This window comes from Lemur catta, chromosome 2, assembly GCF_020740605.2.
Source record: "Lemur catta isolate mLemCat1 chromosome 2, mLemCat1.pri, whole genome shotgun sequence".
Taxonomy (NCBI): Eukaryota; Metazoa; Chordata; class Mammalia; order Primates; family Lemuridae; genus Lemur; species Lemur catta.
In genome coordinates, this window is record NC_059129.1 from 76,657,183 (window position 1) to 76,729,271 (window position 72,089).

Below are 72,089 nucleotides of genomic sequence, written 5' to 3' on the forward strand. Positions count from 1 at the left end.
AAGTCTAATCCAGAAAAACCTATTCCAAAAGTTCTATATTGGGACTCAGATTATCCAATTTAGTTGTCAACAATAGTCAATTAATGTAACTGCCAAATCCATACTTTTTGTATTCATATGCCAACCAGTCTTCAGTGAAGTAATAAATAAAGCAATGTCATATCATATCTATATGTAATGTCGTATCATAGCTATTCATAAAAGTGATCTTTTTAATACTCAAGTCAGATCATGTCATTACTCTGCATAAAACCCTTGAATGGCTCTGCATCTTAAAGTAAAAGTTCAAGTCGTAAGAATAATCTCTAATGTTATGCATAGTCATAACCCTCCTTACCCCAACTCATTTCTGACTTCATATTTTGCTTTCTCTGGATAATTAGCTGAGTCTTATGCCAGGCACACTCCCACTTCAGGGCCTTTGCACATTCTGATTCCTCCACCTATGAGTCCCACCAGCACTCCCAATTGTCCTAGTGTGTGCATTTCCCCCCATATATATTGCCATCTTACATAGCATATGTTTTACTTATTTGGTTATTCTCTTCTTCCCCTACTGGGATACACTTTCCAGGAGGACAGAGATTAGTGTTTGTTTTCGTCACTGCTATATATTAGTGCCAAGGGCAGTCCTAACATATAAGAGTAACTCAATTAGATGTGTTAGAACAAATAAATAAAAAATAAACAGAAGATTTCTATTTATAGCCTTATGGCGGATTAAATGTCCTGAAAATCCTCTTAATACAAAAGTTAGAAATGCTAGATGCAGAATAGCCCAAACAATCTTGATAAATAAGAGCAAAGTAGGAGGTCTCACATTTCATGATTTCAAAGCTTACTACAAAGCTACAATAATCAACACAATATGTGCTACATAAGGATAGGCATAAAGATCTATGGAATAAGATTGAAAATTCAGAAATAAACCCTTACATTTACAATCAATTCATTTTAGGCAAGGATGCCAAGACAACATGATTGAGGGAAAGTAAAGTCTTTTCAAAAAATAATGCCCAGACAAATGAAATGGGTATTCACATGGAAAAGAATGAAATTGTACCCGTATCTCATACCTTATACAAAAATTAGCTCATAATGGATCAGAAACCCACATGTAAATGCTAAAACCATAAAATTTTTAGAAGAAAATGTAGGAATGGATTCTTGCAACCTTAGATTAGGTAATTGTTTTTAAGATATGACACCAAACCCAAGCAACAACAATAGAAATAGATAATTTGTCTTCTCTAAGATCAGAAACAAGGCAAAGATATCTACTCTTTCCACTGTTATTCAACATTTTACTAAAGTTTTAGCCAGTGTAATCAGATTAAAAATAATAATTCAAACAAGGTTTAAAAGAAAAAAAAGCCTTTCTATTTGCAGACATAGATGTTGTAGATTGCAAGGAAACTACCAAAAAAAAAAAAATCCTCTTAGAATGAATAGGTGCATTAAGCAACATTAGAAGACACACAGAACATTACATAACCATAAAAAATTACATATCTAGATATGAACACATGGTCTCTGAAATTAAAGATACAGTAATATTTTAAGTCACTCAAAACAAAATGAAATATTTAGATATTAAGATAATCTTAACAAAATATGTACAGGTCTTGCACACTGACAATTACAAAAATACACTGATGAAAGAAATCAAAGAAGAGGTAAATGAATGGAAAGACTCACTCTGTTCATGGATTAGAAGATTCAATGTAATAAAGATGTCAATTCTCTTCAAATTGATAAACATAATTCCTATACAAATTTAACATAATTCCTATACAAATCTCAGCTAGAATTTTTGCAGATAAAGACAATATTATTTTAAAATTTATACAGAAAAAAAGGATTTCAAATTACAGCAACAATTTTGAAATGAATAAAGTGGGTGGAATAGTCTAATCAAAATCAAGGCTTATTATGTATTTACAGGTACAAAGATTCAGGTAATATTGACAGAGGGATAGACAGGTAGATTAATTTAGCATAATAGAGAACCCAGAAATAACTCCACACAAGTATGGACTACTTACTTTTGAAAAAGTGCAAAAGCAGTTCATTAGAGGATGGATGACCATTTCAGCAACGGGCCATTGTTAGGCAAGAGAAAATAAAGCCTTAACTTAAACCTCACATTTTATAGAAGAACTCACTCAAAATGGATTACAGACTTAAATGCAGAATGTAAAACTACAAACCTTTTAGAAAGAAAGGAGATAATCTTTAGAATCTATAGCTAGGCAAAGAGTCCTTGACATCAAAAGTACAATTCATATAATTAAAATTTTTGTAAATTTGACTTCATCAAAGCAGTTTGGCTCTGTAAAAGACCCTGTTAAGAAGATGAAAAGACAAACCACAGGTTGAGAGCAAACATTTGCAAAACATATATTCGACAAAGGTCTAGTGTCTAAAATATATAAAGAACTATCAAAATTCAACAGTAAAAAGCAAAAACAAACAAATACATTTAAAAAAAAACAATACAGTTACAAATAAGCAAAAACATGAATAGTCAGTCACTTCACTGAAGAGGGTATACAGATGGCAAGTAAGTGTATGAAAAGGTATTCAACATCATTACCACCAGGGAAATGCAAATTAAAATCACAGATGGATAACACTACACACCTATCAGAATGATTATAGTAAAAAGCAGTGGCAATAGCAGATGCTGGTAAGGAAGTAGTGAAACTGGTATATGTAACATTCAAATGTCCTTTAGTGGCTGAATAATTAGACAAAGTTTAAAATAACCATACCATGGACTGTTAATTAACAATAAAAAGGAGCAAATATTGACATGGACAGCAATCAGGGTGAAGATCCAAAGAATATGAGGAATGAATGGAAAATAGATGGTTTGTTTACAGGCTTTAAGTAAGTATGGTGAGAGGGAGGAGAAAGAAAAATTAATGTGCTATAAAAAAAAGCAAAAATGAGTAATCTGTAAGGTGATAGCAATGTTCTGTATCTTGACAATGAAAGTCAATATCCTGGTTATGATACTTACAATTGTTTTCGAAGTTGTTACTATTGCAGAGACTGGGTAAAGTGTACCTGAGATCTTTTTGTACTATTTATTACAACATGAGAAACTACAATTATCAGAAAATAATAAATTTAATTTAAAAACAAGCTTGCTTATTAAAAAATAAGGAAGTAAAGTGTCACAGAAGAAATGCTTTGCAATAAGGAACAGGTGGTATTTGTAGGAAAAAATAGAGAAAGGATATTTCTGTGATTTTCTACTATTTTTTACAAGATAGTCTATATAGCATTTGAAATACAATAATTATTGAATATCTGCTTTTTTCAAGGTACTGAGTCCTCCTCTATGACTACTTTGCTTTGTGGCTATATTTAAATAAACAGCAAATAAATTATTGGGGAGCTCAAATGGTCAACATTGATTTATCCCTTTCTGAATACTTTCTAAATTTATAAAACACAATATTCTACAACAAATATTAATATTCATTGCAATGACTCTGAACACCATTAGAATCTGATCAACAAATAGATGATAAGATAAGGTATGATAAGATTAGATTAATGAGTATATTGTCTTATATTAAAATTACTTTGAAAACTTTTAGGTGGAATCATCTTTTAGTCAGTAGTGCCCATTTCTGGATTATCTTGGATAGATAGACACTGTTATAATAACACAATTAAAAAGACTTTGAATGGTTTAATTGGCTTGGATAGCACATGAGAAATGTATTTTAATACATGCAATTGTCAACTCTTTGATCCAAATTAGGACATTTCTTCCAAATGAAACAATCAATATACATGCTGATCATGGCACTGATTGCGTTTTTACTATGGGAAAAGCAATTGAAACAATTAACCAAGGCTACAAACCACAGTAATTAATTGTTAGAACTGAGGCTCTGTTGCTGAGGAAAAGGCCAGAACACGCCAGCAAAAACATAGTAGTGCATGAAAAATCAGCGTTGAATGAGCACTGATGTCAAGTTGGAACAGGCTCGTGATTAAATATTTAGGGGATGTCCCAACAGAATATAGTCTGAAGATTGATCCCAATCTAGGAGATATGTGCTCAGTGGAAAAAGACTCACAAAAACCTCAGGTGAGTTCTAAGAACTAAGGTGTCTAGTCAGATCCTTCATGAGAGCAGCATGCTTTTAAGAAAAGTTTGGCAGGAGGTGGGAGTAATAATATTAAATTGGCAACAGACAGGAAGAATGTCACTAACTTGACTTCCTGGCCTTGAGATATATAGTATCTGACAGAATAAAACAGCTTGCATTTCAGAGGGCTGCAAGGAAAGTAGTGTCTTTAAGGAAAAACAAATGAAGGCAAAGATAATTCCATTGTACTGAAAATGTAATGAGTTTTATAGAGTATGACGGAAGTATGAAACTTGAAAGTATATGAAGCAGTATTAAAAAAAAAAAACAAGTAATGATGAAAGACTAGGGACGTAGAAGCTCCTAGTGATGACTGAGGTCAACAGCCACATGAGGCATGATGAGGGATGAAGAGCAAATGAATTTTGTACTGTAATCCATTAGCCACCCCAGGGTTATGACAACTTACGAGAATGTGGCTTCTTGATGATTTCTCTGAGTAATGACGTGACACTCCAGGAAGGAAATAGAAGTGCTTCTATATAATTTTTTTCATTCAGCTTCATGCAAGATATTACACTAGGCACTGATGATTCAGCCGTGAGCAAAACAGATGAAATCCTTACCCTCAAAAGGCTTGAATTCTAGTAGAAAGGAGAGACAGAAAGGGCACAGACTGATATCAAGAACTACTTGGCATCTCTAGGTAAGGTTTGTGCATATGTTTATGTTAAACATGTATGTGGACATGTGCAACAATGAGGGGAGATTGATAGGGAAGCTATCAATAGTGTGTCAAATGAAACAGTAGAAATATATAGCAACTCCAGAAGTGCAAAAGAATTCTGTCTGGACCTGGCAGGTGCCCTTTTTAATTTAATTTAATCTATCTGTCTATCTATCTGTCTGTCTATCTGTCTGTCCATCTATAACTTCCGAGTTCCTTAATCTAAACCCACTCTTGTTGCTGTACCAGTTAATTTCTGGTTCAACTCAAATCTATATTTGTGTTCCAATTTTCCATATTTCTCATGCTTCTACAACCTTTCTTCTTATATATCTGCCTGTCTGGATTTTTATATCCTTATTTTTGCCCCAGCCTGAAGTTTATTGCTAATATTCTGCTTGGTTCCAGTTCTCAGGTTTCTTGCTCCTAGATCCCAATGTTTTCCTAATTTTTAAAATTTTGGACTGTCTCACATCTATTGAAGACCAATACTAAGAAGCATGTGGGACAGATATTTATAACAAACAATCAATTATATCATAAAGACTTTCAAATTTACTATCTTCCCCTCTATATAATGATTCCTCACTTTGAAATGACACTGAATGTACAAATTTGCATAGAAATTTTCCTTGTGACTTTTCTTTGGATTGAATTAATTAATTTATTGTTTCAGAATACCACTATTATTTCCAGAACTCTCTCCCAAACTCCCTCAAGGGAAAGAATACTAATGATAAACAAACTTAAGGAAATTGCTTCCTCAAAGCATAAAGACTAATTTACTCATGGTGGTAAAAAATTTGGAAAATCTCACAGTGAACCAAGGATCCTGGACAAAAGAGCATCAAACAATTACCCTGTTTCTCCTTGATGACTCCCATTGCCACAGTGATAGAAAAGGGAAAGGCTTTTGGAGAAGTGGGGAAATTATATTATTCTTGCTTATACATCTGAGTGATTACTGTGGATGCCTATATGCCTCATAAAATCTCTTAAGATTCTTCCAGTCAGTAAGAGTTCGAATTCCTTCAAGTTACACCAAGACTCCAAAATGCCCACAGCTACTAAAGTGGAGAGTGAATGAGGTATAGGTGGAACCTGCACCCACATGCAGATATCCTATATTATTAATTAGTGAGGGTTCTACAGAAAAATAGAACCGATGGGAAATATATTTAGAATGATATTTATTATAGTCATCCCAAGGTATATACAGAGGATTGGTTCCAGAACTTCCAGAGTATACCAAAATCCATGCATACTAAAGTCCTGCAGTTAGCCCTGTGGAACTCGTGCATGTGAAAAGTTGTCCCTTTATATACATGGGCTTTGCATACCACAAAAAACTGTATTCTATTTGCTTTTTGTTGGAAAAAAATCTGCATATAAGTGGATTTGTGCAGTTAAAAGCCATGTTGTTCAGGGGTCAATTGTATAAGGAATTGACTCAGATGATTATGAAGTCTGAGAAGTCCCCAATCTGCCATCTGCAAGCGGGAGACCCAGGAAAGCTGGTAGTGTAAACTCCAGTCCAAGTCTAATGGCCTGACAGGAGAGCCCATGGTTTAAGTTTCAAAGGGCAGGAGAAGACTAATATCTCAGTTCAAGCAGTCAGGAAGAGAGAGAGAATCCAAGCTTTCTCTGCCTTTTTGTTCTATTTGGGCCCTCCAATGGGTTGGATGATGTTTACTCACACTGGGGAGAGGGCAATCTGCTTTTCTCAGCCCACCAATTTAAATGCTAAATACCTTCACAGAAAAACCAAGAAATAACATTTAACCAGATATCTGGGCATCCTGTGGCCCAGTCAAGATGATGCATAAAATTAATCATATATCCACTTTCAGAGTGAAGAGCCATCAAACCCATCTGTGCTATTTATCTCACTTGGTCTTTTATTATGTCTGTTACAAATCCAAAGGTGATATGATGACAGAAGTATAAGTGGTGTCCAAATACAGCAGCAGCTGTCAGCAACAAGAAAATATGACAATGTAATGTGTAAGAGGGGATGTGGGGTAGGTAATCAAATGGGGAAAGAGAATAGATACAGTCTGGTGAGAGAAAACCCAAATATTGCGTCTCAGTTTCTGACCATTTCTTCCCAGGCATGTAGGAAACATCTGTTCTCGCCCTGATGTTAATTATCATTCTTTTTGAGGCTTGATAGAGAATGGCAGGTATATTCTAATTTGCAGAGTAAGGCAGGGTTTCACGTATGCAAGTTATATAGCAAGTTAAATACGGGAGAACCTTCAATGTCCTAATAATACTACATAATTCATATAATCAGTTTCCTTCACTGAATTATATTATCCCATTGAATTAAATCAGAAAGTGTTAATGAGGAAAAATCTGCCAGTAAGTATATCTGAAAACTTTTGATGAATAAGGGTTGCATAATATCTAGAGCCACTCTATTTGGTAGATGTACCCTTTCAACAGTGGGAGTCCCCATGAGCAATCCACCAAGGAGGCTGTTAGAATTGCAGACTCTCAAGCCTCATCAGTTCCATGAATATGAATCTTCATTTTAACAGGTCTCCAGCTGATTCATGTACATTAAAGTTTGAGAAGCACTGGCTTAAAACACGAACACTGGAGCCAGATTTTTGTGTTCAAATCTGAGCCCTGGAACTTGTTAATTGAATGACTTTGGGCAAGTTCTTAAGCTGTGCATTTCGGTTTCCTCATATGAAAAATGAGGGAAAAAATTGATCTACTTTCAAGGGTCACTGTGATGGTTAAATTAGTTAGTACATATTACAGGGTTAGTATCCCTTATTCAAAATACCTGGGACCAGTAATATTTTAAATTTCAGATTTTTTTATATTTTGGAATATTTGCATGTACATAATCAGATATCTTGGGAATGGGACATCTGTCCAAGCAGGAAATGCACTTATATTTTATATATACATTATATACATTGGCTGAAAGTAATTTTATATAATATTTTTAACAATTTTGTGCATGAAACCAAGTTTGTGCACTTTAAGTCATCAGAAAGCAAAGGTGTCTTTATCTCAGCCACCCATACAGACAATCTGTGGTTGTTTGACATCACCATCATTCCTGACTCTAAATTTCTATGCTATCAATAAGCAAACATTTTCCTACACTTATTCACACATAAGTACTTAAAAGCAAAAAAAATGACATACCATTAATACAGTGAAAATATAATGTGTTCATGGGAACAAAGCAGCACAGTAGCATCACCAGAATACCTGCATCAGCTGTTAAACAACAGCAACAACAAACAACATCAGACTTTTTGTCATCATTTATGATGCTGTGTTTTTATTTAAAGGTTACTGTACAGTGCATTTTATTTTTTTCAGTGAGAAAAAACATTAGAGGCATAGAGGAAGTGGATCCTCTAGGAATGAGGAGGTATTCTGCTGGATCGTTTAAAAAAATATATTCTCCAGAGTCTACCTCATTAACAATGTTTTTTGTCTTAGAAATCTCTCTTTGAGGATTTTTGCATCTATATTCATAAGGATATTGATCTGTAGTTATCTATTTTTGTTGTGTTCTTTCCTGTCTTTGGTATCAAGGTGATACTGACTTCATAGAATGAGTTGGGGAGGATTCCCTCCTTCTCGATGTTATGCAAATAATTTCTGCTATATGGGTAGTAACACTTATTTGTAAGTCTGTTTGAATTTGGCTGTGAATCCATGTTGTCCAGGGCTTTTTTTGGTTGGAAGATATTTTTATTACTGTTTCACTCTCACTGCTCATTATTAATCTATTCAGGAGTTCTACTTCTTCCTGATTAAATATTGGGAGATTATGTGTTTGCAGGAGTTTGTCCATTTCCTCAAGGTTTTGTAGTTTATGTGCACAGAGATTTTCATAGCATTCATAAGTGATATTTTCTATTACTATGGTATCAGTTGTAATATTTCCTTTTACATTTTGAATGTTTATTGTAGCACAATTCACATTGCAAAGATGGAGAAGCAACCCAAGTGCCCATCAATTCATGAGTGGATTAACACAATGTGGTATATGTATACCATGGGGTACTATTAAGTCATAAAAAGGATTAATTAGTACCTTTTGCAGCAATTTTGATGGAACTAGACCATTATCCTAAGTGAAGTATCTCGAGAATGAGAAAACAATCCCACCAACAATGGGCACTTGGGTTGCTTCTACATCTTTGCCTACCCATTAGGTAGGTTTTTGCCCCTCCCCTCCTCCCCACCAGCTTGATCTCCAATGACTTTTACTTGCCTCTGTGTACCTTAGTTAGTTCTAATTTATTAGAGAGTACATGTGGTGTTTGTTTTTCCATTCTTTTTTTATTTCAAAATATTAAGGGGGTACAAATGTTTTAGGTTACATGGATTGCTTTTGTAATGCTTGATCCCAAGCTATAGGTGTGCCTGTCACCCAAGTAGTATTTATAGTACCCATTAGATTGGTTTATTCCCCTTCTCTCCTCCCCTCTTCCCCCTGGTTACTCTCCACTGAGTTTTACTTCCCTCTGTGCACTTGTGTGCTCATCAGTTAGTTCCAATTAATATTGAGTACATATGGTGCTTGTTTTTCCATTCTTGCAATACTGTGTGTTTCAATACACAATAGAGAACATCATTTTTCACTTTATGTAGTATTTTTTTATTTTTCGTTAACTTCTGTTCATCACCGTTAGCATAGAATTTCAAGTTTATCCTCTGTTTCTTCAGGTCATATATGGTGGCCATTCCAACACCATATTCTTCTGTTAGATGTTTAACACTTACACTGCTGTCCATTTTCTCCAACAGCTTGAATTTCTGTGCTATAAACATAAATACTTCTTCTTTTTCTTACCATTGTTACTTATAAGGGTATCTGCAGACCTTTTTGACATTTTCAGCAATATTTTTACACCACAAAGCAGAGAACAAGTGAAAAAACACAGTAATAATGTACATAGGTTTGGCCCCATGTGGGACATCGTGGGGAACATGCCATCGGTGCATCCAATCTGCAAATGTGCCATTTTATAACCCTTTGTACGTGTGCTTGCATGGATGAATCTGGACATGTGCAAAAAAGACATATTGCAGCTGAAGAGGAGTAGGAGGGTCTTTTTTTCCCTTGGAGACATTGAATAAACTATGTGTTGTATGTCTACATTTTGACTGTGACTCATGAAATGAAATGAGGAATTTTCCACTTCTGTCATCATGTTAGCACTCAAAAGTTTTGGATTTTGGAGCATTTCACATTTCAGATTTTTTGGGTTTTAAATTTTTAATTTTATGTTTAATTATTACAGATACGTAATAGTACATATTTATAGAGTACATGTGATATTTTGGTACAAGCATACAATGTGTAAGGATCAAATCAGGGTAATTAGGGTATCCATAACTTCAGGAATTTATCATTTCTTTGTTAAAACACTCCAATTCTGCTCTATTTGGTTATTTAAAAATATACAATAAAGTATTAACTATAGTTGCATTATTTTTCTACTGCACACTAGATCTTATTCTTCCATCTAACTGTATTTTTGTGCCCATTAACTACCTTCTCTTTAATCCCCCTCCCCACTACCTTTCCCAGCCTCTGGTAACCTTCATTCTACTTTCTATCACCATGAGTTCAATTTTTTTATCTTCCACATATGAGTGAGAGCATGCAATATTTGTCTTTCAGTGCCTGGCTTATTTCACTTAACACAGTGTCTTTCAGTTCCATTCATGCTGTTGCAAATGATGAGATTTCATTCTTTTAATGGCTCAGTAATATTCCATTGTATGTATGTACCACATTTTCTTTATCCATTCATCTGCTGGTGGACACTTAGGTCAATTCTGTAACTTGGCTATTGTGAATCGTGCTGCAATAAACATGGAAGTGCAGATATTTCTTTGATATACTGATTTTCTTTCTTTTAGTTATATACTCAGAAATGAGATTGCTGGATCAAGTGGTATTCTATTTTTAGTCTTCTGAAGAATCTCCATCCTGTTCTCCCTACACTAATTTATATTCCCACCAACAGTGTATGAGAGTTAGGGATGCTCAACCTTTATGTACTTTAAAAAGTGTTTGTCATACTGTAAATGCTAAATAAGAGATTATCATGATTATCACGTTATAGTTCAACTTTTTTTTCTCACAAATAAAACTATGTTTTATGCTTTCATAACAACTTACAAGATATATCATTCTGTGGATGGTCAATTTCAATATAGATATATCACTGTTCTTTACTCCATATAGACTGACTCTATTGTTAAATAGATTTGCACTAAATACCTATTATAGATTTATTAAAAGATAGAAGGATGGGCATTAATATTATAAAGTGGAAAAATGTGATAAAATGCTCATCTGAAATTAACTTAAAAGGAAGATAATGTCTGTGGCTTTAGGTGAAGAGGTTGGAAACCAGAATACTAGTAGCATGAGTTAAATGCTACATTTGAAAAGAGATGTATTCAGAAAAAAGCAGATTATTTTCAAGCAGAAAGTAAAAGGATAGAGATACTCCAGAGATGTAACACTAGTAGGTTGGTAAAGGAAACTTCTTCTCAACACAAATTAAAACATGAGCTCTATAGAATGGATCAAATCAGGGATATGGCCTTCACCTTGTTAAATTCTCTGTGTTTTAAGGTGGTACTTAGTAATGGCTCAGGGAGAAGAGATTAAGGCTTTAGCTATCATCTAGAAACCTGAGAAGTTCAAGATACACACAATTAAGTCTAGAGAGAAAGGTATGTATCTAAAAGAATTATGAATTTGGTTATAGCACTTGGGGTTGACGTGGTTTAAATAGATATGAATAGAGCAAAATGTTTAAAAGAGTTAAAAACTTGGTGTATTGACTACAATATCACCAGCTTGAACTACAAAAGGGTATGACTATTAGAGTCTTAAAATGGATGTTGGGACCTCAATTCTATAGGAGCAGGAAGCAGACTAAGAAAGCTGTCCAACCCCAAGGATATAGCCAAGGAGTCATGGAAAAAATATCAAGCCACCTTATGAAGCTACCCACAGGGAGCAGAACAGAAGCCAATTGATGGACCACTTCCCTCCTGCTCTCTGTCAGGGGTAGTGGCTCCTCACAATGTCTGTTCAGTGAGATTTCAGTATTGCTAACTGTATGCAATACTAGAATGGTGGTGTGTTATAACCATAACATTTTCCCTAAGTTACTACTTATACAGTGTTCATTGAGGGTAAATAACTTTTTTTGTCTGATTTTCAAACTAAAATAAACCACATTGGACTTGATGAAAATTATCTCAAAGCCCTGGACTTTGAGGCTAATTCAAAGATTGGATGGAGCTTTTGGGTTTTCTTTCGCCTAGAGGAAATAAGTATATATTGCATGTGGGAAAGACAGTGACCTACATATTAAATATTTATGACTCAAAGCGTAGGCTCTATTATTCGTTAGGGCTATTCAAAGATGTTGAGCGCTTTCATTCCAGGCATGTGATAGATTGTACTTATCTGCTACTTGAACTCAGATGTTGCCTTATGGCTTGCTTTGCCCAATAAAACATTAATGAAGGTGCTATGTGTCATTTCCAGGCAGAGGTATTAAGTATCAGAACATGGTTTTCAATACTCTCTTGCACCCAATTCTGTGATAATAAAATTTGGTGTCAAAATGTTGCCTCTGTCAACTTTGCCAACCTACAGAGACATTGTAGTGTAGACAATAAATAAATTTTGCTGAGATTTTTTTGGTCACTGGGTTTTACAGCATAACGCAATCTGTCCTGATTGATACTTTTATGATTCCTTTTAAAGATCTGTGAAGAAGCTATTGAATGTTCCTAAACAAATATAAAAAACAAATAAATAAATATTTATAATATGATAACCATTCATCAGGAATTTAATGCAAACTACGTTTTTTATATTTTCAGTTACTTCCATTCTAATTTGTTTTGAGAATTATTTCCAGTAACAGTGATTACTAAATTGTTAACATTTCAACATTTTTAAAGAATGCAGAAATTTGTAGCAATATAGCATTTGGTTTTCTCCCAAATCTCCCAGAGTATAATTCCATAATGCATTAATCTTCATTATTTAAAATAACTTTAGAACATTATGGCAATTTTTTACTTGTTCTCTTTCACCTCATTAGGCATATTGAACCTTTATTTTACTGCATAATTGGAGAATCAGCAAGTCCCATTTACTATTTTCAGACATGCACCTATTCAGAAGCAGCTTGTCAGTTAGCCTTCCAACTTTCCTGCCAGAAACACTGAAATAATTGTGCCAGGACCAAGTGGACAAATTGCATTGCCCAAGAGTCCTCAGTCCTAGGGTATTATAGAGCATGGTTCATCAGGGCTTTTAAGACATGAGTTTTCTAGTGGTTTTCTTATTTATCTTCAGTAAAATTACAGCAAATGCTACTTGTTTGAATATTGTTCACAATACAATTCACATTTGATTTATTTTTTTAAAAATGTCAAAACTTCAAGAATGTGCTGCCACATTAATTATATCTATAAAAACTGACTCACAAAAGTGAGTTGGGAGAGAAGTGAATCCAGTCAGATAACTGATTGGGAACAGAGATAATTAGTTTATTAAATCAGTTCACTGAGGTATCCCTCTTTGTATTTTACAGTTTTTAATACTTCAACAAAATATATAAAATTGTCCATTTCAAAATCACTATTCATTTTCTCTAATATGTCTGACCACAAAAAATTCTTCTTGATAGGTCTATAAAATGCTATTATCTTTAAGTCATTTGATTAAAAAATGCAATGATATAACTGAATCAGGAAATAAGTATAGAAATAAAACACCCTAGCAATACCATTCCAAAAATGCAATATATAATTTCTCATTAAATTAAAAGAGCACAATGCTCTTAAATTGCTTATGGGGTATTATTTCAAAAAATGTCTGGTGAGAGAATATTAACAGAGTGATGTTAAAGAAACAATGAGTGGAAAGTGTATCAAGTTAGTAACACCTAGAAAGACTTTAGATGTCAATATCCTGTTGATTCTCTCACTTACATTTAGAATTTAGATAATCACATTTTAGGGCTAAAATTTTACATGATGCTTTAAATGAACTTTATAAATAAATGCATGATTTATACATGTTACACTAAGCAATTTCTTTTATAATTTTATAAAATTCCTTCTTTTTCTTCAAGCCACATTTTCCTTCCCAATTCTGAGTGCTAGGTTTCTGAGTTTCCAGTTTCCTTAGGTTTTATCATAGGTTCTACCCATCTCAGACATGCCATGGATGTCAAGGGACTTGCTCTACTTATAAAGCCTTTCTTTTTCTGTCTGGTGAATGCCTATTTATTTTTCAAGATTCTATTTACATTCCAACTCAATAAAACCTTCCCTAACCCCCTCAGGCAGAGTTATTTGATCTTTTTTCAGTGGTCCCATGATATTTTGTTCACAGCACTTGTGGAACTTCACATATTATTACATCTTATCTTACACCATGAGGACTTTGAGAGGAATTACTAAGTTTTTTCCTCATGATGAGTACCTAAAATAGTACAGGCCACATGATAGGATGCATTTCATATTTGTTAGATCAATTCATGATTCCATAAATAGTGATTTTGGATGTTGCTACGACTATTAATCATTCCCCAACATCATTCTTTGCCTCTTCCTTTAGAAATAGACACTGCCCGAGTTTCATCTGGGCATATGGTTGTTCAGTCATAAACAAATTTCCCCATATCCCTGGGTGAATTATGTGAATAAATTCCTACAAATGGTACATGAACAAAAGTGATGTGTGCAACTTCTGTGCCACTTCCAGAAAAAGAAATTACATGTTTTCTGCTTATTCTCATTGCCTAGAAATCGGATGTGGTGCTGGTGAGGCAGTGTTGGCATGTAGACAAGGACCCTACCCTGACAGATGGAAGAGCAACAACTTAGGAATAACCTGGGTACCCAGAAGATCTTGTAAAACAAAGTCACCTACCCACAGTGTACTGTCCATCTCCTTTTGGACTGTTAAGAGAAAGAAATAAATTTCTATACTATTGGAGATACCACTTTTGCGATGTCGGTCTGTTACAGAAGCTTAGCCTATATGTTATATGATATCCCATATCCTATGCAATATACCTTCTCTGTATATGGCAGTTAGTCCCATGGCAGTTACCGTTAGCAACTTTTAATTCTGGTAGATATCGCCACATCGTCTCTCTAGCTGCAGTGCGTCCCATCAGGAAACAATAAACAGCAGTACCACAAACCCAAGCCAGTACCTGTGGCAGCACAATTCCAAACAGCAATAGCAGCTCTAAACACTTTTACATCCAGGGCTAACACCTCCACTAGTTCCCAGCGGTTGCTTGGAGCTGTCTCCAATACACCATAGACTTGAAAGGATCGTTTTCTATTGTGGCATAATGAACCATCCAAACATATCAGCTTAAAAACATCAAGTCAGTATTTGCTTACAATTCTAGACAACAATGTTGGCTAATATCACTGGGTGGTCCCCTGCTGTTTTTTCCCGGGATCACTTACTCATGTGGCTGTGATCAGCTGGCATCTCAGTAGGGCTTGGATGGACTGAGATGGCTTCGCTCACATGTCTGGCAATTGGTGCTCACTGTAGGCTGGGATATCTTGAATCCCCTCCACATGGACTCTCATACTAGAGTAGAGTAGTGTGGTTTCTTGGCTTGGTAGCTGCAGGGAAGATTTCTAAGAGAGTGATAGAAACAGCTTTAATACTTATCAAGACTCTGCTTTGAAGTTCTGTAATGTTCACCTTCTTTCCTTCTATTAGCCAAGGTAAGTCAAAAAGCCATAACAAATCCAATGCAATAAAAAATATTTGATGAAACAAGAAAGCAGTTTAATTGGTAATATTTTCCCTTGAATCTATAAGCCCAATTGTGATTTAAACACACTGCTATACCACCATCTCACACTCATTAGGATGGCTATTATCTAAAACAAAACAAAGTAAACAATAACAAATATTGGTGAGGAGGTGGAGAAATTGTTACCCTTATATACTGTCTGTAGCAACGTAAAATGGTGCAGCCACTGTGGAAAGCAGTATGGCAGTTCCTAAAAAAAAAAATAAAAATAGAATTACTAGATGATTTGATAATTCCACTTTTGAGTATAAACCCAAAATAATTGAATGCAATACCTGAAAGAGATATTTATACACCCATGCTGATAGCAGCATTATTCACAATAGCCAAAAGATAGAGGAAGCTCAAGTGCCCATCAAAGTATTAATATGAATGGATAAGCAAAATGTGGAAGTACATATGATGGAATATTATTTAGCCTTAAATAGAAGGAAATGTTGACATATGCTACAACATGGATACATCTTGAGGACATTATGCTAAGTGAAATAAGCTAGTCACAAAAGGAGAAATGCTGTATGATTCCACTTATAGGAGATACCTAGAATAGTGGAATTCATAGAGACCCAAAGTAGAATGGTGTTTGCCAGGGGCTAGAGGGAGGGAGCAACGGGAAGCTGTTGTTTAATGAATACAAGGTTTTAGTTTTTTTAAGATGAAAAACAGTTCTGGAGATTAACAATGTGAATGTACTTAATGCTATTGAACTGTGCACTTAAAAATGGTTAAGATGGCAAATTTTGTGTTATATATATTTTACCGCAATAATTTAAAAAAACACACACAAGCACAAATTCTTTGACATCTTTTGCAAGGAGGGCTCTCTGTCCTCTTCACTTGAATCTAAATGGGCTTTTGACTTGCTTGAAACCAACAGAATGAGGCAGACGAATGATGTGTGAATTCTATGTCAGAGAAAGCAATGTAATTTCTGCCCTGTTTGCTTAGACAGTCGCTTGTGGAGCCCTGAGTTGCCATATAAGAAGTCTGATTACCTTGTGGCCACCACTTTGTGGTGACAAAGCCCAGGGCACATGAACAGGTGATGGAAAAGTGCTATCAACAGTCCCAGCTGAAGGTCTCAGAAAACAATCAGCTTCAGCTGACTGACACAAAAGTAAAGATTCTAGTCCCCAGCCACTGAGCAACACACATCCCCCTGAGACTTTCTAGCTGAGGCCCCAGCCATCATGAGACAAACACAAGCCATTCTTACCATGCCTGACCCAAAGTACATAGATTCCACGAGCTTTGTGAAAAATTTTAAGTCTGTAAGTTTTTTTTATAACAGCTTTATGAGATGTAATTCACATACCATAAATTCATCCTTTTAGAGTATATAATTCAGGGGGATTTTAGTATATTTACTAAGGAGGGGTACAATCATTACATTTATCTAATTTTAGAATATTTCATCACTAAAAAAGAAATCCCATACTCATTAGCAGTCACTCCTCATTCTCCCCAATTCTAGTCCTACTACAGTCCTACTACTACTCTGGAAATTTAAGATAAATGGAATAATATAATATGTTGCCTTTGTGTCTTTTTTTTTTTTACTTAGAATGGGATTTTCAAGCTTCACCCATGTTGTATTGATAGCATGTATTAGTATTTTGTTCCTTTATGTGGCTAAATAATATTCCATTGTATGAATATATCACATTTTGTTCACCCAATCATTAGTTGATGGACATTATTGTTATTTTTACTTTTGGACTATTAGGAATAATGATGCTATGGATACCTGTGCACAAGGTTTTGCTGGGTGCATTTTCAACTTTCTTGGCTATGTACTCATAAATGATATTGCAGGATCATAGAGTAATTCTATTGAACATTATGAGGAACTGACAAAATATTTTACAAAGTAGCTTTCCCATTTTATAATCCCATTAGTGTTATACATGGGATCTAATTTGTCAACATCCTTGCTAGCATTTGTTTTTGTTTGTATCTTTTATTTTAGCCATCCAGTGGGTATAAAGTAATATATCATGGTGGTTTTGATTTGAATTTCCCTAATGACTAATGATGTTGAGCATCTTTTCATGTCCTTATTGAGAATTTGTATGTCTTCTTTAGAGAAGCATCTATTCAAATACTTTGCCCACTTTTAATTGGTCTATTTGTCTTTTATGATTAAGTCATAAAAGTTCTTTAGATATTCTGGATACAAGTCCATTATGAAAATGTATGATTTTCAAATATTTTCTCCCATTGTGTGGGTTGTCTTTTCACTTTCTTTGTGTACCTTGAAGGACACAGTGCAAGGTTGATTCTCTTGATATTTTCTCTTAACATATGCAGATATGCAAATTGCTAGTAGGCCATATGGTCAACGAAGTAATTAAATTAACAAAAGTAATATTGATTCTTAACACTTTCTTTAGGAGAGAATAATTTCCTTAATTTTTGCCCTAAATGGTAAAGTTATATCTTCATTTACACTACATCTAAACTATTGGCTTTGAAAACTTAATGAAGAATATAAAATACCACAGCTTTTGCATTTCTACCTTCTGAAAAACTGCAATGATCAGAATTTTGGTTAAATATATTTCTCTTAATGGATGATAAACTTGTATGTGATTACATAACAATGCAATGTGAAACATTATTTTATAAAAACAAGGCTTTAGAAAATATTTTATAAGAAAAGACTCCAGACTGGGCAGAAAAAGGCAGTGGATTAGTTACTCTACTCAATCTTCTTTTTATCATAAGTAGTGTGTGCTGAGTTTCTCATATCATCCTTGAAAAGGAGATTCTTATATTAGAACAGATGACATTCTAGTAAAGAAATTGGGCATTTTCAGGCGCACTGTCTGGAGAATGGACACGCCTGAGGCTCTGACTCAGGGGGATGGGCGGGACACAGACAATGTATATAACCTGAGATTTTGTACCCCCATGAAGAGCTGAAATAAAAAAAAAAAAAAGAAATTGGGCATTTAATATAAGATAAATTTTCAGTAACTTTCCATAAAAAGTTCCTTTTTTACATTGTCCATAAAATATTATAATATACTTTGATTCATCATAAATAAATGAATTAATATAATTTTTATTACTATAAATTGATTTGAACATTCAAAAAATTGCAGTATTGTAACTTAGTCAAGAATTCAAATTTTCACAATGAGAAGTCAGCTACTGTTTCTTATGTAATTGTCTAATTTACATAAAGGCCCACATAATTTGTCTTCATTTTAACATTAAAATTAATAACTCCTATTTTTACTGGTAATTCAGACTTACCCCATCAAAATAAGCTAAACATATAAAAAGTTATAACCCTGATGAAATTTCAAATTTATCTATCAGCATTTTATTATCTAATAATGTTAATTCAAATAGAGAAGAGAAATTTAAGGTATTCCACTTGCTGCAGAAATTGAGGACATTAAAAAAATCAGATGAGGTTAACTGCTTAAAGATATCAGTAATGAAAGAGGCACTTTTAATCCTAATCATCTACAATATGTAGCAACTGTTGACAAGATAAATTAGTAATTGACCTAATGTCTAACCAAGGCCACAGCCCACCTTCTGGTATTTCCCAGCTGCTCAGTGATGGACTAGGAGACCGTGTTTCGTAACACTTTGTGAGCAACAGTTCTCTAATGCTTTCTGTCATGTGGAATGTAATAGCAGTGGTTGCAATCAATAATTCTGAACCTAATAGAAAATTCTACTCCTCAAGAGTTCTACTGGGAATATATTTTTCTTTACACAGGCAATGAATCCTACATTATATTAAAGTTTTATTTCACATGATTTAGATAAACATAATCAACTCAATCAGATACATATTCAAAATCAAATTTTAAGATAAGATTTTATGAGTTAATTAAAACAGCTATATCATTAAATCACATATTGTAAAGTTTGTGTAATATAAGACAATTTTTCTTTAGCACCAGTTCACATCCCTTACTAAATGGTCTCAAAAATTATAAGAAAACAAAACAAGCAAAATAGAAAATGAAGGCAAGGACACAAGTTTTCTAAATGCTAGCCTGGCTGGTATCTAAATGCTAGCCTGGCTGGTATCAGGGAGCCAAAATAGTTTTTATGCACTAGTTTTTAAAATTATTTGATCTAGTGTATGATATTGTCTATATGAATTTGGTGCTACTTGCTGCTGAGAATTTTGGATGAAGAATGGATTTGCCAAAACCAATTTAATACAAAAATATATCTTCAGGATTATTTTTTAGCAAAACTATGATCTCTGAACTAAATAAGTAGGATAATTTGAAATGAAGTACAAATAATGCACTTTCCATGAAATGATGATATCTTTGGATCCACTGAAGTGGTCAGAGAAGATTCTTCATTTTTAACTTAGAAGCATTTTCATTTTTTAAATATAAAACCTCCCTGTCTCTCCATCTCTCTCTCCTCTCCTGATGTCAATCAAACAGCCAAGTCTGTTTGATTGTCTCAAGAGTATTTCCATACGTTTAACTTTCCTGAGGTTGCTTGTGGTTGCTTTATATTTAACTCCTTTTTCAGCTGCTGCCCAAACTCTTATAACTGCGTGGTGCAAATATACACAAATGAGAAGCTCAGTAACAATAAAACAATACAGTACACAAATAAATAAAAACACTGAAAGAGTAATATCCAGCCTACATACAATTAATTAGAGAATGGTAGTGGATATTCAGAAAACATTCTGACCTGATGAGGCTGTTCTCAACTGATTGCAAGGTAACCTTTGAGAAGCTGAATTTATGACTTAGATGAATGATTACAGAGAGCTTTAGGGTGAAATGGGACTTAGATAAATTTAGCGAGAAAGGGAGACCCCATGAGTATGGGATGAATGGCATGCATAATAAAAGTGAAGGAACTAAGAACTCTTGGTGCAGTGTGTATTGGTGGGGATGTTTTCATAGCCAGCTTAGATGGGATAAAGTAGGAAATATCAACCATGGCTGTTCAGTGGAATCACCTGGTAAGCTTTTCTGCCCTATGTGTCCTCTGCTCAAAAAATACAAATAAAATACGTGGCAGTTTGTCAGGCAAATTAGCAAGCTACAATCATGGACAGGAGTAATTGTCCTTTTATCTGTCCAAAAAAGCAACACGAAGCCACCTTCTATCTTTGGGTCTCATAGCTTAAAAAATTCTTATCTTATAGCCACAGCATCAATGGAGAAGGTTGATGTGGCAGAGAGAGAGAGAGAGAGAGAGAGAGAGAAAGAGGGAGAGAGAGATAACACACGAGAGCACCGACTACTCCAGGATTCAGGTAGTGAGTGCTGGCTGCTTGGATGTTATCCTAAATGTGTTAACTCATACATTTCTTTCCCTTTGCTTCTCACTGTGTGTTTTAAAGTTATTCAATGACCATCCCATTCTAGTGTTTTAATTTGATTTGTAAATGTTTGCATTCTGTCACCTCTAGAAATAGCTTGCTTGGTAGCATTCTTGGAGGCCACCATTGTAACAATGTAATTTCCCACATGGCATAACCAATATGTTTTAAATGCTCTACAAATGGTTTTAATATGCAGCTTGGTGGATTTGATAACTGCTAGTATAGAGAATTTGAAGATCTGAGGGAAAGTATAGATGATGGAAGACTTTAAAAGTGAAGTTCAGAGATTTATATTTTATTACACAGGAAATCTGGAGTCCCTGAAAGACACAAATAACAATATAAAATTTGTGCATCTTGAAGATTCGCTTGGCTGTGTATGCAAGTGGGACTGGAGGGAGAAAGAAGACGAGAAGTATAGCAATAAATTAGAATTTTTGAAAAAGATTATCCTCGTGAAATGAATCTGTAATAGAATGATAGGATCAGAATGAAAAGAAAGAGGATATCTGAGTGGTCTTAGATCCAGTTACTTCCTACTTCCTACTCCAGTACTTCCGTACTATGAGGACAGTTTTAACCAGATATAAAAACCAAACAGAAATATTACAAGAAAATAAAATGACAAGCCAATATCTCATATCAACATAGAATCAAAAATCTTTAACAAAATTCTTATGGTATAAGCAAATGTAGTCTGGCAATATATAAAAAGGCTATCCCATGTATAAGGGTGATTAATGCTAAAACTACAAGACTGATTTAACTGTAGAGATTTTCTCAGTTTTCCGCTCTATCCTCAGTTTCCAATGGTCCCTGCCCACGTGATAGGGTCATCGGCTGTCACCGTCTACCTGGGACTATTCCAGTTTTAACAGTCCTACTTTCCAGAACTGCTCTCCAGGAGGTAGAAAGTGCTGGTTTTTTGGTGATGGCAGAAAAGTACAAAACTCATATTGCAGTCTCCAAAATAGTGGTTTAAAGCAGCCAGATTTTTAGTGTCAAAAGAATACCAGATAATCCACCTTCTGGAGTTGTTTTCATTGTATTTCACCCTTTCCGCTGATGTTGGCAACCATAATTTGTGGTTCACAATACTGGATCGTCTGTTATTGTGTCACACTGACTGAGGTGACGTAAGTGTACACTTTGATCATCATAAGTGTTAGCAGTTCATCTCTGACTTTGTCCAGGGACTGACTGTCATGCTTTGTATTAAGATAGTGCTACTTTAGTTTTTAACATTGTGAATATTGTGACCATGTTTTCTAAGACTTAAGATTATCAAACAATTACAATAACAAAACCAGCATGAGCAAGACATCACCAAAAATGAAGGACAAATTACTGTGTTATTTTAATAACATATGGAAAGAGGCATACAATTGAAATAGGGAAGTAGATAATTAAAACAGAGCATAAAGTGCAACATGCAAAAAAGACTTTGGGCCTGGACACAGTGGAGAAGAGGATGTGAAAGCACTCATGAAGATTGAATCATTCAAGTCCAGTGTGAGACAGGCAAATACTTCTAAGCCAAGAAAAAGTCTTTTCATCTCCCCCAAAGGTACCGATGCTCACTTAAAAATAGTGGCCACTGAATTTGTTAGGACATACCACATGGTCAAACATACATTATCATACTGTTCCTTTGATTGCTCCATGAAACTCAATAAATATACATTTCCCAATTTAAAGATTGCAACTAAAATGTTCTGTGGAAGTACAAAAGAAGAAATTTGTTAACAGAGGTAGTGGTCACCTACAGTGAAAATGATACAAATGTAAATTTTGGCAAATTTAATTGAGTCCATAAACTTCTTTATCAAAGAAAACTGAAAGGTCTTAACTACTAAATGTTCTGCACACCTTGTATACAACACACCTAAAAAAGGGTGTAATTTGTTTATCTGCAATCTTGGGGTTTTCATGAAATTTTTTGTTTAGTTTTGTTTCCTCAAAATGTTTAGAAACAGTTAATGAGTTTTTTTAACTTTATTAAAATGGAAGGAGATAGTGTCCTTAGACATGTGTTTACAAAATGGTTACTATTAATATTATTATCTGCCATAGACAATATGTCAAAATATTGCTCTGCCATGAAATCACATTTTCAAAGTGTAGAACAAGAATAGTTCCTCCTAACTAAGAAATATAGGGCAAATAAGGATAATAAAAACATTACTATAAAAAACAGAAATTTATATTATATTTCTCCAAAATTTATGATCTTTAAAGAGACCATAAGTTACCAACAAAAGGACGAACTGACTATACTTGTGTTGTTTGATGTTATGTTTAGGTTGCAATAAAAACTTACAAAGAAAAAAGAAGACAAATTTTTTTGGAAGTAAGACTGCTTCGGAACTCAAAAACATGTCACCATGTTAGTGTAGCCAAGTTAAGCACAACTTTCACACGTCTTTACTAAAATTGTGACTGTTTTGGAATTCAGCTCTCACATTTTCAAATTACTTTTGTGTTTTAAAACCATTTTCCCTGAGAAAGAGAGGTTTAACATGATGATATCCAATGTGTTTCACACAATTTAAAAATATTTGGCATTTTACACATGGACAGTTTATATGATAAACTTATAGATCCAAAATACCTGATTGACAAATAGCTTGTCTACCAAAACAACTTTGAAGATGTAATGTGGGTGACCATTTTTGAAGAGCTAAAACTAATTTCTACGTGTCTAATAACTTGCTGTTGCTAGTAAGTAAAATCTTAAGTGCCCATTCTCAAATGCTTTTGTTGAGTGAATATTTGGCTTGATGCCATCACATTGGATTCATACCAGAAAGCATATAGTGCAGACTTGATAAAAGCAGAGATGCAAATCAGAATAAAGTTTATGACTATTTCAATTTTGCCACTATATAAAAGAAGAGCAATTTTTTAAAGGTTGTAGTCTTACTGGGAAAGTATTACCAGAAAACGAAAAAAAGAGTAAATATATCCTATTGTACTTTGGTATAAAAGAAATATACCATTGCTATTTTTATTAAATATACATAATATTTGTTTAATTAAATTATGTTCCTTAAAAACCTCTTGTTTAATGTTTAATTAAATTTCTACTTTATTCAAATGGAAGAAAATAGTCCCTTTAGATATGTTTCTACAAAACAATTATTACCTAATAATATAGCCTACACAATTTAAATATCCAATAGTTTAAAAAGAGTTTCAATAAATTGCTGTATCAGAGAATAGACACATTATAAAAATATTGTTATCTTTTTCTCAGACCTATCATTTGTTCCATTATTCTTACTATGATTTACTAACTGCCACTGTGAACTAGTCCTATCATGTTATTTGATTAATCAGTAACATTTATATAACAGAAAAGTAAAAAATAAAATAATATCTATTTGTTATAGTTTCATGCTAAAATATATAGTTATCTACTTTATGTTACTATATTTATTTCTGTGGTTATTCTGGTACGGCTGTGTCCTGGGTTGACTCTAGAACATTGGGTATCTTATACGTGTGCCACAAAGGGAGTCTGTCCGTATGGTGTGGCTCCTCTCCCGGCAGTAGGCTGCTGTTGCTTGTTACTTGGTGCTGAGATTTTGGAGGAGGTAAGAAGGTTCTCTGTGGATTAGGTCCAGCTTCAGTCTTAGACATACTGAGTGTGCTTTCATCCTGTCTTTTTTTTTTTTTTTTTCCTTATCTTTCCTGCAACTCCTCTTTGTGGCAACAAACTGTGCCTTTAGTCTATGGTTGATTCATTTTCAGCAGGAGTTTTCCTGCTTCTCATCCAGCGACACAGACCTCTGGTTGGTATTGGGGCAGGATCCTAGATCCATGATGGTTTCTCAAAAGATGATTAGATTGTGATGTATAATAAATGTTAGCATGTTAATGTGGGTGTTGCTTATTACAGAAGATAGCCTATGTTGTCTAATTCACTTTCAGTCATTTAATTCTTTTTTTCTAATTCCCCAGTCAATTCTTAATCTGTGGTTTTGTTGCTATTAACACTAAGACTTCAGGGAGTGGGTTTTGTTGGGTTTGTTTTTCTGTTATGTTGTTTTAGCATCAAGATCAATCTCTCTGTTAGTCTGACCTCTACACTTTGCTTGTACACAGATTCATTCCTATGGAAAACTTGTCTCCAAGGAAGATGCAAATCTTAAACCCTGGATTTCTATGATTTTTTTGAGATGGTACAGCAACTCCATTTTTATACTAAGGCTGACATGAAGAATTCCTATGCCTATGCCTCATCATATTTCTGCCTTTAAGGTCTCTAATTCTAATATGTAGATTCTCTTTGGTTTCTCATTATGAAGTCTTATTCAACTAAACCGTCAAGTTTATCAGATCCTCCCTTGACAAGTTTTCATTTCAATGCATCAGAATCACGTGGGCGTTTATTCATAATGTAAATTCATAGTGTTCACCTCAATAAATTCCTATTCAAGGGATTTGGGGTAGGGCCAATGAGTCTACATTTTTAAAAGCCTTCTCAGGTGAAACACAAAAAGTGCTTAGTTTTTATTTTCAGTTAATTTCTTTGTCCTTGGAGATTTGTCCTTGAATAAAATTCCCAAGAGAGGGACCAGCCCACACATGGAAATTCTCCTAAATGCCTAGGGTTTGCCTTTAGCAATTACAAAAATGCCTAGACTTCTTGACTCTGTTTTTCACAAGCTGAATCATAGCATTTACCCTTACTGCTCAAGATATACCCTTTCAGATAACTTGAAGTCTGTGCTTTTATCTTTCTCTTGTGAAACCCTGCCGGCAGGGCATGAAACCCAGAGCATCTCCTCATTACCTGCCTGGACACTAATGGTCTATTCCTGGCTTGGTCCTATGTTGTTATATCCTGCCCAGAATTAAGAGCTTTTCCTCAATATAATGGACCGAATAAGACAAGTCTCAATAAAACTGTATGCCAGAACCCCAATTCCTCCAATAGAGTATTTCCAATAATTTTACTTCATTTTATACCATGTAGGGGAGCCAGTTAACTTACAAAAGTGAGGAGCTATTCAAAGCCAATTTGAATGACTACTACATTATTGACTTGGTTTTGAGATTCTTTCTGGAATTATTTCCTCTATTGATAAATTTGTCATTTGGTCCCCTAGCAATGTTAGATCCCTTTGCCCCTTATAAGATATTTTGAAGATCCAGTGTTTTGTCAAGTGTCCCATTTTTTAAAAATTCTAAATCCTTTCCAGTATTCATGTGTTTGCCTTAAGTGGGTGCATTTATTTTAATATTTCAAAGTTCAGTCTGAATCTTTTTTACTGCATTATTTTTTTGCCCCCAACTATGCTGTTTTCTTAACATGCATGTTAAGATATTTTCTTCGCATTTTATTTGCTGTCAGTATGCATTCTAAGCAGACATTTATCTGATATTAGTTATTTCTATAGTGACATATGTCACTTGATAGAGAGGGTTGAAAAAGATGCTTTTCTTTGATTTTCAGTTTTTAGTTGTAATACTATATTCCATTATTTGTCACTTACATGGCTATGTATTAGATCAGTACTATATTTTGTATCATCAAACTGAAAAACAAATTTAATAGTTTTTTTCCCCTCTTTGAAATAAAACTTAAGTATTATGCAAATGTGGAAAGCTAGAATAACAAATATGCAATTAAGAACAGCCCTTTGACATAAAGAAAAAATAATAATTGTTTGGATTACAAGAGTTTGGGTTGAATGCTACAAAAACAAAGGTATTATTTAGATTTATTTTTGTTTCTTTAAAATTAAATTTAACTCATTTTAATAGAAATTTAAAAATGATTGTTTATGGAACAGAGAAGTAAATATTAAGAAGGAGGGTAAATGTTCCCTGTACAACTACTACATAAGCTTTTTTGAAAGAATTCATTGGTCAGTTCAGTTTGTCCTCAAATCAATTAAGATTCAATAACAGATTTGACCTTTTTCTCTTGGGATTGAAGTTTGACTAAATTGATTTTGTTATTCTGACAGAGTGTGGTCATAATCAAAGCATTGAGCTTATACGTAGCATCATAAAGGGATTACTTTAGAATATTTAAAATGAGCATCCATAGCATTATTATATTTTCCCACACATTATTTGCATGCAACATTTTTCACATTAATAGGTAAAGTGATGTAATAATAATTAGACACATCATACAAAATGTCAATAATAAAAAATGACAAACTTGAGGGTTTTCTGAAATTATTTATAAATTGCAAATTTGGGGATTATATTTGAGAAACAGTTCTTTGTCACCTGAATTATCTTATATACTTGCTTTCATGTTCATTGTCAGTTTCTCCCCACCAGAATGGAAGCTTTATTAGGGGCAGAGAAGGTGTCTGTCAGAATATGTCAGAAGGTTGTCTGTTAAAATGGACATTCTGTTGAAAATAAATGCCACAGTTAAGAATATTTTGCTACATTTTCTGTGCTTCTAAAGAACATCATTGTTCTGTTGTTATAGCACTGATTATATTGAATTTAATTGCTCATGAATTTAACATTCCCCTTACAATGACAGCATTACAAATGTTGTGGCTTGGCATCAACTATGGTACCATGTCACAGTTCCTGGAAATGAAGAGAAGCTCAGTCTGTTTGTTGAATTATTAAATGGGTAGATTAATTCATTTAGTATTTACGAGAAAGTGTTATGTTATTGATTTTTCTAAATAACATGATTTTTTGGTCATATGTGCAAAAATAAGCATCAACAGATCCTGGTTTGAATTCAAGGCATCTCCAGGTAAATATTTAAAATGTCTCAGAACCTTGTTACTTAATAGCTAGTACAAGATTTTTGTCTGTGTATCTTCAATTCTTTGGGAAGGAGCATAAAATGAATACAAATATTAAGGGTTAGTTAATACATTGCACAGTGAGATTCGTCACTGAATGCCTATGACTTAGCTTGGGATCTTCAGGATCATCATCAGATTCCAGGGTTCCCTCCACCAAGCCACGATTCTTCTTCCTTTGAAGCCCACCTCAGGTCTTACCTTATGGAGGGAGCCTCTGTCCATCCAATCTAACTACCATTAAACAAGGTTACTCCTGAATCCTGTTATCCTTACTTAGCATCCTCCCCACATAATCTTTATTTACTTTTACAGCACCCTGTCTGATCCATGGCCACCCTGATGTAAGCATCATGCTAGTGCACAATGTATGCTCATTAACTACTGCCTGAGGATGATGGCTGAATCCAGGACAGACGTGCATTCACATGTCTAGTGTTGTCATTATCCTGATGTCATCAATTAAAGGAACTTGCTTTTCCCTCCTCGATATGCTGCATTTTCCTGAGTTCAAAGTGTTTCTTCTGTTTTCCTTATTTTTCTTGTCATTCTTTCTGATAATTTTGTAGATAGGTCCTTATTTTTCCTTAATTCTGAAGTTTAATGTATGTTCCTGGCTTTTATTATTATTATTAATTATTATGTTCTTTGTTGAAACTAGAACTGTAAGTAAGCCATTTTTCTCACATGAATGGCTTCCCTTAAGTGCTTTTTGAGCTATTAAATACAGATCATACTTCCCTTACATTACAAATGTAGTGCTAAGGACACTGGAAGTAGGAACATTTATTTCTAAAAGGCTTTTGAATATAAAACTCCCAGATTAGGCTCTTTCCTTTTCAAATCCACCTTTAGATATCTGGAAAAAGTGAAATCTGAAAGTAACGTGCACATGGGGATTTCTGCTGGTGAATCGTCCCACTGCCACCTGCGAGAGCCCTATCGGAGTACGGAGTGCCTTGTACATAGCAGGGTTGAACTGAAGAAGTTGGAAGCCATAAAAGAACAGATTGACTGGGTAAAAACTGGTAGGATTAAATAAATAATAAGTACTGTTAAAAAAAATCATTTTTCATGAATGAGCTAAAAGGGGTGACTCTGGAAACAATTAGAATGGCAACTCATGGCAACTCTAATCAGATGCTTCCAGTAGGTCGTCAGCATAATGATATTCCTATATTATGGCTGCCAGAGAAAAGTCACATGCTGAAGATGAATAATAAAGTTTAATACTTTTAAAAGAAGTTTCCCTGTCTTTTGACTTTTGAAAGAAGTCCAACCTTCCTTCCTTCCTTCCTTCTTTCTGTCCCTTCCTCCCTCTCTCCGTCTCTCTGTTTCTTTCATTGAGATAAAAAGAGGCTGTGGAAAAGCAACTAATTTAAAGCAGAGAAATGAGTAAAAGGCCTTTTATTGGGCATGAGATTATACCTCTAATTAGAACGTGGTTAAAATTTAAAATTCTGAATGACATATTATAATTTATGAGTAGTTGTTATTAATTATTTTTGATTTTTTTATGTTAATTTGATTTTAAAAATATGCCTTTTAAGTTCCCATGACTGCAATCCCTAATTTTACTGTGCTCAGACAGAGGTGTATCCTCTCTAATAGCAGTGTTTCATGCTACTGTGACAGGAATTTTTTCTTGACAGAAAATGTGTGGGTGACATTTCATATTTGCTTTAATAATTATTTTTTGAAAATGTAATACGAACATTTCATGCCAACAAATCAGTTTTGAATAAGGTTTTTTGTTTTGTTTTCCTTTTTTTCCCTTTCCAACAGACTAAAGGAATTACTGACCAATGTTTTCTAGAAGTTTTTCTTTCATTCATCTAGAAATCTAATCACCCACCATTTATTGAGTTTGACAAAGACTCTCTCCTTGACCGAATTTTAGTCAGGCTCCTCTCAATGAAACCTCAACCTTGGCATCCATCTTGTCTTTGGCCTGCACAGCCAAGTTGTAGCAAAGAATCCTACTAAGTCAGTTTAGTGAGAATCATCCAAGCCTTGAGATCTGATCACCCTTGATATCTGATCAAGTTCTTTACCCTTCATGTTTAATGTCTAAGTCCTTGGCCTGTCTTTAGCAAGAATCCTCATACCCTTGATGTCTCCTCTTAGCAATTTTCTACTAATACCTACACCCTCCCTTTTGAATATAAATCTGTAACTGTCCTTGTTGTATTCAGTGGGGAACCCAATCTCTCCCCTACTGTAAGATCACTATTGTGATTGTCTTAAATAAAGTGTTCCTTACCAATTTAAGAAGTGTGAGGATAAGTTTTTTCTTTAATAATATGGTTCCCATGACTCACACAGAATCACATTCATAATTGGACCCTGGCCCTCTCATCCAGGGCCTCAAGTGCACATCTTTGAAGCCTATATCTCCATTCCTGACTGATTGGGGACTCATTCGTGAGTCCCAGTTTTGATCCAGTCCAGTGCTCTGGATGATAGTTCACTGAAGCATGGTAAGGAGAGACTTCAGAGTTTCTGAGAATACTCTCCGTAGCTGGTTTAGAGATCCAGTTGACTGTGTGGGGTACCATTAGTTAATAAGTGGGAGCATCTCAGTCTACTAACAGCCTCCTTCTCAAACCTTTGCTTACTATGTCCTCCACCACTATGGCACTAATTCTGTCTACTCCCTTTCTTGTTAACATGATTTTACTAATGATAACAGGGAAGTTTCTTGCCTTCTTTGGAAAAATTAATATCTCCCCAAACTAACCCATCTAAGACCTCTCCCTTCCCCCTCCCCACCTAAATTCCTCCTTCCTCCTTTGACCTCTGTATCCCCATCCTCCTTCTACCCACTTTCAGTCTTCCCTTTAAATCCCTTCAACACTTGATGTACCTCTCTTCAAACCCTGTCTCCACCACTCCTCTATTCACGACATCAGACCTTCCCTTTCCCATTCTAGCCCCTCAACTCCTTATACAGTATCAGGATGAATGAAAATCTTAAAAGTCTCCCCCACAAATAAAGTTATATTTTAATTTTATCACAAAAGTTACAATACATATATATCATTATAACTATTTATTGAGCTGGGTACTCAATAACATGAGTCCTCTTCCCTTTTCAGAAAACTGGCAGCAAATTTTGCTATGTTCCACAGAATATCCTATTGGCTTTTATTGGCATTTTGCATTTATTGAACTGTGATGTAATGCAGTAAGAAATTAATGTGTGACCTCTTTACGATATGAAGAATAGTTGTCTCTAGCAACTAGAGTTGGTTCACATAATCTGACTTGCTGGCAGTTGTCCTCTACCTTCTTCAACCTCATGTCACCTAAAGCTGCCCAGTGTATTGAAAAATATGTTCTTCCCAAAAGGAGGTATGTCTTTTGGGTATAACACATTTATGGATTGATTAAAAATCTTTAAAACTTTATTGTTAATCTCAAGATGTAATTTTATACAGACTTTAAAATGTGCTGTATTTGTCTTTCTATTTATACTCAATGGTTATCATGAAGCAGTAAATAACATAGAAAGCCCCAGTGCTGCATGTGCACAAATCTACCACCATTGACATGTCTTATTAATGAGGCCTTATCTTTTCAAATAAATTAAAGCCAAACTACTTAAAAATGGCAAAGAAAGAATGAATGATATACTGTTTCATTATAAGTTTTCTCATCATAAAAACAACACAGGGTAATTGTAGGGATTTTAGAAAATTTAAGAAAATGGTAAAATAAAAATCAGCTAAAATCTTACTATTCAATAATTATTACATCAAAGAATTATTCTTTTCCTTATGGTTGTACCCCCACACATGGCCCTCAATAAAATGTTGCATACCAAACATGATGATCAGAATGCAGAAGACATACTTTTTCCTTAATATGAGAAAGTTAAATTTTCTTGTTATTTGGAAAAAAAAAACAAAAAAGATGGACAATTTTAGTTATATTTTTGTATTAATTAAGGTAAAATTGAATAAAATACCAGTTATACATGTTTTTCAATACTGATTTTAATAATGAAAACTATCTTTTATCACTGGAGAAATGTATTCAATGAATATGTCATGTTTTGCTTTCTTGATGCACCCCGTATGGTCTTCTATGCCTAGTGTGGCAAAAATGCATAAAGCCTTTTTTGAAGAAGCCTTGAAAACATAAATTGAATAATGTAGTTTCAAGTATTTAATACTCTGTTATTCTCTCTCTATATATCTCTCTCTCTATCCCCATCTCCATCTATCACTAGGGAAATCTCCCTCTCTTTCATGATTCAGATTCCAACTGGAGTGAGAGATGATGCTTCCTGATCTATCGCTTTCAAAAATTGTCAAAATTTGCTCTGTTATCTCCACTGAATAAACTTGTGACAAATGTCTACTTCCGTACACTTATTTCAACAACCATTTTCTTTTTATTCATCTATCAGTTGCACTCCTATTCAGTGCTTTCATCATTTTATTGTGCTCTCATATCTTCAGGTCACCAGCTCATACTTCCCTAATTGTCATATCCATGCAAGGACTGTAAGTCTTCACTCCATCCCCACAGAATAAGTTCCACTATAGGAAACAGCCTAAGGCTATATTTGCTATTGTTCCTATTTGATAATTCAGCCTTCACTTATGACAGCCATCCTTCTTTTGGAAGAAATCATAATTCCTTATTTGCATTGTTTATCCCAGCATCCCTTTCAGTTTGATATTTGTTTTGTATTTTTCATTTCTTAATGAAAAAAAAATTTTATAAAACAACGATTTACTGTTGGCTCTCCAGATCTGTGGGTTCCACATCTGTAAATTCAATCATCTCTGGATCAAAAATATTAGAAAAAGACCAATTAAAAATAGTACAATGGTAAATATAGTACAAATTTTAAAACAATACAGTGTACCAATGATTCACATAGCACTTACATTGTATTAGGCATTATAAGTAATCTAGACATGATTTAAAGTATACAGAAGGATGTATGAAGGTTATATGCAAATTTGAAGCCATTCTAAATAAGGATTGAGCATCCTTGGATTTTGATATGGTGAGGAGGTTCCTGGAACAAATCCTCTGTGGACACTAAGGGACGATTATACTTTAAATTTCTTTTTGTGGTAACAAATAATTAAATCCCACATGGTTTTCTTTCATCATTTTTTTCTTTTGATTTTTATTCATTTGGTACTATATTTTTGCCAGGCTTATAATTTTTAAATTTAATAATAGATATTAACTACAAAAGCCCTGGATAATAATAATATTATCTTCTTCCACAAAGGGATAATTTCTATTTTCAAAAGTTCTTAGAGTGCCAGATATGTACTTGATTTTCTTAAGTATTGGGTTTCACCTTTTTTAAGGACAGTATATATTAGTTTGCTTTCATCCATTACCATAGTGTGGTCTCTTTGGAACTTCAACAAAAAAACTCGGGGGTTATACTAAGGCTGTTCCCACCTTGGCAGGATTTGTACTGCATATTCTTCTTCTCAAGCATTGTGTAGCTGCTAAACTTGCTCCATGGTTCTTTAATCTTCCAGTCACAGTTTCTAGCTGGAATTATTGAAATTTTGCTCATACACATTTAACTTAGGAATAAATCAATGTTTTGAGGGTTGCATATGACTTTTAAGCTCTCTTACTAAACTGCCTCTTTTCAATATTTACTCCTAAACTTTTAGCTGTTTCAGTAGATTTCAACACCAGTCTCTCTCTACTCATCCCAGTAGAACTGTCTTTCTTCATTTGGACTCTACTTTGCATGTTGGAAACTTAAAAAATGGTCCTATTTTTTTTTTAAACAAAGTGAATTTGAGGCTTACATCAGGGTGCTTTTAGTTCAACTATCACAGACCCTCAATTCTTGCCTTGACTGCTCTCTAGTAATTTCTGTGACTGTTTTTCATATACATATGTTTCCTAGTTTTTGTAGTTCCTTTCAGTATTCTAATGCAAGCTAGTCCATTATAAGTAGAAAAAGAAACAGTTTAATTTATTTTAAGTTAATTTCTAGAACTATTACAACTTGCTGGTGAATTGACTTTTGGATGTTATAAAATGACCCTTATTATCAATATTCATGTCTCTTGCTTAAGATGAATTTTGCCTGAATTGCTTAACTTTCAAATTTATATATTTATTTAATAAGTGTATCTTTTAAGCAGCATGCAGTTTCTAAATAGCCATTCTGAAAATCGTTTGTCCTTTTGTTTCAGTATTAATTGCATTTACATTTCACATAATTTGTAGTGTATTTTTGGTTTAAACCTACACTTCACCATTTAATTTTTATTTATACATTATTATACATTCTAGCTGTGGTATTCTTCCCTTTCTTATTGTACAAAACAGAATAACTCCCCTCCCAGAATCCACCTAATTCCTGAAACTTGTGAAGTTGTTACCTTTCATGGCAAAGAGAATTTGAAGATGGATTAAGTTAAGAATTTTGAGATGCAGAGATTATCCTGGATTATTGTATGGGCCTAATGAGATCGCAAGAATCCTTGTAAGTGAAAAAGAAAGGCAGGAAAATCAGAGAAGATGTGATGGTAGAAGCAGTGTCATACCATATCTGTGAGCAGAGTAATACTGTGAAAGACTAGACAACTATTGAGAGTTTTTAAGATGGAAGGAAAATATATGACAAGGAATGCAGCCGGCCTCTAGACGCTGGAAAAGGTAAGAAACAGATTTCCCCCTGGCTCCTCCAGAAGGAACAAAGTTCTCCTGACACATTGATTTTTAGCTTAGTGAGACTTGTTTAGGACTTCTGACCTCCAGAACAATAGGAGAGTAACTTTTCATTTTTTTAAGCTACTAAATGTGTGGTAATTTGTTAGAGCAGCAATAGTAACCTAGTACATTGAATTTTAAGTAAACTAAGGATTTATTATTTAATTTTACCTTTTGTTAATTTGTTAGCTGTAGATTATTTTACTGTTCTTCTAGGGAATACTCTAAATATTACAACACATGCATCCATAGTGATGACTTATTGTGTTCTAACATAATCACATTTGCTAGTTTCTGGGCAATGCAAGAACTTTAAGGCACTTGAAGTCATGTTATTGTCTTTACATTTTGTGCAATATATTTTAATCATCTATATTTTATAAGCCCCAGGACCATTATTTTTAATTATACAATATTCCAATGTCTTTATTCACATTAATATTGCTTAATCTGGGATTATTTCTTCTTCTCCTTAAAGATGTTCTTTTGTTATTTATCTCAGTGAAGGTTTGCTGTTGACATAGCACCTTATTTTATATTTGAAAATGTCTTTATTTGTTTTTCATCTTTGAAGGATATTTTTTACTGGATATTTTTATGGAATTCTAGAAGGGTACTAATTTGCTTTCATTGTTTTAGATGAAAACTCAGTTGTCTCTACTAGTCAGTTTTTTGAAGCAAATGTGTCTCCTTTTTTTTTTTCTTGCTGCTTTCAGGATTTTCTGTTTGTGTTTGTTTTTCACCAGATTTTCTATGTGTCTAGACACAGTCTTTTTTTTTAATGTTTACTCTGTTGGGAGTTTGTAGAACTTGTTGAGTTTGTAGCCTGGTACTTTCGGTCAATTGTAAAAAATTCTTAGTTCTCTACCTTTAAATATTGTTTCTGCCTTGTTCTTATCTCCCCCTCTTGGATCCAGTTACACATATGCTAGTCATTTTAAATGTGCTCCCTGTATCTCTATGCTCTTTTCTATATGTTGCATCCATTTTCTTTCTTTTTACTATAGCTCTACATTTTCTACTGATCTATATTACTGTTCTCTAATCACTTCTTCAATTGTTAAATCTGATATTAAACTTAACTATTGAGTTCTTAATGCCAACTACTATATTTGTTGGTTCTATAGTATATATTTGACTTTCTTTTTCAACATTCAAATTTTCTGCTGAAATTGTGTCCTGGTTCCCATTTCTTGAGCATATTGATGTAAATTCCATGTTTGATTAATACCAATATCTGTATCTTCTTAGATATTTTCCTGTTTTCTCTGTTTTGTTTATGCATTTAGTCTCTTTTTTTGTATGCTTGGTAAGTTTTAATTGAATGCTGGTTTGAAACTTTGTAGCAATATATATATATTTTTTATTTCAGCTTATTATGGGGGTACAAAAGTTCAGGTTACAAAAGCTCTGTCCCGCCCATCCCCCCGAGACAGAGCTTCAAGTGTGTCCATTCCCCAGACAGTGTGCCTGGCATTCACCATGTAGTCATACCTCCATCCCCTCCCCCCACCCTCCACCTCCCTGAGTCAGCACCTTCAAGCATGACCATTCCCCAGACGGTACGCAACGCACTCATCATGTAGGCATACACCCATCGCCCCCCCCCCCCCGCCTCAGTCTGATATCCAATTAGAATCTAGATGATACTCTATTTTTACTATAGATAATTATTTTGTTAATGTTAGGTGGTTAGACTTGGAACATCTCGCACCAAACCAATTGGAGACTGAGGTATTTTGTGACAGGTCTTCAGACTTTGTAATGGCAGATCTATTTCTATTTAGCCCTACCTGTTCCAACTGAAAAGCTAGGGTGTTTATAAATTCTCCTCCTCTGCAATTGGCTCAATTCTAAAATAGCAATTCCATATCCCTGTAAAATGACTAACCTGTCAGCCTCCAGATCTCTAATTTCTCCATGGCTTCCCTGCCACTCAAATCCTCTGCTACTAGGTTCATTCAATGGTTGACTTTCAGCCTTTACATTGTAATTGTTTAAAATTAGGCAAATATCTCAAGAGAAATAATGGCTCTGAATGTCAGGATCACTCCTACACTTTGCTTTGGAACCTTGACCCCTCAAGATCTTGATGCCTTGGTGACTCTCAAACAAAATTTAATTTGTAATAATGTTATGTATATTTTCTTGATGTTCATAGGGTTGTCTGATACAAGCTATAGCACCACAACCAAAAAAAAAAAATAGAAATTCTAGTGATTTTTTAAAATTTTAAATATTTTTAATCAGACTTTTAGAAGTAGTGACTTCATGTAATTTTTTAGTTCAAAGTAAGTTAATAACATTCAACATGGAGGATATACTAATATTTCTTAACACATAGTAAGGAGACCCCAATCCACTGTAAAAAGTCGGTATTTATTTTAAAAGTCATAATAAGCTGAAATTAAAAAAAAAAGAACATTGGAAAAACAGATTTTCTGTACTAACTACAAAACTAAAAGAAAATTAAAAAAAAAAAACAGAGTGCAATCAGGGAAGTTGACGTTGATCTGTGGGGTAATTATGTGGGGGGGGAGTCATTAATTTACAATGATTTCAAAGGAAGCTATAAAAGTGGTATTGCGTATCACTCTTTGAATCTTAATTTTTAATTCAGATAAAATCACTGTTGTCCTTAACTAATTTTACTTATTTTTGATCCTAAGTATTTTTGTGCATGCATAAAATGGGAAGTAATAGCTCTAATTTGTTGATTCCATTACCAGAACATTTCAAATCATTTCTCTCTTTACCACCTGCCTCAAATCTGGTATTTGAAAATGATTGAACCTTTGAAGAATTGATGTATAAATGTTATAAAATTAAATGCACTACCACTGTCATCTATGTTTTGAATATTTTAAGAATTTTGTTTGTGTATTTTTCAAAAAAATCACTTGGAAATCTATAATGAATTAAATAAAATGTCCAAACTCTTTCAGCTTTTCAAGTTTTTAGCAAATTGCAATTACTGAAAGAAAGCTTGCAAATAGGAAATCATTTAAATATATCCTTACAAAGCAAATAGAAATTGAATAAATTAAACAGTAGGAGCTCAAAAGGTGTTAGTAGGTACACCTAGTGAAATATTATCACTGTGGTTTGAACATTTTGACTTGTGAGAAGAATGTTTTAATGAAGCTCCAATATTTAGTTAGGCAAATTTACATTTTGTTCTGGAATGGAATAAAATTCAGAAAGCCAATTATTTTGCAGTGTCCAATTTTAGAAAACATTTCAGATCATCTCAAATAAAAAAAATTTACTTGAGTTTTTTCTTATTAAAAGATTGTTGAGGAGAGGTAATTTTAAGTGAGACAAAATAGAGAAGCAAAAGTATTGCACTGATATAGATTTCTATATGAAAAAAATTGAAATCGAAGATATCTTGCACTTAGAAGACTTTCCTTTGAGCTTATCTATGACCTCAATGCTTATACAGAGATTATTTTAATTAAAAATATTGCAGTCTACAGAGAAGAATCATTTGAAGTTATCAAACACACTCACACTTACAAATATCAACAGTAACAAAAGTCAGAGAGAGAGAGAGAGAGAGTGAGTGTTTGTGTGTGTACCTTTGAAGAAAATTTCAGGCAAATTTATGAAAAAAATAAAAATGACCATTGACATTTTAAAATAGTATTTTCTTCTGTGAAATGTCAGGAACATGGAATACAAGTCAGTTTTGGCTGAGTAAGTGATTAAAATATGTGAAAATGTAATAAGAATATCTATTCTGCTATACTATTTTTTAAAGTTATGATAATCAGAGAAACCATAAAACTTTTGTTTTAATGCAAATGCCATTCCACTTTCTGCTTCTATGAGTTAGACTGCTTTGGTTACCTTATGTGAGTGGAATCATGCAGTATTTGTGCTTCTGCGTGTGACAAGCTTATTTTACTTAGCATCATGAAGGTTCATTCATGTTGTAACATACAACAGGATTTCCTCTTTTTATGGCTGAATGATATTCCATTCTATGTATATACTATTTTCTTTATTCATTTGTACATTCATGGACATTTAGATTGTTTCCATATCTTAGCAATTGTGACTTATGCTGCAATGAACGTGAGAGTGCAAATATCTCTTTGAGATATTGTTTTCAATTTTTTTCAATAAATACCCAGAAGTGAGGTTGCTAGATAATATGATAGTTCCATTTTTAACTTTTTGAGGATGTTCTATATTGTTTTGTATAGCAGCTACACCCGCAGCATTTTATGTTCCCATCACAGTACACAAGCATTACAATATCTTCATATCCCTGTCAACACTTGTTATATTCTGGCTTTTCTTGTTTTGTTTGTTTGTTTGTTGTTTTTTTATAATGGCCATTGGAACAGATACGAGGTGAGACCTCATTGTGGGTTTTCTTTGCATTTTCCTGATAATTAATAATGTGAAGTAAGTTTTCATATACCTGTTGGGCATTTGAATATCTTCTTTGGAAAACCGTCTGTTCAAGCCCTTTGTCCATTGTTTTAATAGAGTTGTTTTTTTTTTTCTTGCCATTGAGTTGTAAGAGTTCTTTATGTATTTTGAATATTACTCTTTATAACATATATGGTTTGTAAATATTAATATTTTCTCCCATTCTGTAGGTTAACTTTTTACTGTGTCTATTATTTCTTTTGCTGTGCAGAAACATTTTAGTTTGGTATATTCCCTCTTGTCTATTTTTGTTGTCTGTGTTTTTGTTGTTGTATCCAAGAAAGCGTCACCAAGGCCAATGTCAGGGAGCCTTTCTCCTATATTTTCTTCTAGGAGTTTTACAGTTTTGGGTCTTATGTTTAAATTTTTAATTCATTTTCAGTTTATTTTTATATATTGCTATAAAATAAGTGTCCAATTTCATTTTTTTCCATGTGAATATCCAATTTCCCCATATCATTTGTTGCAGACAATATACTTTTCACACTGTATAGTCTTGGTACCCTTACTGAAGATCAATTGACCATATATGCATAGTTTATTTCTGGGTTCTATGTTCTGTTCCAATGCTCTACAAGTCTATCTTTGTGTCAGTACCATACTGTTTTTGTTATTATAGCTATGTAATAGGTTTTGAAATCAGAATGTATAAGGTCTTTAGCTTTTACTATTTTCTCAAGATTGTTTTGGCTATTCAGGGTCCTTTGTGGTCACAAATGAATTTTAAGTGCTTTTTTTTAATTCCTATAAAAATTGCCATTAAAATTTTGATAGGAACTGCATCGAATCTATAGATCACTTTGAGTAGTAAAAACATTTCAACAATATTAAATATTCTAATCCATGAACATGAGATACTACTTCATTCATTTGTGTCTTCTTTAATTTCTCTCAGCAATGTTTTATGGTTTTCAGTATACAAGTCTTTCACCTCTTTAGTTAAGTTTATTCCTAAGTATTTTATTCTTTTTTCACACTATTTGTCATTTAGATGCTGATAATCTTTTCTGTAGTTCACCTTTAGTTTCACTCTCATTCATTGAAGATAAAAATTAATTCACTTTATGCAAATACTCTTTTCTATTCAAAAGTATTTTATGTACAATATATATAAAATTTAATATACAATAGTTATGTGAAAATAATATATTATATATAATAAAACTTCAAAGTTTAATTGTACAATTAGATGGATTTGACAAAGAACTCACCTGTGTGGACCTACACTAATCAACAAATAGAAGGTTTCATTATCCCAGCATGCTCTCTCATTTCCCTTTGCAGGTAATAACATTTTCCCCTTTACTTAGATAATTGATTCAGTATAAATTTTGCCTATTCTATAATTTTATATAAGTAAATTCTAAAGTATGTAATTTTTTTCTTTCAGGTTTACTCATTCTGTTGTGCATATTGGAAATTTACTCATTTTTATTCTTATAACCATTCCGTTATATGAATACACCATAATTTGTTTTCCAGTACATCTGTTGGTGAACATGTGGGATGTTTCCAATTTTCATCTATTATAAATATGGGTGTTCTAAACAATTGTGTATAACTTCTTCAAGACATGTGCTTTCATTTCTCTGGAATAAATAACTAGGAAAAGAATTTCTGAAGCATATGTTCAACTCTGTAAGACATTATCAAAGTGGTTGTACCATTTAACACTGCCAATAATTTATCTTGTTTTGTATGCATTCAAGGTTTTTTAAAATCAGTCTATCTCTCCTCATTGAGTTATAAGGGTGTTTTATGTAGTTTAGATACAAATTTATATATCTATACACACACACATATATGTGTATATATGTATATGTATATATGTGTGTGTGTGTGTGTGTGTGTGTGTATGAGACATAGTTTCTCCCAGTTTATGGCTTATAGTTTCATTTTCTTAACAGCGGTTTCAAAGAGTAGAATTTTTAAATTTTGACGAAGTTCAATTTATCATTTTTTTCTATTTATGTTTGAGCTAAGGAATCTTTGCCTAAACCAAAGTCATGATGATTTTCTGTAGTTTTTTCTTAGAATATTTACAGATTAAAATTTATGTTAGGTTTAGTATCCATTTAAATTTCAATCCTCTTCTATTGTTTCATCCTCTTCTATTTTGAAGAATGTCTACAACTGGTATTATTTTTCCCTAAGTAGTTGATAAAATTCACATGTAAATTCATTTTTGATATTTGTATTATAAACTCAATTTCTTTAACAGCTATTGGACTAGTCACATGTTATTTCTTCTTCAGTATTATTAAGTTGCCTTTTTGAACAAATTTACCAATTGCTCATAATTGGCTCTTATTATCCTTTTACTATTTGATATTATAACAATATTTCTGTCTTTCATTGCCAATATTGGTCATCTGTGTTTTACTTCTGTTTTTAATCCAGCTCAATTTGCTTAGGCTTTATCCTTTTAATTAAGATTATTCAAAGAAGTAACTTTTGGCTTTGTTAAATTTTCCTTTTTTTAATTTCAGAATATTACAAGGGTACAAACTCTTTGGTTACATATATTGGCTTTGTACAGCCTGAGTCAGAGCTACAAGTGTGCCCAATCCCCAGACAGTGCTCACCACACCCATTAGGTGTGAATGTACCCATTGCCTCTCCCCACTTCCCACCTGCCCAGCACCCGATGAACGTTATTTACATATGTGCACATAAGTGTTGATCAGTTAGTACCAATTTCATGGTGAGTACATGTGGTGTTTGTTTTTTCATTCTTGTGATATTTTATTTAGAAGAATGGGCTCCATCTCCATCCAGGATAATACAAGAGATAGTTCACCATTTTTTATGGTTGAGTAGTACTCCATGGTATACGTATACCACATTTTATTAATCCACTTATGGCTGGATGAGCACTTGGGTTGTTTCCATATCTTTGCAATTGTGAATTGTGCTGCTATGAACATTTGAGTGCAGGTGTCTTTTTTATAGACTGTCTTTTTTCTTTTGGGTAAATACCCAATAGTGGGACTGCTGGATCAAATGGTAATTCTAGTTTTAGTTCTCTGAGGAATCTCCATATTACTTTCCACAGAGGTTATACTAGTTTACTGTCCCACCAGCAGTGTGTGAATGTTCCTATCTCACTGCACCCACATCAACATTTGTTGTTTTGGGACTTTTTGATAGAAGTCATTCTCACTGGAGTTAAAAGCTATCTCATTGTGGTTTTGATTTGCATTGCCCTGATGATTAGAGAAGATGAGCATTTTTTCATGTTTGTTGGCCATTTGTCTTCTTTTGAAAAGTTTTGGTTCATGTCCTTTTCCCACTATTTAATGGGGTTGTTTGATTTTTTATTGCTGATTTTCCTGAGTTCTATATACATCCAGTTATCTGCACTTTATTGGATGTGTAGCATGCAAATATTTTCTCCCATTCTGTAGGTTGTCTATTCACTCTGATGATAGTTTCCTTGGCTGTGAAGAAGCTTTTTTTCTATTGCTTATTTTGTATTTCATTTATATCTGCTCTTGTGTGTATATATATATATATATATATATATATATATATATATATAGTCTTCTTTCTCTATGACTTTTGATTTAATTTGTTCCTCTTCAAACTTAAGGTGAAAGTTTAGATAATAGATCTTAAATTTTTGTTCTTACTAATGGCATTTAGAGTTACACATTTTTCTCTAAGCACCACTTTATTTCCATTCTACAAATGTTGATATGTTGTCTTTTAATTTTGATTGCTTTAAAATATTTTCTAATTTTCAAAGTAATTTTTTCTTCAGTCCATAAATATTTAGAAATGTGTGCTTAATTTCTAATTATTTATAGATTTTCTAGATATTTTATCAATGCTGATTTTTTATTTAATTCCATTGTTGTGAGATAACATACTTTATCAAACGTCAATTTTTTAAAATTTATTGAGATTTATAGAGACCCAGCATATACCTTCTTCTTGGTAAATTTTCCATGTGTACTAAAAAAGAATTTATATTTCATAGTTGTTGGGCTTAGTATTCTGTAAATATTAATGAGATCAATTTGGTTGATTGACAGAGTTATTCAGATCTTCTCTGGTGTTACTGGTTTTTTTTTACTTATCCTATTAATTACTAAGACAAGGTTATTAAAATCTCTATGATTGTGAATTTATATATTTTTTCTTTTTCCTTCTGCACTTTTTGATTTATGCATTTTTAAAGTCTTTTATCAGGTATATTTTTTTATATCTTCCTTTTGCATTGAAACTTTTATCATCCTGAACTACTTCTCTCTACTAATATATTTTGTCTTGAAGTCTATTTTTTCTGATATTAATATGATCATAATAGCTTTCTTATTTTTAGTGTTTGAAAGTCAGTGTGCATATATATATATTTTTTCCCATTATTTTAGTTTCAATTTGTCTTTGTCTTTATATTTAAAGTGCATTTCTTACAAGCACCTATAAAGGCTAAAATGCCATTATGATAATCACTGCCTTTTAATTAGACTCATCAATTCATTTATATATAATGTAATTATTTGTGTTTATATTTAAATCTACCATGTTGCTATCTGTTTTCTATTTGTCTCATAAAAGTTAGTAGCCAATTTTTATTAAATTCTCACATTTCAATTTGAGATACAGAAATATTAATGATTAATATAACTAATACCATGGAAAACTGGGCTGTAACACGAGACCATTATTAAATGATCACATTGAAGGGTGAATTGTGAAGGAGTACCATACTGAATCTACTAGACTATTATAATTTAAGAATGCATATTGTAATTCCCAACATAATCTAAAATATTATAAAAATCAATAAAGGAAATAAAATATAATATTAAAAATTATTAAATTTTTATATAAAAAATTAAGATAAATTTTTAAAAATTAAATTACCCTAAACAAAGGGAGACACAAAAGAACACAGAAAATATGGGACTTTCCTGTTCCTACTGGTGCAATATTCCTAGAAAAATTGTTCACAGCTTTGTTTTGTTTTGAAATATTAATCTTGGAAGTTTGTGTCCTGCATGTCTGTTAGTCTTCTTTCTCCTAATAGCATTCTTCCCTGGATACCTTGGAATCCTCAGGCAACAAGAAGTTCTATGAATCCATCCACTGTGCAACTCTCTCTGTAGTCCAGACAACATCATGTTTTGCCAAGCCTGCTTTAATAGCCTGAAACTATTCTCTCTAATTTCACTTTTGCACTCCATTCCAAAATTTTCCTCTCATTATGAATCAAATTATGCTACTCCCTGATAAAACCTAATAATTTTACATTATGCTTAAAATCCAAAGCCTAACCATGACCTATAAGAAACTACTTTGTCACTCACTCTTCTTGACCTCATTTTATATCACTCTTCTTGTTGTATGTTATGCTCCAAGTACACTGACTTCTCTTTTTGGAATACACTAAGCCTCAGTGCTGTGTTAGGACTTTCTCTCTTGGGTGCCATTGCTTGGCTTGTTCCTTCTGTTCATTAAGATATCAGCTCAAATCAGCTACTTAGGCTTTCTGAACATCCAAATTAAAATGTTATCAAAGCTGTTTCTTCACATCAACGCATGGATGTCTGAAATCTTGTTATTTCTGTATTTGCTTATTTATTTTTTCTGTTTCTTCCTCACTGAAAATTGTACCAGGTCCTTCTTGCTTAGCATTATACCAATAAACATTTATGAGATAATTGAATGAATATATTAATGTATCATTGACATATAAATATTAAGCCAAAGATGAACATTGTGGAATTGAAAATAAGGAATTATTACTTACACGAAGAGTTCATTGTGATCATGGTTCTAGTAGCTTGGAAAGATTTCACAGAGGTGGTAGTAAAGAGGGAAATCTTGAATTTCCTGAGGCCTGGAACAAAAGAAAGGACTAAAGCTGAAGGTAAAAGTAGTGAGGAGAACTGATCACCTCATTAATTCAGAGAATTTCTTCAGATCTCACCTCCTGCTGTTCCAGCTTTAGGCCTAGATTCTTTTTTTTTTTTCAGACTATTATGGGGGTACAAACATTTTGGTTACACGAGTTGCTCTTATGCAGTTTAAGTCAAAGTTCTAAGTGTGTCCATAACCTAGATAATGTGCATTGTACCCGTTAGGTGTGATTTTACCCATTCCTCCCCCCACCTGCTTGATTTCTGTTGAGTTTTACTTCCATATATGCACATGAGTGTTGATCAATTAGTTCCAATTTAATAGTGAGTACCTTTGATGGTGTTTTTCCATTCTTGTGATACTTAGAAGAATGGTCTCCGTTCCATCGGGTTGTTACAAAAGGTATTAGTCCACCATTTTTTATGGCTGAGTAATACTCCATGGTATACATATACCACATTTTATTAATCTACTCATGTATTGATGGCCACTTGGGTAGGCCTGGATTCTTAACACCTGGATTTTCCTTCACCGACTACTTCTGTAGAGTTGAGAACTTGGGTGCATGAGCCCACCTGGCATCTAATTCAAGTTTTTTTTTTTTTTTTTTTTGAGACAGAGTCTCACTTTGTTGCCCGGGCTAGAGTGAGTGCCGTGGTGTCAGCCTAGCTCACAGCAACCTCAAACTCCTGGGCTTAAGCGATTCTCCTGCCTCAGCCTCCTGAGTAGCTGGGACTACAGGCATGCGCCACCATGCCCAGCTAATTTTTTCTATATATATTTTTAGTTGGCCAAATAATTTTTATCTCTATTCTTAGTAGAGATGGGGTCTCGCTCAGGCTGATCTCGAACTCCTGACCTCAAGCGATCCACCTGCCTCGGCCTCCCAGAGGGCTAGGATTACAGGCGTGAGCCACTGTGCCCAGCCCTAATTCAAGTTTTTCATGAGACAATATCTCATCACTTTCCTCTCAGCTTCACACAGTGAAAGCTTTAGACGTGCTATGCCTTTACCAGAACTGACACTGGTTCTCAGGAAATCTCGCTGTTGCCTTGGCTCTGGCCCTGCTTACCTGAAAAATGTATGTGGGAGAAGTAGGAGCACGTGAGAAGAGGGAGTGAAAATCTGGTATGATCTGGTGAAGAGACTTAAAGTTCAATATCAAAAGGTTGATTCTGATGTAATGTCATTTTTAAAGGAGAAAACGTCTACAGAGAACACACCTTTGAATATTCAGGATCAGCATAGTGTGGATTAGGTATGCCCTTGGAAATTTTTTTAGTAATGGCTTGGCTAAATAGTTTTTACACATAGAAATTATCAAGCAATAATTGTAACACTCTAATCCTGAATGTAACAGCAGTACTAGTATCCATGGTGGTTGTGATAATATTACCATTTATTGAGTGCTTATTAGATAGTACTAGATAACAGAAAATATGTAATTTAATCCTATGAATAACAAGAAACAGTTACTTTATTTCTTGTTTTCAGATAAAGGAATTAAGTCTCAGTCCCAAGTCTTAAAATTGTTAAATTGATTCAATATTTGACTTTAAGTCTGTTTGGCTCCACATGCCTCCATTTATATTAAAAAGCTAAAGGATCTCTCTATGCCATTAAACTACTAAAAAAGGAAATTAAAATTGGAATTTTGGGGAAATGGCTGATATGCTATGGAACAAAAAGTGTGAACATCTGTTTTTCTGTTTAAGTTTCTAACTAACAGCCTGATCCAAAAAAAGAGTTTTAATAGAACTCTTTATTAAAAGGTACACAGTCTTTGCATACACTGAAAGGACAGAGAAAGACTTATAAACAGACTATCCCTTATCAGTTGGGGGCATTTAAGGGAACTTTCTTCTATTCTAAGACTTTTCCTTAATTCCTGATGTGCTAAGTCTGAAAAATATTAATCTGACTAACAGATTTTCTAGACTGCCAACAAGGGAAGAGAAGAGCTAGCAGGCTTCTGAAGACTGTGGTTAAAAATCCATATAAATGACAATTCTCAGAGGCATTCAATCAATAGACTCACTCATATAGTAAATATTCTGCTCTCTTTTACTAAAACTGGCTACCTTGTGTTGCTCCACATACTGCAATATAAAGACAGATATAAATATGCATTACACCCAGGCATTTGGGGACACTAATCTAGGCCCTTTGTATTAAAGAGTCCCACTTTGTGCCATGTCTGAATGCATCCCACCACAGGGGAAGAAGACCCTGAAGTCACCAAGACAGGCCCATCTGGAGTTCACATCCACCTTGAACTTCAGAATTCCCTGTTTAAACAGGCTTCTTAGCCTGTGTATGACATCTGCATGATTCTCTCTCCCAAGTTACATTCCCTGAGGATGGTTTGAGCTGCCATTATTTGGGGGAGGGTGAATAAAAAGATTTTGGACATGTGGCTGGATATCCACATGCATGTTCAAAGGGCTATTTCCAATTTATGGTGGTGTCAGGGGTGGGAATGTAAGGCAGATGACCCACAAGCATATTAAATATTCAGAGCGGTAGAGAATATGTGTATGAATTAGCAGGGGTAAATGCATATGTATTTGTTAGGATGATTAATAATAAAGATGAAACTGTGTTTCATGAACCTCCAAATTAGTATATGATGTATATATATATGTATATGATGTATATGATGTCTGTTTTTACCTGATCCTATAATTTTCCCATGCTTCACCTCACCAAGATCTCAAATTATATCAGTCTTATTTTATTGTTAAAATAACTTCCAATGAAAAAATTGGAGTGGTTAGAAATTAAGCACTAACTTTTTTTAAATTGGAGCAGTGAAAAAGGTTATAATAAAGGATGGAGGTCCACTCAGTTGGACAGGGAGTGCTTCATGGAAGGAGTGAGCAGTGAGCTAAGAGCTGAAAGACTAGAAGGAAACTTCCATATGAATCATCTTAAGATAGCGAAAAGTAGACAAAAGAAACAGCAAGATCAATGGCCAAGAAGCTAGAATGGATCTGACTTGCATAATAGTGAGGTTCAGTGTCTGCTCTGATTGGAATCATTGCTAGAAAAATGCTCATCAATATAATAAAAACTAGACATGAGACTTTCAAGGGTACTTCCTACTCCAGGCTACTTCTGCTCAGAAAATTCAGGAAGTTGAAATTGCTCTGGCAGGAAGATGGGAGAAGCAGCTCCTTGATGGGAATCTTGTTCTCTTTAATTCCTTTGGCATTTCTTTTATGGAAAATAAACTACACTTTGCAGAAATCTTTGTGATTCTATTAATGTCCTGATAGCTTGCTTAAGGAACAGTAAGGTAAGTGGGTTGAAATGTTTTTGTAGGCATCAGGCATATGAAATGGGAAATGTGTACAGAACCAGAAAAGAAAAATGCAGCCTCACTAGAAAAGCAAGAAATATCGATAGAATATGGCAATGACATGAGGTTGGAATCTCTAATTTTAGGTCCTGAACCTTGGTCAACGTTTGGAGGAGGACATAGAGGTCATAAACCACATGAACTGCTGCTAGAGAAATTGGCTCCCAGAAATCTGGAAGCTGGCCCATTTAATGACCTAGTTGGCAAGAATTGCTTGAGGGCTGCAATATGTGTAGCTAGGTTTCTTCATGACTACTATAAGGAAGCCCCAAAGTATTTACTGAAACTTTAATGAGATGGAGGAGACAAGGAAGAAAGAAGATAGATCCCTGGAGAATCACAGCATCTCCAACGTGAGTGAACCAGTGGCTGATATGTGGCAAAGAGTAGGAATTCAACTTTTCCTAATTCATTTTCAGATTAGAATTTATTCAGTAATAAGTAGTAGATACTACTTAAATAAATAGGGCATGTGAATATATAAGGAAACTATTATAGATGGAAATATTATAGGTATAATTGACTAGCTCATGGCCATGTAACCTCCCCCCTAATAACATGAAACAATACAAAAGAGAATCTAATTTATTCAAACAGACCTGCATCAGAAGGAGGGAGCGATATTAAATGCTCTTCTGGTACACACTGGCTTCAAACAAACCAAACACAATGCAACGAATTACTGCATACCACAATTAACTGCACTTTTCATACCTCAAAGTAAGAGTTATATAACCAAAATTTTAATGTTTCATCTAAGTATTAGGCTAGAAATTTAGTAGCTATGTACAAAATTTAATAAATGCAAAATATCCATTGTATGCTTTTACTTTGACAAATAGTTTAGAAACTTTTTAAATTTTACTTTCTGTTAAGAGCAATTTATTAACCATGATTTGAGCCATACTATAAAGAAATATAAACTTGTCCAGTTAGGGTATTAAAAACTTCTAAAAAATTGTTTAGAAATATGAAGTTTCATAATGTGTTTGAAAGAAGAAATATATTTGAGCAAATTATTCAGGGATTTATGGAATATGAATATAAGGAAGGAAAATAAAATGTGTATTTCATGCAAGATTACCCAGGAATTTTTTTTAAGATGAAAACATCAGAGAGCATAAACAATATTTAAAACATGGATATTGGACATGGGTCAAAGATCTGAAGACTATAACTTTAAAGGAAGACTCCAAATCCCTTTGAGAAACAAATAGAAGTAAGCACCAATTATATGGAATAATAGGAATAGAGAAAAATAAATGAGAAAACCTGAAGTATCCAGTAGAAAAAAGAAACCTATTTGAGATGAGAAAGCTAAAGAAATCTTCACATCGAGAATGAGATGCTGTTTTTCAGGACTGGCAATTTCTGGCACACAATAGATACAGGATTAATTTCTACATGTGAGTGGGAAGACAGCTGTCGTTTGCATTCATAATTTAGGACAGATAACTAAGATTTTAAATGCTTCTTCATATTTTTAATGGTGATCTTTTAATAAGTTATAACTTACTGTCTAAAGTTGATTGTGTCATTAAATCCTCAAATCTCTAGTTGTGGAACGTACCTTTGCTCAGAAGTGAAGTGATATTTTTGTTTACATAATTTATTAGGCCTGTGGTTACATAGTCAAAGTGTAAAGTGCACTGAAAAATATATATACTTAAAAATTTATTAAGTAAATCTTTTACTTCTCATCTTTTACTTCATAAAATGCCTTTGGAGAGAGGACGCATTTCCAAAATAGAAACATGAAATTTCAAATGATTAATCCAATTTGTCACAGTCATCTACTGTCACAAATATGTGATAATTGATGCTATCATTTACTACAGTGCATCACTCTTGTTAACTAACTTAACTGTGATACATTTAGTATTAAAATGTTTAGCCTGGTTGGTTAAAAAACTTCAAAAAAATATTTTAATGCTATTCACACTTTTCTTCTGATAGATATCATTTGGTAATTTTTTCAATTTAGAAGAGTTGACAGTTGAAAACAAAGAAAAAGTCAAAATATGTACAGACTGTATAACTACATGACCTTTATTTTACTCTAATATTTCAAACTCAGATTGCATAAACTTTATCATAACCTCCACTTCAACATCATTGGAATTTGAAGACATTTACAAAGAAAATGCATTCTCAGAAACCAGTTAACTATTTACACTTTCTGATAAATGTTATTGTCCTCTTAAAATATAATATATTTAGTGGGGAATAGCTACCCACTCACTCTTTTTCAACTAATTAATTTAGTCATTATCCTGAAATAATACAGAAAACCTTCAGAGACAATTTTAGGACACTGCTTTTGTAGAAGATTTGCTGCCATTCTGTACCTAACTAGAAAGAGTAGGAATTAAAACGGAGGCTGAAGTACTGCCATAAATAAAGTCTAAGAGAAAATAATAGAAAAATTCATTTGTTTCCTTACTCATGAAGTTCAGAATGACATCAATTATTGTTGAAAATATATGACATAAATAAAATATATTCTTAGGTCATGTTACAATGGAAAGAGTTTGATTTTCCTCTCACCAGCACAACTTTTGGAAAAAAAATTAATAAAGCTGGCCTTAAAAGTAACTTTAGTTATAAGTCCTCTAGAGTCAAAAAGGGATTTATTTAATGGGAAATAAATGAGGTTTTACTTTCTGGTTACTTATTAAAAGTATGTATTTTTTAAGTGGACATGTTAAAAAATTTGAGCATTATAATCTAGGAAAAATTAAATGCATTTTTCCTGGTAATTGGAATTACTTATTATATTACTTGATTTTTAGAAAACGAAGAGCTGCAGCCTTTGCAAACAGTGAATCCAGTATCACTTATTTAAGTTCATGTGTACACTCATTAAAATCTTACAAACAGCAATGAATACTCACAAGTTAGTAAACAGAACCACAGGCCTAAAGTACATTTCCTATATGAACTTCAAGGAGCTTGAAGGGCACCTTAGACATTCTTTGTAGTCCAAATTAATCTTCAAAAGTGCCCTTTGGCATATGGCAAAAGCAATTATTTTTCAAAGAAATATTTACTATATTAAATAGGGTATAGTGGGTGTAATATATCAGAAGATTTTTTATCTTGTTTAACACAAAATGTATAATAAGATATCCTGTAAAATATAAAATACTTACATAAAATATAAAATATGTATTTATAACCTAAAGTAAATATTCATATTATCACTGAGTTAATCTTTATTGACAGCCATTGTATTCAGTCTACTGGCTTGATGGAGAGTATACATACCTTTTATATTCCTTTGAACTTAAAAGCACAAAAAATACAACTATGAGAAAGAACATTTTCAATCCATTAACAAGTATGTATTGAGAACCAATTGTGTGTTAAATGCAGTATTTGGTGGCTCGGAGAATAGTATGACTCAAATTCATAAAACAAATATGATGGCATCTCACTTTAAAGGAAGTTTCTTCTCCAGTAATTTCATTGAGAATATAGCTGAAAATCGGCAAATTAACAAAATAAACCTTTTCTTCTTTAAGACTATTAATTGGAAGTCAACATCTGCACTGAACTTCATATATTGTAGTCATCAAGAATGTAAACATTTCCATCATTAGACATAACTATACCATGATTTATTAGATAGATCCTCAGCTCAGAACAGTTTGGAAACAGCTAGGTGATAATGTTTAGAAAAAGATTGTTGTTGTAAATGCTGTTTATTCAAAACATATTTATTTTATGTCAAATTTATGCATGGATAAGAAAACCCTGGAGTGACGGAAGTGTTCTAAAACTAGACTGTAGTTCAAAATGGATTAAAGATTTAAATGTAAGACATGAAACTATGAAACTGCTAGAAGAAAATGTAGGACAAAAACTCCATGATGTTGGTCTAGGCAATGATTTTTTTGGATGTGATCTCATCAAAAGCACAGGCCAAAAAAAAAAAAGAAATTAGACAAATGTCATCACCTCAAAATAAAAAGCATCTGTACAGCAAAGGAAATAAGCAAGAGAGTGAAGTGACAACCTATGAAGTAGAAGAAAATTTTGCAAACCATACATCTGATAAGGGATTAGTATCCAAAATACATAAGGAACTCAAACAGCTCAATTGTAAAACAAACAAACAAACAAACAAAACCCCCAAGCATCCTAATTAAAAAAATGGGCAGAGAGTCTAAATATTTTCTCAAAAGAAGACATACAAATGGCCAACAGGTATATGAAAAAATGCTCAACATTATTAATTACCAGGGAAATACAAATTAAAACAAAAATGAGATATCACCTCATACCTGTTAGAATGGCTATCATCAAAAAGACCAAAGATGACAAATGTTGCTGGGGTGTAAAGAAAAAAACACTTGTACACTGTTGGTGGGTATATAAATTGGTACAGCCATTATGGAAAACAATATGGTGCTTCCTCAAAATATATAATAATAGAACTACCATGTGATACAGGAATCCAACTACTAGGTATATATCCTAAGGAAATAAAATTAGTATGTCAAAGAAATACCTGTACTTCCACATTTGTTGCAGCACTATTTACGATACCGAAGGTATGGAATCAACCTAAGTGTTCATCAATAGATGAATAGACAAAGAAAATAGGTCTATACAGTAGGCCCTCGGTATCTTTGGGGGATTGGTTTCAGGAGCTGTGGGAATAGCAAAACCCACAGATGCTCAAATCCCTCATATAAAATGGTGTAATATTTGCATAACCTATGCACTCCTTCTGCTATACTCTATGTCATGTCTAGAACACTGATAATAACTAATACAATGTAAATGCTATGTAAATAGTTGCTACAATAAATTTGTTTTAAATTTGTATTCTTTTTAACTTTTGTATTTTTTTAAATATTTTTGATCCATGGTTGAGTCCATGGATAAAGAACCCACAGACATAGAGGGCTGACTGTGTACACAAGGGAATACTATTCAGCCTTAAAAAGGAAATTCTGTTATTTGTGAAAACATGGATGAACCTGGAGCTCATGATGTTAAGCAAAATAAGCCAGGCACAGAAAGACAAATACTGTGTAATTTCACTTATATGTAAAACCTAAAAAAAATCAAATTCATCGAAGAAGAGAGTACAATTGTGATTATCAGGAGGTGGGGTGTGATGGGGAAGAGGTTGGTCAAAGGTTAGATAAGAGGAAAAAGTTCAAGGGATCTATCGTACAACGTGGTGTCTATAGTTACTATGATGTATTGTATGCTTGAAAATCATTAAAAGACTAGAATTAAGTGTTATCATCACGAAAAGTGTTAAGTATGTGAGGTTATACATATGTTATTTACCTTGATTTAACCATTCCACAATGTATATATATTTCAAAACAACATGTTGTACACAATAAATATTAGGTCATTAAATATGAAATATCCAATTTTGAATAAAAAGTTTAGTTTATGATATCCCAAACAAGAACCAGTACAATTAATCAAAGTATGTGTCTAAACCCGACACAGTTTTTTATCTTAAATGTAGCTTGTTTATGCCAGCAGCAAAGAAGCCTGGAGTGTGAGTGGCGATGAAATCACAAAAGGCGTTTTTCACAGCTTGTTTAGAATTGAATATTTTTTCTTGTAAGAAGTGGTCCAAAGTCCAGAAGAAATGGTAGTCAGTTTGTGTAAGGTCTGGTGAATACGGTGGATGACAGAGAGTTTCCAAGTCCAGTCTCTACAGTTTGAGCAGTGTTGTTTGTGCAACATGTGGTTGAGCATTGTCTTGTAAGAGGATTGGCCTGTTTTTATTGACCAATCTCGGCTGCTTATCATAAGCATGCTCATCATTTTGTCTAATTGATTGTCATAGACATTCACTGTAATTGATAGAGCAGGTTTCATGAAGCTGTAGTGGATAATACCAGCGCTAGACCACCAAACAGACACCATTAGCTTTTTTGGATGAATATTTGGTTTTGGATTTCATTTTAGCACTTTATCTTTATCCAGACACTGTGCTGAATGCTTGTAATTGTCAAGAAGAATCTATTTTTTATCACATGTTACAATACACTGTAGAAATGATTTGCTTTTATGTTATGACAGCAAAGAAAGGCAAGCTTCAAAATGATTTTTTTAACGTTTGTTTAATTTATGTAGTACCTATATATCCAGCTTCTTTACCTTGTCTATTTGTTTTAAATGGTCTAATATTGTTGGAATAGTAACATCAGATCTTGTTAATTTATGCATAGTTTGAGATGAATGAATTCACTTCTACTACGGTTTTTATGGGCCCAGCACACTTCCACTGCGCAACTCTGCTATCTCCACTACAGGTTTTAGTTTATCATTATCCACCTTGTCTCATGCTGTCCATGTGGCTCGTTTTATATATATGTAAAACTTCAGAATATTACTTGGGTATAAACATTTTGTTTACATAAATTGCTTTCGTACTGTTTGAGTCAAAGTTAGAAGTGTGTCCATCACCCAGACAGTGTGCATTGTACCTGTTAGGTGTGAATTTATCCATCCCCCCTCACCCCACCACCTGTTAGATTTCTGATGAATGTTATTTCCATATGTGCACATAAGTGTTGATCAATTAGTTCCAATTTAATGGTGTGTACATGTGGTGCTTATTTTTCCATTCTTATGATACCTTGCTTAGAAGAATGGTCTCTAGTTCCATCCAGCTTAATAGAAGTGGTATTAGTTCACCATTTTTTATGGCTGAGTAGTACTTCATGCTATACATATACCATATTTTATTAATCCACTCATGTATTGATGGGCATTTGGTAAGTTTCCACTTCTTTGCAATTATGAATTGTACTGCTATAAACATTCAAGTGCAGGTGTCTTTTTTATAGAATTTTTTTTTTCTTTGGGTAAATACCCAGTAATGGGATCACTGGATCAAATGGTAGTTCCACTTTTAGTTCTTTGAGTTATCACCATACTACTTGCCATGGAGACTGTACTAGTTTTTGGTCCCACCAACAGTGTATGAGTGTTCCTATCGCTCCACATCCATGTCAGCATTTGTTGTTTTGGGACTTTTTGATAAAAGCCATTCTCATTGGAGTTAAGAGATATCTCATTGTGGTTTTGATCTGTGTTTCCCTGATGATTAGAGATGTTGAGCATTTTTTCATATGTTTATTGGCCACTAGTCTATCTTCTTTTAAAAAGTTTCTGTTCATGTCTTTTGCCAACTTTTTAATGGGATTGATTTTTTCTTGATTTGCTTGAGTTCTTCATAGATTCTGGTTGTCAGCCCTTTATCGGATGTAAAGCATAAGAACAGACAGAGACCAATGAGTCGGAACAGAGAACCCAGATATAAAACCATCCTCATATTGTCATCTGATCTTCAACAAAGCAGACAGAAACATACACTTGGGAAGAGAATCCCTATTCAATAAATGGTGCTGGGAAAATTGGATAGCCACAGGTAGAAGACTGAAACAGGATCCATGCCTTTCACCACTCACAAAAATCAACTCACTATGGATGACAGACTTAAACCTAAGATGTGAAACTGTAAGAATTCTAGAAGAAAATGTTGGAAAAGCTCTTATAGACACTGGCCTTGGCAAAGAGTTTATGAAGAAAACCCCAAAAACAATCACAGCAGCAACAAAAATAAATAAATGAGACCTGATTAAAACAAAAAGCTTCTGCACAACCAAGGAAACAATCAATAGAGTGAATAGAGAACCTATGTAATAGGAGAAAATATTTGCACATGGTTCATTTTTAAGATTAAAATTACCAGAATAGAACTTTTTAAACCATATGTGTTTTAAACCGTATGTGTTCATTAGCCATCTCCTTTCCAAACACTTTGTTGATATTTTGAGCTGTACGTGTTGTATTGGTTCCACAATGGAACTCATATTTGAAAATAATACAAATTCTTGACTTTGGTTGTACAAAATTCATTCTAAAATTTTTTTGAAAGATACTCATAAGTCAAAACATCCATTTGAAAGAATGAGGATGTACCTTTACAAGGAAAATAAAACAAGACGTGTCAAAGTGAAATGTCACAGATTTTAACTGTCAAACTTAGTACTTGAGGAAATTGGACATTTCATACTTAATAACCTAATACATGCATATTTTCAATTTAAAATAAATTAATAAAAACTCTATTGTATTTATGGCTGCATAATTGTATAAATTTGCTAAAATTCAGAAAACTGTACAGTGATAGTGAAGAAATTTTATATCAATAAAGGTGTTAAAATAGATATATGGTGGATGGATGGATAGAGGTATGGTTAGATGATATATATGCAGTAAACCAAGCATAGTAAAATATTGATGGTAGAATATAGATGATGGGTTTATGGGTGTTCCCTAAATATTTTATCAAATTTTTTATACTTTAAAAATGTTATAACAATATTTTTGGAAAAAGTAGAGCACAATTACAGCAATAATTGGGGAAAATAACACCATTTCATGGTTTAAATTAAGCTGAAACTCTGCAATAAATCGGTTACATTAAAAACAATCAATGTGACCATTCTGATTGAGTTCCTGAAGTAACATTTCCCATTAAATATCATGAAATATACAGGGCATTTTTGAGAATTGACTGATCCTGGTCTATGGCAAGAAATGTAAAAGATGAACCTGGAAGATCTATACCAGATGGCAAGAAAGCTATTAAAAACTACTGGAGTTATATCAAATTTCAAACAGACACCAAATAAAGTCAATTTGAAGAGGCCCCAGTGGCCACAGATAGACTAATTTGAGCTTTCATGTGAATATAGAATTGTAATGGGTTGCAAATCATTAAATATGTTTGAACTGATGAGTTTATAATTTTAAACTCATTTTTAAATATATAAATAATTTTTAAATATATTACCACCTTTGGAGAATGCACGAAACCAATCCATTCTCTTCAAAACTGGATAAATAAAGGGAAAGTATCAAGAATTCATCTTGTCTTTCCTACATGAAATGTACTGTGTAGTAAGCAAAAAATATTTTGGGGAAACATATTCTTCTAAAATTATCTTAGCTATAGTAAACACACAAAGATAGTATGAGAATATCACTTGTCAGTGATATATCACTATTCTTAAACATAAATTATTCCACATGATTTTTTGCAACATTCTGAATGCTCAGATCTATCTTATTTTGGCTCATCTCTAATTTAAGATCAGTATGACCAGAATACTAAATTTGGTATACAGATTAAAAAAACACTACTACATTTTCTCATATGGTTGACACCACTTCATTTGGAAAAAAAAAAATTGTTCACATTTTTTAATAAGTGAAAACTGTTATTTTCTGCTATGTGAATGTGCCAATAATATAGTGGTAAATAGAACAAATGTATGAATTATAAGGAAAATTAAGTCAACATATAGGTTAGATATTAGGATATGTTTTATTTTTCATCCTATTTATATATGTTCAAAATAGTATTAACTACTATGTAGACACACACAATAAAAGTTTTAAAATCCTTAAAAGTCATATAATTTGATTTTTCTAGTGATTACCTTAAACATATTTTTATATTAAAGTCTAGAAGTAATAGTATGTGTTTCTATTGTATCCCATTACTTCTCTATATCACCATCTTGTTTTTATCCTTATTTATTTTACAATAACTACTTTTTAATAATCATTTTTTATATTCCTAGATACCTATATATAGATGTCAATATAGATATCAATATCAATATTGATATAGATATAGGGTTTTTTTTGTTGAGATACATTGCTGATAATTCTCTTTTGATAGGGATTGGCAGTGGTGGTGGACAATTCTTTCTTATTTCTGATACCTAGAATCTGACTGGGGGCTGCATATGAAAGAAAACACAAATAACAATGGCTTAAACAAGATTTAGGGGGCTATTTTTCTTTCAAATAACATGAAGTAAAGTATGGCAGCTCTAGGGTTCCCCTGGAGGTTCAGATTTCTTCTATATATCTAATTTATCAAGCTTAAAATATGATTCTCCTCTTCCCTCTCAAAGGGTTCCTCATGGTCTAAGATAGCTGTTGAAAATGCAGCCATCACATTTGCATTTAAAGCAGGAATGAGGAGTAGGGGAGGAAGCACTGAAAAGAGTGCTTATCAGGTATCTTGTCTTCCAGCAAGAAATTGTCCTCAGTGTCCCATCTATCAGCTTCTCCCTATATCTCTTTGGTCAAAACATAGTCATGTAGCCAAGGTTAGCTCTAAAGAAGTCTGGAAAAAACAGTCTTTTGGCTATGTATACAGCTAAATTGAATAAAAATGGAGTTTTGTTTCCAGAGAAAAAGAATAGAATGAATATTAGGGAGGCAACAACATTGGAGTTTTACTTTCTCCAGCTGAGGCAAACTTACTGGTGCTGGCTAGTCCTATTTGTTGTACAGGTTTTCCAAAATGATGACATGAGATGCCCCTAAACATGAAAAGGAACGAGATGTTTGCATGTGTGTGATAAGGGAGTCTCAAGCCCATTTATAAATACCATGTCTTTGTTCAAGAGTCCAGCCTCTCTGTATTTGCCTTTCTCTACTTAGGAAAATTCTTTTATTATTGTTGTTGCTGTAACATAGCCTGAAAAGTATTTTTCCTAGTGAGGAATAATGGGATTAAATCTAGGGAAGCTGTGAGTACACCTGGTCATTAAGCCACAGCATCCATCCCCTCAGGCTCTTTAACACACAAGAGGTTCAGGGCGGTCTTTTCAGATGGCAAGTTCCTAGGGACTGGTAGTTCTCTGCAGAATTCAACCTGAAACTGCATGCACTGACCCCATCTGACCCCTCCACATGAATGATGCAACTCAGAGCCTCAGGACTGTTCAGATTTCTTATTTTTCTACCTTAAGGAAAAAGTAATATTTAAGTCTTTGGGGGGCATTGTGACAATAAGAGATAAAGTATTTTGTGAAATCTTGTTAGTGGTTTTTATCTTTTTATATCATAATATTTCTATCTCATAGAAGCATAAAATCAAAGTGTAATTTGCCTTAGAGCAGGGATTGGCAGACTTCTATGAAGGTCAGATAGAAAGTATTTTTCAGCTTTACAGACTATATAATTCTGTTGCAACTACTCATCTCTGCTGTTGTATTGCTTTGCAAAAGCAGGCCTAGAAAATCACAAATAGTGAGTGTACCTGTGTTACAATAAAACTTTATTTATGAAAACAGGAAGTGGGCAGATTTGGCCTGCAGGCTGTATTTTGCTGTCTGCTGGCTCAGAAAGATGATTTATTTTTAATTTGGGTGATCCATAAATAAAATGTTAGCAGTAAAGGGAAAACAGTTATTTTTGGTATTTATTTGTGTGTTTGCATTCCAGGACTATGAGAAAAAAAAGTACCAAAAATTCTTTGGGCTTCAAACAACAGAAATTTATTGTTTTGCAGTTCTGGAGGCTATATATCCAAAATCAAGGTGTTGAAAGGGCCATGTTTTTTCTGACAGCTCTCGGAGAAAATCATTCTTTGGCCCTTCCTAGCTTCTGGTGTTCTTTAGCAATCCTTGGGATTCTTTAGTTTGTAGGTACATCACTCCAATCCCTGCCTCCATCATCCCATGGCTCTCTTCCCTGTGTCTCTGTGTCTAAATGTTTCAGTTCTTAATAAGGATACCAGTAACATTGATTAAGAGCCCACCCCACTCCAATATGGCAGTGTCTTGACAGATTACATCTGCAATGACTGTAATTCAAAATAAGATCACACCCTGAGGCATTGGGGAACAAGACTTCAACATATTTTCTTCAATTTTTTAAATTATTATCATTATATAATAGTTGTGTATCTTTATAGGGTGCATGTGATGTTTTGATACAGGCATACAATGTGAGTTAATCAAATCAGGGTAATTAGGGTATCCTTACCTCAGGCATTCATCATTTCTTTGTGTTAGGACTATTCCAATTCCACTCTCTTAGTTATTTTCAAGTATACCCTGACTTATTGTTGATTAGTCACTTTCTTATGCTAATATTGTTGATTCTATCTAACTATGTACATATATCTTTGTACTCATTAATCATTCCAACTTTATCCTCCCTCACTGCTACCCTTCCCAGACTCTGCTAACTGTGATTCTACTCTCTATCTCCATGAGATCAATTGTTTTTAATATTTAGCTCCCACATATGAATGAGAACATACGAGATTTTTCTTTCTGTGCTCGGCTTATTTCACTTAACATAATGTTGTCCAGTTCCATACATTTGGCAAATGGCAATATTTTATTCATTTTTGTGGGTAATGTTCCATTGTGTATATGTACCACAATTTCTTTATCCATTGACCCATTGATGGACACTTAGGTTGATTCCATAAACTGGCTATTGTGAACAGTGCTACAATAAACATGAGAATGTAGATATTCTTTCAATACACTAAATTCCTTTCCTAGGAATATATACCTACCAGCAGTGGGATTGCTGGGTCATATGATATCTCTTTTTGTAGTTTTTTGAGGAACTTCCATACTGTTCTCCATAGTGGTTGCACTAATTTACATTTTCACCAACAGTATATGAGAGCTCTATCACCATGCCCTCACCAGCATTCATTATTGCCTATCTTTTTGATAAAAGCCATTTTAACTGGGGTGAGATGATATCTTGTTGTAGTTTTGATTTGCATTTTGCTGATGACTAATGATGTTGAACATTTTTTTCATATAACTGTTGGCCATTTGTATGTCTTATTTTTACATTTCAGAGTATTATGGGGGTACAAACACGTTGGTTACATAAATAGCCTTCGCACTGCCCAAGTCAAAGCTACAAGCATGCCCATTCCCCACACAGGGTGCCCCACATCCATTAGGTGTGAGTTCACCCATCCCCTCCTCCCTTCTCCGAAATAACCCGATGAATGTTATTTCCATATGTACAAATAAATTTTTATTGATTAGTATCAATTTAACAGTGAATGCATGTGGTGTTTGTTTTTCCATTCTTATGATATTTCACTTAGAAGAATGGGCTCCAGCTCTACCCAGACTAATACAAGTCTTTGTTCACTGCAGCCATATCAGCACTGGGTATGCCCCAAGCCCAGTAATACTGTGTCTCTTGCAGACTCCTGGTATTACCACCATGGTGTACTTACTTGGGTAAGATATAGGAGAAATCTCTGGATCATCAAGCAAAGTCTCTCACTTTCATCCCTCACTCTCTGTGCTGGGCTGCTGGTGTTGGGGAAAGAGTGACATGGGCACTCGCTCATGGCCACCAGCACGAGGTCACACCTGAAGCCAGCCCAGTCTCACCAAAGCCCATGGTGACTGCTGTCTCTCTACCTCTGATGTTTATTCCAAGCCCAAGAGTTCTTTAGTCAGCCAGTGGTGAATCCTGCCAGGACTGGGTCCTTCCTTTCATGGTACCATGTTTTCTTCTGTTCCAGGGTGGGTCCAAAAATGCCTTCCAGAAACTAAGGCCTGGACTCAGGGGCTTTAGGAGTCTTCTTGGTACTTTATTTTACTGTGGCTGAGCCAGTACTCAAGTTGCAAAATGAAGTCCTCTGAATTCTTCCCTTTCCTTTCCTCAAATGGAAGAAGACTGAGCCGCACTGCCTAGAGTTGGGGGTGTAGGGTGCACAGGCACTGACTTGGCCACTACTGCTAGTGTCTCACTAGGTCATGTACACCCTAAGTCCACTGGCTCCAAGGCAGCACACCTGCAGGAATTGCCCAAGAATTGCAGCCTTTGTGTCCTGACTGCCTTATGAATTTAGTTCAGGCCTCAGGCTGATTTTTGGCAGCTGCTGGTGGGGCTAGCCAGAAAATGAGTTTTGGGACAGAGGATTTCTCCCTGGCCAGGCTGATCTAAATGTTCCTTCCATGGGCACTAGCAGATTTCTGCCCTGCACTGTGTTCTCCTGTGTCAGGGAGCCCTAAGTTTCAATTCAAAGCCCCACGGGCACTTCCCTCTCCCTCCTTCCCTCCTCCATGGCACACAGATTCTCTCTCCATGGTGCATGCTGGCACAGCACTGCCAGATGATGGGGAAGGGGTGGTGTAGGCAATGCAAGATTGTCTTTTCTGTCCTGTTTAGTGTCTCTTTCCTTGATATAATGTAATACCAGGTATTTTGATGGCTCATCTGATTTTTGGTTCTTACAAAGGTGCTTGTTTGCATGGGTTGTTGTTGAATTTGGTGTTTGTGTGGAGGGATAATCACTGAAGTTGTCTATTTGGCCATCTTGCTTTGCTCCCCCAACACAACATATATTTTTTCAGGGGACACCATTAAACCCATAAACGATATTATCATTTGGAACCAAGGAAGGACCAAATCCTGTCTTGTCAATCACCATTCCTTACAGTGGTGTGCAAATGATACGTACAAAAGTAAATTTAACCCATGGGAAAATGTGAAACATTTAATCTCATTGATTAATCACAAACATAAAGAAATAACATTGAAAAAATAGAGCTTTATAGATGAAGTAAGGAGTCATTCAAACCATTTTACATGAAAAACAATTGCTGGAATCTATTTCTTGTGTCAGGTGGTGAGGCAGGTTAATCAATTCTACGTCATTGTCTCCTTCTGCTAAATGGCCTCCAACACTGGATACAGTAAGAATGATTAGCCTTTCATTCACATTGTATCCATTCTTCTCATTTCTTGTGTCTTCTTTCCATTGCCAATCATTTTGTCTATGCATAACCAAATGAACAAAATTTAGCAACTGATGAATATAAAAATTTTATACTTATACAAACAGTCCAAGTAGTTTTGTTTGGAATCCTAACCCTCTGTCTAGAAGGAAGGCCATATTTTTCCAGAATCCCTTCCCTGATATTCCCATGGGCCCTAGGCTTGTTTATATGTATTACCAGATTATTTCTATCTCCTCTTCTCCCAGAAGTGTGTCAATCTTCCATAATTTCATTTAAGAGTTCCCAGGAGAGAAGGGTTTTGTTGCAAGTCATTGGAGATGTTCTTTGCCGTTCTGCAGTCCTGCTCCACTGGATGTTGCCAGTCTCTCCTCATAGGTTCTTCACTGCATTCTGTCTTCAGCCTGCACTGCCTCCTGCTTCTTCTGCTTCACTGAGAGTGCTTTTCTTCTTGTCTAGCTATTTAAGGAAACTATTCTATCTCTCAGGACAATTTCTTTTGTAGGGTATTCATGATCTTTGGGAGCCTTTGTGACAACATTCTCTCTCTTGTACCTAAGGCACCCTCTTTCAAGAGGATTTAGGTATTGGCCAGCAGAGGAGGGAGATTTGGGGTGAGGAATGGTCAAGAGGAGACTCACCCTGTACCTAATGTTTCTGTCTAGAGTTTACACTCTACCTCTCAGCCCAGTCTTCTCTGACAGTCTGAGCTGTATTTCAGTATTGCTTCTGGTGTCCTCTTTTTATTATAAACACTTTTAAAAAATGTCTCTGGTTCTCACCTTCTTTTCCCCAATAGCAGCATTCAAATTTGCTTTCCTTAGAGCTCAGTTTCATGAATCTGTGCCTTCAGTTTTCTCACTACTAAATGAGCAAGTTTAACCAAATAATCTCTGAATGAAGAAGCCTGCTAGAAGAGAATAAATATTATCTTAAGAGGTAGATCAACTTTCTAGTCCCGGCTTTGCCCAGAGCAGATGCTCTAGCTTAGGTGAGTCCCATAATCTTCTTGGCCTAAACCTCTGCTTTGCTAATTCAGAGGGTAGAACTAAGAGATATCTAAGGTTCCCTAAGTAAATGTAGATTTAGTTTATATTTTGGAACCCTTTCCATATATGTTAATGGTACACTCTTTCTTGGACCCCATTCTGTGTATCCTCTCTTTTATGTTGGCTGGGCTGCTTGAGCTCCCTGGCCACTTTGCAGTAGTATCCTCAGCTACTTGGTCAGCTTCATTGTCCAATTATGGAATTTAGGAAAGTTTCAACACTTAGTGGTATCTAATCATGAATTAACATACACATAAGGGAAGACCAATGAGTAGCCAAATTTTTGATTTATTAATCAATAGGGATACTAAAACTATCATTAAATATAACCACAATTTGGTAAATAGTAGGAAGGACAGTTCCTTCCAAGAATGTACATTTTGTAATAACATTGCCTTTTGTCCTCTCTCTCAGTGTGGACTGGAACCAGCACTATTCACAGCTTTCACACTCTGTTGGGTGAATTATTTCTCTGATTGTTGACCTCAGTTAAGGTCTCTCATAGTGAAAGAAACCAAGTCTTAGAGCTGCTGAGGCATATGTTAGTGTCACAGTGGTACATAGAGAGAAAGGCATCGCAGCTGTGTCGATTCCTCATTGCTTTGAGTTAGAATGTCTTTGCATGTAGGTTCTCTTTTCGATTCTTTAAAGTGTGCTCATGTGAGTTGGGCAGAGAGGAGGGAGTGGAGCTCAGGAGAGGTGGGTGTGGCCTTTGTTATGAATGCAGAGGCATCAGCATATGTTCTCAGAGAGCACACACACCAGGCCCATGGAGGGATTTGGTACCTTGTCTATAACAAAATTGCAGAGGTTCAGTTTATGTCACTATACCAGATGTCATGTCTCATCCCATTACTTATTTGAAGAGTTGCTCTACCATCTTTACTTTATCAAAAGCTAAAATATATGCATCTACATGTTGTTCAGAATTATTTGATTCTTAGATAGTAATATCTATTTATTTTGCTTATTTTACCTTGAATTCTTTCTAAAACAGTAGTTTCACTGTTGCTTTATTTGGTTTTTAAACCACCTGAACAGTTTATTCAATTTTGTTCTTTTCATGTGACAAGCATGGGTCTGTTACCCATATGTTGGCAATATCCTATTGTAGCAGCCTCTGTACTTCCTGAACTCTGGCTAGCCAGTTCTGAGGGTTCTCTCCAGAAGATGACTGAAGGTTATTTCCTTTTGTTTGTGATAATGCTTCGATAATTGCAGTTATAAATGAAAGGGTAGAACAAATCCCTTTTCAACTGGAAACTCACAGATTTTATTATCTTCTGCTCAATCAAATTCTACCCTGCTTCCAGTGCTTTTCACACCCTGAGTCTCATAAATGAAGCTGCATGGTTCTGTGCCTTACTTTCACTCTCCTTTTGATCTCTCTTACTTAAGGCGGATGCTATAACTTAGGGAAATCATGTCTTCTTAGGAAGCAAGATGCAAAGCTGGTGACAGACACAGTCACACATCTAAAGGCAGACCATACCACGGTTGGAATGTCAAACCTAGATGGCTTAGTGGCCTGCAAAGAAATTTGGTTCCTGTGCAGGCTGAGAGTAATTTTTGATCAAGTCCTACTCCTCAACATGATTGCTTAAAAGAGCAGTGCCCTGGGTTAGAACATTAATTGCTGAAAGGGATTCCAAAAAAGACTTGCGGAGATGGAAATAAAAAAATCCTGAAGTTAAACACTTATGGGTTTGGCCGATTTATTAAACATCTCTATGGCAAATTTTCTTGTACTATGGAAAACATACCGACCTGCTTACTCTAAAGACAACAGTGTGGGAAATCAATTATTGTAAAAGTCTTTAAAAATATAAAACTAACTTTTTTATGGAAAAAAATCATGCCAAGCCCCCAAATTTAACTAGCCGCCCTTTAAAACCTGCAGATTTCATATTTCTAATGGTTCTGTCAGCCCTCATTTTAGATTGACAAATCTCTCCACTGAGTTTCTCATGAAGTTTGCTGTCTTCAAACAGACAAAAAAAAAAAAAAAAAAAATCAGTATCTTTGCATTCCAGATTCCTATAGTCCTTGTGCTAGGTGAAAAGGTTGAGTCTATGGGGAGAAGAAAACTTCTTGAAATAAAGAACATCTATCTAGCCTCCAATATTCAACTATTTTTATGGGCAATGTATTTTTTTCTGATTAGATTTTTAATTATAACCTCCAAAATGTCCCCTTACACTATTTATAAATACAAACTGCTATAAATATTTTTTAAAAGAAAAGAAATAAGTAGTCAATATAGCCAGCAGGCAATTATTGAGAGTTTATTATCTTATCAGTTTTCTAGTAGGTACATATCATGTATACACAAACACACATAAGAATCATCTGTCCAGTTTATTCAATTTTATTTTTTATCATATACATTATGTACGTTACATATATATATATATATATATATGTATATATAATAGGGGTATATTAAGTGAATTGAAAATTAAATTGTAAATAATTTTCCTAAAGGATTTTCTCTTTTGAGCACTGTAATATTGTATAATAGCATCCACTTATAGATTACAAGCAAATAGGTCAGTCTCCTGATGCCAGAACATTACCTCTTCATTCATTTAATAGTGTGTTTGTTTTCACTGAGTATCTCTTATGTATTAGAAGCCATTCAAGGTATGAGGAAGACAGAAAAGAATGAGACATGTTCTAAGTCTTAAAGCTCATTGGGAAGTCAGAAACATGTACAAACATCCATGAATAAAGGAGATACATCATTTATGTGTTATCAAGGCAGCACATTGAAGGCATATTTAAGAGGTTACTTAATTCTAATAATTCATGAATAGGGAATTCAGGCAAGTCTCCCTATTCAATCCTTGGGGTCCTTATGGGTCGGACGTATGACAAAGGGCACTATCAGCCCTCCATAGGCATTCAGTCATAAAAAGGGTTTGATCCAATCCATTATGAAGTGAAACAAGCTCTGGGGCTGAAAGCTAGGCTAACCATGCTGATAAAAATCAACAATACTGAATCTTGTATTATAGGAGAAACTGAAGGCATAATATTTAGAAATATAGATATTTCCTATTTGGTGCATATCTAAGGGAAATGAAATAGTAGAGCAACAATGTGCTGATACTGACAACATTTGCCATTGAGGTTGCGCGTATGATTCAAACTGAATTGTCCAGTTTATGTTTTTCTGATTATTAGATGTAGAATCAAGAAGCTTATTTGGATGTTAACATTTTTTTTAATTGGAGAAATGTTCAGTGAGTTGACTTAGACCCACTTCCCTCTCCCTTTTTAACATCCTGTACATTGTTACTTTTTGTGTAAAATTATCAGTCAATGCACCTGTAATTCCCTAAACTTTACTTTAAAAATAAAATATTTATCAAGAGTATTTTTAAGGAAGTGGTCGTTTCCTTCCAAATACATGCTGATAAATACCTGCTATGAAACTCTTATTTCTCTAGCATTAGCTGATGAAAGTCTTTCCTGGGTTCTGAGACTGTTGCATCTCTGGACATGTTATGGGGCTCTTGTTTCTGTGCCTATATTCTTCAGACACTATTGCAATGGGAAAGCCTAGTCTTTTAAGTGGAAAGAATTTCTTCTTATTGGGATCCAAGTTTAACACAGATTTGCCTGAAGAATCAAAATTTGCCATAATCTCAATATGAACAACACCACAGGGATGTAAGCTGTGGATATCAGGGACCTGACTGTTTTGCTCATGACTATATTCTCAGTGCCCAAAACAGTGCCCAAGTCCTAGCAGGTGCTTGACTAGTATTTGTTTATAACTGAAGGTCAAATATTCCCGGTACTGAATAAGTCTAGGATGATATTTTTTAACTCTTTGACACCCAGGATCAGACAAATTGTAGTTAACATGGGTTTGAGTCTCATGCATATTTGGTGCTCATGAACACATATTTGTGCAGGATAGAATGAGTGGCACAATGAAGCATGGCATAAAATAATTCTTGCTTTATGTTGCTGAAATGTTAGTATGGAAGATAAACTATAAATACAAAGATAAAAATAGAGCAAGTCAAGGAAGTGATGAGTGGTGGTGTTTTATACAGAGTGTATAAGAAAGGATTCTAGGAGACATTGAACTTAAAGAGAGATTGGTATTAAGTGAAGAATTAATGTGTGATAACATGGGAAAAATTCTCATTGGGCAGAGGCATCAGTTTGTGCAAAGCACCTGAAGCAGGAATAAGCTTGGCAAGTTCACAGAACAACAAATAGCCTAGTGTGGTTGGAATGAAGAGAGCTTAAAGAGGAGAGTCAAGAGATGACTTTCGAAAGTAAGTTAAGAGTGAGATTATACAGTACTATTTGGTGACGGCAAAATATTTCAATTTTATTCTGGCATTAGAAAATTTTGAAGTGATGCAATTTTTTATATGTAAGAATATCATAGCTGTATAGAGACAAAAATATTGGTAGGAGATGAATGTGAGCAAAATATCTGGGGCACAATTATAAATGCTAAGGTGAGCCCTACATCTGGATTCAAAGATAAAGTGAGGCTCCATGCATTAGAATGAAGTATGAATTGGAATTTAGAAGGTGTTTCAATTTGCCTCAGGCACCTACAGGTCTCCTGGTAATCAAAAAGGCATAGCTATTTGTAGCTCTGTGTTCTTAATCATCTGAACTTAAATTTTTTCTTGTGTATTGCAGTAACTTCTCTACCATAGCCAATGGTTTCTGAAGAGTTCTTATGTCGAACCTTCTGTGACTCCAGTAGTTGGAAATAAAAGGGAAATTTTCTCTTCTGATGCTGAGAACAACTGCTGCTGTCAGGATATAGGTATATGAATGGTCCAGCTGATAACTTTGCTACTACTCTGAACTTTCAATTAGGTATTGCACCAGCTATGATTGGAATCACCACTGTACCATGAGTTACCTAGGTAAAGATTAATGAGCTGCCAGGTGAGTTGATCCTCAGGGATAAACTTAATCTTATTTTCCTGACTCAATCTATACAGACCTCTCCCATAATGCAATTAAAATCATTAAATAATACATACCAGGAAAAATAAAGAAACACACATTGCAAATGCAGATTTTCAACAAAAAGAAATATGAGTGTCAAGTGTTTTGGCTTCTTTCCCAGCTCAGTAGTGATTAGTGAAGTCATGTGTAGAAAATATTTGCAGAGTGCAAAATTTCTGAAGCTGTGGCTAAATCAAAAATGAACGCAAACAATGTGTGGTTTGCAAAGCTTTAATTAGTTCAACCAGAAGTATGACTATTTGCATTGATATGACCAGACTTCTGTATGAATATGTTTAAATTGTGATAGACCAGAACAGTCCTGTGAAATCATTAAATAAATTATCCAAGTCTATAATAGTTAGAAAAATGGAGGCTTAATGTTAGAATTGTAGCATTTAATCATTCGATTTCATAACTTTCTTTGTACAAAGCCATTTTCTAGGTAATACAGGGAATATTTATCTGTTGATTTTGTGTGCTGTGGTATTTCTTTGTAATACATCAGAATTGATGTTAGGGGAGACATCGCGCTGAGTCAATCCTGCTAACATTCAAAGCTATTCTTATGCAACATATTTAATTTGACACAATCTTTCCAAATAATCCTGTATTCTTATCAGTTCCTGCCACCAGAAGAGGAACTGAAGACTACTTTAGAAAGGTCATCTCTAAGGCAAGATGCATATGAAAGACATATGTGAGTGATATAGAAGAATACTTGGATGAATAAAAACATATACTAAAAATATATGTAGGGTGTTATAAATATTTCACAAAATAAAGTTTAATACAATTATAACAATTCTAACATAATTTTTTAATTAACAAGGTATTCCAATTATTCATATATAAGAATAAATGTTCTGTCATTGGGAGAATACTAGAAGAAAGAAAAAAGTAAAAAAAAGAATAAATGAACAAGAAGAGCCTCCCAAAATGTGGAGAAATAAGAATAATCCATGGGGCTATCATCTTTCTAAGAATTACATATATTAAACCTACTAAGATTAAAAGATGTCAACAAATCATTGCAACAAAACAGATAGCAGGAAAATAATCCTTGCAATGCAAAAAGTTATAATAGGATAAATGTGTCTCCCAAATCAGTAAAGAAACAATTAGACAAAGATTAATTAACCTATTGCAAAAATATAATCAAAACTTTACCTCCATAACTTAAAGATCGAATTTCAGATGTATTAAGCATTAAATGTGTAAAAATTAACTTATTAAAAATAAAAATATAGGGAAATATGTATTATAAGCACAATTTCACTGAAGGATATTCACTGCTAATTAATCTATAAATTTAATGCAACTTGATCAATTAACCAGGAGAATTCTCTTTTGAGAACTTCAGAAAAAATGATTCAAAACATATGTGGAAAAAATGAGGTCTGTAAATACCTAAGACAATTTGAAAATAAAGAGTTATGGGATGTGAAAAAATGCTTGCCCTTCTAGACATTAAAAGGCAGGACTGATTTAACTACTTTGTATCAACACATGTGTTGACAAATGGACCTGTCTAATAAAGTAGAAGGGCCAGAAGAGTATAGCATAGCATTACAAACCAGTGCAGAGAAAACTGACTACATATTAATAGCTGATAGTGTAGGAAAAATTAGTTCATGATCTGAAGAAAGATAAAAATTGGATTTCTACATCATACAATATATTGAAATAACCTTTAAAGGTATTAAAGTTCTAAATATAAAGGTAATGGTACTAGAAAAAACAGAAATGTAAAAATATATCTTTGTGACTTTGGGGGTAGGAGAGGATTTCTTTAGAGCCCAAAGTATAAGATATAATGGGAAAGATTGGTGGATTTTACAGCATCAAAAATAAAGGTGTCTGTTCCATGAATGACACTACACACAGCATCAGCAAAGAAGATGACCCATGAGAAGAAGGCATTTGTAACATATATAAAATAAATTACCACCTAAAATATGTAAGAGTTTCTGTAAATTAGCAAGAAAAATAGGATGCTCAATGGAACAATTGGGGTAAGGGTAAAATTAGACAATTCATAGAATACAAACCCATTCAGCTAAGAAGAATAGGGAGAAATGGTTAATTTTATAGTAATTAGAGATCTATAAATCAAATGACAATGAAATACCATTTAATACCCGGCAGTATGGCAAAAATGAAATGTTGGTGAGGATGTGGAGAAAAAAAGAGAATAGATTGTAACTGGGCAGCAATTCTCAAAAGCAATCTGAAGTACAGAGTGAAACTGCGTGCATAATTATATACTCATGCCCTTGGGTAGTATACCTGACATCTATGTAATCCTTTCCTGAGTAATGTAACCTAGAGAGAAATTCCTGCATAGATTCATGTGGAAATATAAAGTCATGTCTATCAAAATGATTTTTTTTAAATGGTAACAAAGTATTGGAAACAATCTATCAACCAACCACAAAGAATATAGGTAAGAGAAGAGTTGCTGCCCTACTGGGGTATTCTCCAGAATCTGACCCTGTGTGCGACAAGGAAAGGAAGTGGGGAGGTAAATCAGGAAGGAAAGCAGCCAATATTTCCTAAACCAGCTACTAGAGTGGGCAAATGAAGCTTAATCCCATAGACAGGCTCTGGAAATTGTGGAAATCCCACACCCCAGGATAATCTCAGCCAAGGGTGAAGGAGCAAAGGCATTTATACACCCACACCCAGCAGCAATTGTTAAGAGCTGCCCGGTGGATATTATCTCCAGGTACTCTGGCATGCCACGCACTTCAGCAAAGTGAATTCCTGCAGGCCAAGGGCAAACCACTGACCAAACTGCAAGTGCTGATCATTGGAAATCAATCTGGTAAACACAAAAATAGTAAGGAAGTCTGAGGGGCTGGGCAGAACACCAACAGTGTCTGCTATAATGATCTATGCATGTGATTTTATACTACACTGCAACTACTTATATTTGCTCACAGCATCATGAATAGATTTCAAATTCAAGGCCTAATGAAAATTAAGCAAAATAATAAAGTTTAAATAAAACACATATATAAAATAAAATACCGTATGTTTTTTAACTACACGTACCAAATACATATAAAGGAAGAAAAGAGGGGCCTTGTATGGTTTTATAAAGTTGATAGTCATAAAGTGAGAAATACAATCAACATATGTCTGGGGTTCTAGAAAAAAAACCAAAATTCTCTGTATGTCAAATAAAAGCAAAATATAAATGACAAAATAAGAAAATATCAT